General features: G+C 49.5%; 1 protein-coding gene across 2 annotated transcripts; it reads left to right on the top strand.

Moving 5' to 3' along the window:
- Positions 1 to 41,264: 41,264 nt before the first annotated feature.
- Positions 41,265 to 47,354, top strand: LOC123145202 (rop guanine nucleotide exchange factor 14). 2 transcript variants are annotated; one of them, XM_044564561.1, is made up of 9 exons: positions 41,265 to 41,583; positions 41,682 to 41,737; positions 42,872 to 42,987; positions 45,057 to 45,470; positions 45,555 to 45,709; positions 45,795 to 45,869; positions 46,067 to 46,342; positions 46,429 to 46,776; positions 46,869 to 47,354. In XM_044564561.1, the coding sequence occupies exons 3-9, from the start codon at positions 42,912 to 42,914 to the stop codon at positions 47,154 to 47,156; spliced, it is 1,632 nt and encodes a 543-aa protein (XP_044420496.1). In that variant the 5' UTR covers positions 41,265 to 41,583; positions 41,682 to 41,737; positions 42,872 to 42,911; the 3' UTR covers positions 47,157 to 47,354. The 2 variants fall into 2 exon arrangements, with proteins under 2 accessions (XP_044420496.1, XP_044420497.1); XM_044564562.1 differs by lacking the exons at positions 41,265 to 41,583; positions 41,682 to 41,737 and adding exons at positions 42,189 to 42,643; positions 42,676 to 42,769.
- Positions 47,355 to 72,089: the final 24,735 nt, after the last annotated feature.

The raw sequence follows: 72,089 nt of genomic DNA, 5'->3' as shown, positions 1-72,089 counted from the left end.
AAGTGAGTCCAAACGATCCATCTGCATGGAGTTTCTTCATGCATATATACCAATAGACATGGTTTGCATGTCTCAATCTTTTCAAAAACGAGTGAGTCCAAAGATCCATCTACATGGAGCTTCTTCATGCGTTTTATCCCAATATGACTCAAATAGCAGTGCCACAAGTATGTGGTACTATCATTACTTTTGGCATGAACATGTGTATCACTACGATCGAGATTCATTTTAGGTGCAAGTCCATTGAAGATATTATTCAAATAAACAGAGTAACCATTATTCTCCTTAGATGAATAACTGTATTGCGATAAACATAATCCAATCATGCTCAACGCAAACACCAAATCTCGATGGTAGAGGGAGCATGCGATGCTTGATCACATCAACCTTGGAAACACTTCCAACACATATCGTCATCTCACCTTTAGCTAGTCTCCGTTTATTCCGCAGCTTTTATTTCGAGTTACTAACACTTAGCAACCGAACCGGTATCTAATACCCTGGTGCTGCTAGGAGTACTAGTAAAGTACACATTCATATAATGTATATCCAATATACTTCTGTCGACCTTGCCTGCCTTCTCATCTACCAAGTATCTAGGGTAGTTTTGCTTCAGTGACCGTTCCCCTCATTACAGAAGCACTTAGTCTCGGGTTTGGGTTCAACCTTGGGATTCTTCACTAGAGCAGCAAACGACTTGCTGTTTCATGAAGTATCCCTTTTGCCCTTGCCCTTTTTAAACTAGTGGTTTTACTAACCATCAACAATTGATGCTCCTTCTTGATTTCTACTTTCGCGGTGTCAAACATCGCGAATAGCTCAAGGATCATCACAACAATCCCTGATATGTTATAGTTCATCACGAAGCTCTACTAGCTTGGTGGCAGTGACTATGGAGAACCATCACTATCTCATCTGGGAGATTAACTCCCACTCGATTCAAGCGATTGTGGTACTCAGACAATCTGAGCACATGCTCAACGATTGAGTTTTTCTCCCTTAGTTTGCAGGCTTAAGAAACTTGTCAGAGGTCTCATACCTCTTGATGTGGGCACTAGTCTGAAATCCCAATTTCAGTCTTCGGAACATCTCATATGTTCTGCGACGTTTCAAAAACCGTCTTTGGTGCCACAATTCTAAACCGTTAGCATTAATCACTGAACTATCACGTAGTCATCAAAACGTGTATGTCAGATGTTTCGCAACATCTACAGACGACGCTGAGGTTCAGCACACCGAGCGGTGCATTAAGGACATAAGCCTTCCGTGCAGCAATGAGGACAATCCTCAGTTTACGGACCCAGTCCGCATAATTGCTACTACCAACTTTCAACAAAATTTTCTCTAGGAACATATCTTAAACAGTAGAACTAAAGTGCAAGCTATGACATAATTTGCAAAGACCTTTTTGACTATGTTCATGATAATGAAGTTCATCTGATTATGAACTCCCACTCAGATAGACATCCCTCTAGTCATCTAAGTGATACATGATCCGAGTCAAACTAGGCCGTGTCCGATCATCACGTGAGACGGACTAGTCATCATCGGTGAACATCTCCATGTTGATCGTATCTGCTATACGACTCATGTTCGACCTTTCGGTCTCTTGTGTTCCGAGGCCATGTCTGTACATGCTAGGCTCGTCAAGTCAACCTAAGTGTTTTGCATGTGTTCCGAGGCCATGTCTGTACATGCTAGGCTCGTCAACACCTGTTGTATTCGAACGTTAGAATCTATCACACCCGATCATCACGTGGTGCTTCGAAACAACGAACCTTCGCAACGGTGCACAGTTAGGGGGAACACGTCTCTTGAAATTTTAGTGAGGGATCATCTTACTTACTACCGTCGTTCTAAGCAAATAAGATGCATAACATGATAAACATCACATGCAATCAAATAGTGACATGATATGGCCAATATCATTTTGCTCCTTTGATCTCCATCTTCGGGGCACCATGATCATCTTTGTCACCGGCATGACACCATGATCTCCATCATCATGATCTCCATCATTGTGTCTTCCTGAAGTTTTCACGCCAACGATTACTTCTACTTCTATGGCTAACGCGCTTAGCAATAAAGTAAAGTAATTTACACGGCGTTATTCAATGACACGCAGGTCATACAAAAAAATAAAGACAACTCCTATGGCTCCTGCCGGTTGTCATACTCATCGACATGCAAGTCGTGATTCCTATTACAAGAATATGATCAATCTCATACATCACATATATCATTCATCACATCTTCTGGCCATATCACATCACATAGCACATGATGCAAAAACAAGTTAGACGTCCTCTAATTGTTGTTGCAAGTTTTTACGTGGCTTGTATAGGTTTCTAGCAAGAACGTTTCTTACCTACGTAAAACCACAACGTGATATGCCAATTTCTATTTACCCTTCATAAGGACTCTTTTCATCGAATCCGTTCTGACTAAAGTGGGAGAGACAGACACCCGCTAGCCACCTTATGCAACTAGTGCATGTCAGTCGGTGGAACCTGTCTCACGTAAGCGTACGTGTAAGGTCGGTCCGGGCCGCTTCATCCCACAATACCGCCGAAACAAGATAAGACTAGTAGCGGCAAGAAGAATTGGCAACATCGACGCCCACAACTACTTTGTGTTCTACTCGTGCATAGAAACTACGCATAGACCTAGCTCATGATGCCACTGTTGGGTAACGTAGCAATAATTCAAAATTTTCTACGCATCACCAAGATCAATCTATGGAGTCATCTAGCAACGAGAGAGAGGAGTGCATCTACATACCCTTGTAGATCACGAGCGGAAGCGTTCAAGAGAACGGGGTTGATGGAGTCGTACTCGTCGTGATCCAAATCACCGATGATCCTAGCGCCGAACGGACGGCACCTCCGCGTTCAACACACGTACGGAGCAGCGACGTCTCCTCCTTCTTGATCCAGAAAGGGGGGAGGAGAGGTTGATGGAGATCCAGCAGCACGACGGCGTGGTGGTGGAAGTAGCGGGATTCCAACAGGGCTTCGCCAAGCGCTGCGGGAGGAGGGAGGTGTGTCACGGGAGGGAGAGGGAGGTGTCAGGGCTTTTTTTGCTGCTTCCCTCCCTCCCCCCCACTATATATAGGGCCAAGGGAGAGGGGGGGCGCAGCCTTGGCCCTTCCTCCAAGGAAGGGTGCGGCCAGGGAGGAGTCCTTCCTCCCCAAGGCACCTCGGAGGTGCCTTCCCCCTTTAGGACTCTCCGTTTATCTTATCTCTTGGCGCATGGGCCTCTTGGGGCTGGTTCCCTTGGCCCATATAGGCCAAGGCGCACCCCCCCACAGCCCATGTGGCCCCCCCGGGGCTGGTGGACCCCTTGGTGGACCCCCGGACCCCTTTCGGCACTCCCGGTACAATACCGATAAAGTGCGAAACTTTTCCGGCGACCAAAATAAGACTTCCCATATATAAATCTTTACCTCCGGACCATTCCGGAACTCCTCGTGACGTCCGGGATCTCATCCGGGACTCCGAACAACTTTCGGGTTACCGCATACTAATATCTCTACAACCCTAGCGTCACCGAACCTTAAGTGTGTAGACCCTACGGGTTCGGGAGACACGCAGACATGAACGAGACGACTCTCCGGTCAATAACCAACAGCGGGATCTGGATACCCATGTTGGCTCCCACATGCTCCTCGATGATCTCATCGGATGAACCACGATATCGAGGATTCAATCAATCCCGTATACAATTCCCTTTGTCTATCGGTATGTTACTTGCCCGAGATTCGATCGTCGGTATCCCGATACCTTGTTCAATCTCGTTACCGGCAAGTCTCTTTACTCGTTCCGTAACACATCATCCCGTGATCAACTCCTTGGTCACATTGTGCACATTACGATGATGTCCTACCGAGTGGGCCCAGAGATACCTCTCCGTTTACATGGAGTGACAAATCCCAGTCTCGATTCGTGCCAACCCAACAGACACTTTCGGAGATACCTGTAGTGCACCTTTATAGCCACCCAGTTACGTTGTGACGTTTGGTACACCCAAAGCATTCCTACGGTATCCGGGAGTTGCACAATCTCATGGTCTAAGGAAATGATACTTGACATTAGAAAAGCTCTTAGCAAATGAACTACACGATCTTGTGCTAGGCTTAGGATTGGGTCTTGTCCATCACATCATTCTCCTAATGATGTGATCCCGTTATCAACGACATCCAATGTCCATGGTCAGGAAATCGTAACCATCTATTGATCAACGAGCTAGTCTCCTAGAGGCTTACTAGGGACATGGTGTTGTCTATGTATCCACACATGTATCTGAGTTTCCTATCAATACAATTCTAGCATGGATAATAAACGATTATCATGAACAAGGAAATATAATAATAACCTATTTATTATTGCCTCTAGGGCATATTTCCAACAGAAGTACACCCCTGCAGGGTTAACATCATCTATTCGAGTAGCCGTGTCCGCGGTAAAGGACTTCTGGTTTGCCTGTACAGTTCATAGACAAGTGAAAGTGGATACTCTAAAACCCGCAAGATAAGCGTGAGTGTTATGGATGGCGTTCTCGTAGGGAGACGGGAGCGGATCCATAGTGTTGTATTGATATGGTGAATATGTGGACTCGTGTGCGCCACCTCAAAAGAGTTACTTGCAGTCGTAGTACAGGATAGCCACCGAGTCAAAGCTGGCTTGCCGCAGTTAAAATCCACCACCCCTTTGTTGATACTGATGCATATGTAGATAGTTCTGATGTAAGTCTTGCTGGGTACATTTGTACTCACGTTTGCTTATTTTATGTTTTTGCAAAGAGACTTCAGTCTCGCTAGTAGTTCCGCGTGGACTTCGACGTTTAGCTTGTTACCTCAACTACGATCTTGTACCCTTGGGAGGGTCTTGTAGATAGTCAGGCTTCTCAGCCTTCTTCATTTGTAGTTGTCTGTACTCAGACAAGTTAAGCTTCCGCATGTGCTTGTTGCTTGTATGCTCTGCATGTTGGGTCATGAGACCCATGTTTGTAATACTTGGCTCCTCGGAGCCTAATGAATAAATACTCTGAGTCGTAGAGTCTTGTTGTGATGCCATGTTGTATTTGCACATATCGAGCATATTGTGTGTATGATTGAAATGCTTGGTATGTGTGGGATCCGACAATCTAGTTGTTTATCCTTGGTAGCTTCTCTTATGGGGAAATGTAGTCTGGTGCTTCCACTGAGCCTTGGTAGTCCGCTATAGCCCGGTTTACCAGAGTCCTGCTAGCCCAGCACTACTGCTCCGGAACACCTAGACTGGCCGACATGTGATACACTTCGTTCCTGTGTCTGTCCCTTCGGGGAAATGTCACGCGATGACATCCGGAGTCCTGCTAGCCTGCTACAGCCCGGGTTCCCGGAGTCCTGTTAGCCCAGTTACTACAGCCCGGATTCACACGCTGCTGACCGACATGCTCGATGTTGTTTCATGTATGCCTGTCCCCGTAAGTTAGCGCCACTTTGGGTTCACGACTAGTCATGTCGGCCCGGGTTCTCTGTCATATGGATGCTAGCGACACTATCATATACGTGAGCTAAAAGGCGCAAACGGCCCCGGGCCAGGTAAGGCGGCACTCGTGGGAATACCGTGCGTGAGGCCGCAAAGTGATATGAAGTGTTACATGCTAGATCGGTGTGACTTAGAATCAGGGTCCTGACAACAAACAACTCCTTGTCTCTCACAATCAGCCTTATCTCCTCCCCACCACATCTAGAAGGCCATGGAAAAAATCTGGCGCGATGGCCGCTGCCGGCGCCGTCCACCCCCCAATCTTGGTGTTCTGTGCAATGCACGGGCATCTACGCATGGGAAATTATGTCGAACACGACTAGTTGTAAGCAGGATAGGTCTACAGCCATGATGATAGTGACTACAGTCGGTGAGGCTGACTATGGTATGCCGAACACGGCGCCTATACTCAGGTGTCATCTTCGGCGTAGGGTCTTGTCACTTCACTGTCAGGAGCAGCACGTAATAATTTGACCAACGGGTAGTACAGTGCTACTACATTGGTAGTACTACTACTACTAGTACTAGCACCACCGTCTGGATTTAGTAGTACTACCACGTCCATCTAGATTTAGTATTTGACTAGCAATATCTAGTAATGCATGTCACAAAAAATGTACTACTCCCTCTGTAAATAAATACATGGTGTATTGTTTTATTCCTATCGGCGAGGTAACTTGATGACTTTTTGCTACTTAATAGGATTACATGCAATGAACTAACCACTGCATGTGATGTTTGGTAGTCTCAAGTCATTGAAAGCATGCACGGGCACGGAGGGGGACGCAGCTTCATTGACTTACTGCACCTGCCTTTGGGTGTATGACACGTGTGCCCAACGGTTGGCTGGCCAACCTGTCATACAGCCAAAGGCAGGTGCAGTAGAGGGGCGAGGAGTAGATGGCCAACACGCATGTGAATTCAACGCAGTCTGCACTTCTCATATAAAGGCTCCCGCCAGTCCAATCTACGAAATCCTACGCACCTACGCACCCAAGGGCAAGAGTGATCACTCCAATCGCAAGATCAGTTGACTAGAAGCTAGACCCATGGAGGCGATGAGCGCGAGCATCAGCCGGCTGTGCCAGATGGTCCACGACGCCGGCCTGCGCCCTGGCACCGAGGAAAGTCTCCAGGTAGTGCTTGAGGCCGCCAGGGCGAGGGGCCGCTTGGACGACAGCTTCGTCTCCTTGTTCGACGAGGTCCTCGTCGGCTTCCTCGACAAGTTCACCGTCGTCAAGAAGCTCGCGGACGACCTTGACGTACGCCTCCAGCCCACGCGCCCAGGCTCTGCGATGCCTGCCACCCTCAACGGCCTCTATGGTGACAACCTCTTCGATGCACTGGTGGCCCTGCGACTGCCTGCCGTCGCGCCGGAGAATGTCCACCTCGAGGTCGCGCTCACCGCGCAGCGCCTGGCGCAGCAAGACACCATCGACATAATCACCCACGTCTACGCGCAAATCGTCCACAAGGACTACTACATGCAAGAGGAGGACGATAGGACGCTAGCCTTCTTGGACCGCAGGGCAACCTTGGACGGCATTGTTCAGAAGCACGTTGAGCTTGCCACTAATGCCGCTGCTCCTCACACATCGGTTGGTGACCCGGTGCACTAGGGCGTGAGGACGCCGTTGATGGATCCGTATGTATCTTTATCTTTCCGTCAAATCCATGTAGTAGTATATGGTACTACTAGTAATTATCTTACCTTTCGCATCAACTTCATAATTTTCCTACGTACTCCATGCATGAACCGCGCCAGAACCAAACTTCTCATTACTCTAGGGAAAATCGTTATTTCTATCTATCGGTCGCCCCATGGAGCAGAACCAAAATTTACAAGTTACAAGTTCAAAAGGAAAAGCCTGTCGTGTTCGCGTCCCCACACGGTTTGTCCGGCACGCCGCTCAAGGGGGATGCGTGCTATGTTGCATTTTCACTTACAAGTGGGACCGCAGTTGAGCAAACCGACTATCGGCAAACCCCACCCCGCCCACCGCGCGATGGCTGAGAAAACAGGAGGGAGAAGAGATGGCTGTAGCTAGCACGGACTCCAAGAAAATTGGTGTCGGATGGGACTCGTGTGGGTGGCGTGTGCCGTACTTCTAGACATGAATGCTAGTTATGTCCCATGCCACCCCACTATATCGAGGTGCTGGTTACGTAGAACAAATTTCCTAGAGTCCATGCTCAGCCCTCCTCTATCTCTCTTCTCAGCCAGCCAGCAGACGCGCGGAGCCCATCGTCTGTTTGCTCATACGCGGTCCCACATGTCAGTGAAAATGCAAGAGGACCCACTGAACCTGCACATCTTTCACCTCGACGTGCTGGTGATAAAACAAATCCAATAAAGATCTTCGGTGGCCGCTTTTGGAGTTAATCAAGAGTAGTAAGATTCTATTTACAGTTTAACCCAAGATGCACATCACGTGGCTTCACATACCACTCTATTTTCTTGCATGACACGACCTGGATGCTGGATGTCCCACGTGTCGGCAAAAGGAGGAAGAACTCGACCAAATCTTCGGTTGTGCTCTTGGATTAGATTAGTTGTGCTAACTTAAAATTTTATTGTGTAGAATGGATGCATGTTTTGGTATTGGGAAGAAGAGTACAACGATATATTGATAGAGCGCAATTTAGTAGATTTTCTAGCACTTTTAGCTAGCATAGAGGCTAGAGATGAGACTAGTGCACTTGTTGATAGAATAGAGGCTAGACACGTCTACTGCTTTACACTCAAAGAAGAAAGAAGCACGCAAGATCGAGCCTCCGCAGATCAACAATGAATGCATCGAGAAGGCACTAATCCAACTTACAGGAGCAGTTATGGAAGTTGGATATCTTCTAAAATGTATTCTTGTGGTTCTTGTTTTCTTTGGTCTTGCTTTTCTAGTCAAAATTTTGGTGATGTATTTCCATGTACCAAAAAATCAATGATGAAAAAAAGATATGTGTTTGCAAAGAAAAATGTACGTGGCCGGGATGCGGTCGCGCGTTCGGTGCACGACCACCGCATCCGAGAAACGGCCCGGACACGACCCCATTGCCCTACCCAAACGGACAGAATCCGGGCAAAACGGAGGTCCGTTTGGGGTCGCGCGTTGGAGTTGGCCTTACAAGTGGGACCGCAGTTGAGGAAACCGACTATCGGCAAACCCCCACCTCGCCCGCCGCGCGATGGCCGAGTTAGAGAAACGACGAGGTTGAAGAGATTGTTGTAGCACGAACTCCAAGAAATATGGTGTCAGCTGGAATTCATGCTGGTGGCGTGTGCCGTACTCCTGGACGTGAATGCTTGTTCTGGCCCATGCCATCCTACTACTCCTATCGAGGATTCGAGGTGCTGGTTACGTACAGCGAACACATTAACATATGGCCCACCTCACACTATGGCCAAATTTCCTGGAGTCTGTGCTAGGTTAAAAAGTGTTCTTTGTGAGGATGGGTGGCTGGTCTCAAGTTTAAAACTTGTTGTATTACGTACGTAGACGTAGAGATAGTTCAGGATGTGAAGCTAGTACAAATAGTGTACTATTGTTGATTGGCCTCATCCAATAACCTGGTGCAATGCACGTACAATTATGTATTCGAAAAATATTTTTTTGCCTCGTCGCAGCACCCACTCAGAGAAGCGACTCGATAGCCATTCATAAATTTAGTAAGTTTATCACAGGAATATCATTTTATTACATACAACTGGTCATCAACCCACAACGACAACGAGGATACATTATAAATACTAAAGTTTTCATCACACAACAAATAACAAGCAATGAAATGAACTTCAACTCAACCAATCCTCGGCGTTGGAAACGCTTGCTTTGAACCACAAGCGATTCTCTCGGAAGAGCCAGCTACTGTCAATCTCGAGACCAACGCAGGACTAATCATCCAGGCTGAAGCGGCCTACTATATCACGACCAGGGTAGGGAACCACCGCAATGTCCAATGTATAGATACAGTTGCTTCTCATAAATGGTAGTAATGTTGTGTCAACAGCAGTTGGATCGCCTTTCACCATCCTTGGATAGTTTTGTCCAAGGAAGAGCGAGTTTCCTCCAAGACTATCAATACTGTACCAGGGAGAAGGTGTTGGCACTAGCGCACTAGTATCCATCCCGAATACCATGCAATGGGTGTTGGAATAGGTCCGGAGAGTGCGACGATGGGAGACAACACCTGCTCCCTCAGTAGTAACATCAGAAGTGGGCTGTATACAGACAAGAAGGGGTGATCCATCGGAAGTTGCCAGGCGCCACTGAGTATATGGGCCCTCCTTGTCCTCATGCTCGTGATCATCACCATCTTCATCTCCCCCTTGGTTATAAATTTTTTCAAGTATAGGCGGTGGAATGTTCACAGGACCTTGGAAACACAAGAAGAAGGTTAATTAGTAGAGAAGGGAAACTTGCTAACTCGCATGCATGTGGATGAAACAATTATAATTACGGTGGAAGACAAACGTACTGAAACTACGAGGATCCCATGCAAAAGCAGTGCCACGAGTGGTGGCAGCAAACACAATACCCTCATATTCAATTGCATCACAGTACACATCCGTGTATAGAAACTGATTTTTGAGCAATATCCATCCAGTCGAACCACGAAGGACGGCAACAAGCTTGTCGAAGATAGCAACAACTTGATAGTTCTTGTAATTCCAAGAGCGGTTGGGAACTCGAGAAATTGCTATCTTCCGTAGATGACAGTCACCATGATCATATTTGAACGTACGTAGATCATCTGTGTGCTCAACCTCAGGGCACTCGGAGATTTTTGGAAGTGGAATCCGCTGACGAGTGTACACATTCACAAGTTCCCACTCGCAATTGTACCCAATATAAACAACCCAATCTCCATTTGCGCCTGCCCAAGCCTTGCCCTCAAGCGATGGCATCTTAACATCATACGTATCATTATCAAGCGGCATCAACTTGCACAAGGCGAGGCTTCCCTCATCCCCACGCCAGTCAGCAGGGCCACGGCGAAGAAGATAGGGGAGATCAAACCGCTCCTGGACCCTTGGGTTACTTGTAATGATGTTATTAGTTGAGTCGAGAATGTTCTTGAACGAACCTGCCATGCTAGCCGAGGTGATGACGTCGCACCGATCAATGAGTTCCCCCACCACGTCATCTATCAGATCGGGGCAAGAATAATGGGGTCTTTTCTGGCTTGTTCCCTCCATGGAGAAGACGATCGAACAATGGCAGAAGGAATGGTGAAGGCAAATGGAGGAGGGAGGAAGGGCGTGCGACAACAGTTCCAAATCGAGAGGGAAAGGCGAAGAGTCGGTGGACGGTTGCCAGTTTGCCACGGTACACGAAGAGGCGCCCCGGCCTACACGTCCTTTCGGAAATTGTACAAAAGGACTCGCTGTCTTCTCACTGACATGTTTGAACGGGACCACATGTCAACGAAACATGGTGTGTAATTTCTCGTGCAAAATGCGATCTGGCCGTGTTGGCCCGAGGTGCCGCATTAGTTATCAACCTTTATTTTTTGACATACATTCTGAGTGGATAGCTCCTGTGGTCATCACACGTGAGCGGATATATAGGTGGGCTAGGTGGGCAGGTGGCAACAATCTAAGTGCTAAAAGAGTTGATCTCGAAAAAAGAGTTGATCCAATGCTTGGTTTTGTTTGGATTTTCCAACTATGGCCATTGGATAGAGTGAATCAATGTCTTGCGTTCAAAGTTATTCTAATACTATAGAATGGTATAGGAACGTGGAGAGATTTGGTTGATTTTATATCGCTGAATAATATAAAATATTATGAGTGCAGACGCTCCACCCCGAGGTTTGTAGCTCCTTCTCGGTCGTCGGGAATCTATGTTCTTCCACTCTTTCGTTTAAGACATGAGCTTTGTTCATCCTGTTGCCGACACGCGGGACATCTATATGCCTCCATTTTACAAAATCATACTATATGCCTCCATGACACACGGGACATCTAGCATCAAGGTGGCGTGTCATGCAAGAAAATGGAGATATGCAGTGCGTAAATGAGTCGTGCACTTCGATGGCACCTAGTACTACGCAATATTTTTTCTCCTCGATGGCACGTGAATAGTGCACGTACTCAATGACAGAGCACGGGGTGGTAGCCATGGACATGGTCGGCCCTTTTTGAAGAGCGTACTAATAAATAACTTTGATGTGTCCCGTCAACTCACAGAACGACGAGAAGCTTGCTTACTACGCCTTCTCCCTCGCCAACGCGTGCGCGGTGGCTCGTAGCACGAGGAGAAACTTTTTCTTACAAGCGGTGGACGTGCAGCGGTTCATTTGGTGTCAGATTGCTAGAAGTACTACTGTAGTACCGTCATTATTGTTCGACTTCCGAAAGAGGAGAAGAGCCAAGCGCAAGGTCACCTACTAACCTAGTACAGTACTACTATAGCCAAAGCTGGTCCACCTTTTTAGAGCATGGTTAATTAATATAGGCGGCTCTTGCAGCGGCACATCAGAGCAAGTACTCTCTTCGTAGGAACAAAGGAAGTGAAACAAAAGTTGGAGTGGATGCTAGATTGCCAATTAAAACATGATTACATAGGAAAAAATCCTATAGCATTCTATCCTCTGAATCAAACGGCCAATGTAGGAAAATTATGAGGGTAGTCTCTCCAACAGTGTTCCTTGGCTCGCACCTAGCATCACGGTGGTCGAACTTGGAGTCATTCATCTGGTACACGTGGCATCTCAGATCTGGACACAAGGTGACGCGACCTCCCACTTCCTCTGCCATTTGAAGCGGCGCGCTGGTGGAGGGCTAGCATACTCCAATATTAGGTTGGCTCTATGTGATGTGGCAACCTCATATACTAACCGGATGCTGGCTATACTACTACGGTACTCACACTCCAAGAAGTGACTCGAAAACCATTCATAAATTGAGTTTATGACATGCATTTGCAACTGAAATGTACCATTCATTAAATACAACAAGTCATCAACACACAACGACAACGAGGATACATGTTGGATTATAGATTATTTCCAACAAAACATTCTAGCAAATACTAAAGTTTTCATCACACAACAAATAACAAGCAATGAAATGAACTTCAACTCAACCAATCCTCGGCATTGGAAACGCTTGCTTTGAACCATAGGTGCTCTGGGAAGGGACAGCTATTGTCAATATCGAGAGCAACGCATGACTGATCATCCAGGCTGAAGCGGCATATATCAGGACCAGGGTAGGGAACCACCGAAATGTCCGAGGTATAGATACAGTTGCTTCTCATAAATGGTAGTAACGTTGTGTCAACAGCAGCTGGATCGCCTTTCACCATCATTGGATAGTTTGGTCCAAGGAAGAGCGAGTTTGCTCCAAGACTATCAATACTGAACCAGGGAGAAGGTGTTGGCGCTAGCACACCAGTATCCATCCTGAATACCATGCAACGGGTGTTGGAATAGGTCAGGAGAGGGCGACCATGGGAGACAACACCTGCTTCCTCAGTAGTAACAGTCTGAGTGCACTGTATACAGACAAGAAGAGGTGATCCATCGGAATTAGTTGTCAGGCGCCACTGAGTATATAAGTTCTGCTCCTCCTCATGCTCGTGATCATCACCATCGTCATATCCCCCTTGCTTATAAATTTTTTCAAGTATAGGTGGTGGAATGTTCACAGGACCTTGGAAACACAAGAAGAAGGCTAATTAGTAAAGGGAAACTTGCTAACCCGCATGCATGTGGATGAAACAATTATAATTACGGTGGAAGACAAACGTACCGAAACTACGAGGATCCCATGCAAAAACAGTGCCACGAGTGGTGGCAGCAAACACAAGATCCTCGTATTCAATTGCATCACAGTACACATCCGTGTATAGAAACTGATTTTTGAGCAATATCCATCCAGTCGAACCACGAAGGACGGCAACAAGCTTGTCAAAGATAGCAACAACTTGATAGTTCTTGTAATTCCAAGAGCGGTTGGGAACTCGACAAATTGCTATCTTCAGTAGACGACAGTCATCATGATCGTATTTGAACGTACGTAGATCATGTGTGTGCTCAACCTCAGGGCACTCTGAGATTTTTGGAAGTGGAATCCGTTGACGAATGTACACATTCACAAGTTCCCACTCGCAATTGTACCCAATATAAACAACCCAATCTCCATTTGCGCCAGCCCAGGACTTACCCTTAAGCGATGGCATCTTGACATCACACATATCATTATCAAGCGGCATCAACTTGCACAAGGCGAGGCCTCCGTCGTCCGTGCCCATGCGAACAGGCTTATAGCGAAGAAGATAAGGGAGATCAAACCGCTCCTGGACCCTTGGGTTCCGTGTAATGATGTTATTAGTTGAGTCGAGAATGGGCTTGAACGAACCTGCCATGCTAGCCGAGGTAATGACGTCGCACTGGTCAATGAGTTCCCCCACCACGTCATCTTTCAGATCGGGGCAAGAATAACGGGGTCGTTTCTGGCTTGTTCCCTCCATGGAGAAGACGATCAAAAAATGGCAGAAGGAAGGGTGAAGATAAATGGAGGAGGGAGGAAGAGCGTGCGACAGCAGTTCCAAATCGAGAGGGAAAGGCGAAAAGTCGGTGGACGGTTGCCAGTTTGCCACGGTACACGAAGAGGCGCCCCGGCCTACACGTCCTTTCGGAAATTGTACAAAAGGACTCGCCGTCGTCTCACTGACATGTTGGAACGGGACCACATGTCAACGAAACATGGTGTGTAATTTCTCGTGCAAAATGCGATCTGGCCGCGTTGGCCCGAGGTGCCGCATTATTTCTCGACTTTATTTTTTTAATGGCGTGCCGTTCAGTTTTGAAGCACGACTAACTGGTACTGTTTGCAGAGAAAATATAAACTACTCTACCACTACTCCACCTCTAGTACTAGTTGTATAAAAAAGATATATAGGCTGGAGCTTCAGAGCTTTCTTACTAAGGGCTGCCCACTTGCTTCTCACACTATCACCCTCTCTCCAGATCTAAAAAGGACAGATTCTCTCTCCCTCCTCACCGGTGGTCACAGATCCGCCGGGGAAGAAAAGGACGTGCAGCGTTGACGCACTCGTCATCGGCGAGCAAGGTCACGCACTGACGACAAGGCCGTCCTCTTAGACCTAGCGCCCGCGCGGGATGGCCTTCGTCCCAAGGCTCGCTGCCGTAGTGCGTGTGGAGGACGACGACCACGAGCGAAGCCACTTCCCTCCGACCCTCAGGTATGCTACCTCTTTTCGAACCATACCCTTGTTCTATTGCCCCATCTTCCATGTCGCTGCATGTGGATCTTTTTCCACTCCACAATCTTCCCAATTTGCTATCCTCTGCTCTGCTGGTCACGCAGACGAAAACCTTAATTTGCACTATTAAAGGAAACCCTACTTCATGCAGACTAATCCATGTCTGGGTTGAATAAGGAAAGGAAGGGAGACTGTACTGTCCAAGAGAGTGGGCATCGAACCCGCATCTAGGTTGAAAAGGGGAAAATCAGTAGCTAAGGAACGAGTCTCGTGTCTCTTGGTTGAAGAAGGGTAGAAAGGCATGACAACGCAATAGAGAATGACCAGGTCGATCGGTTTATTGTCCTCACATAGGAAAAAGGTGGCTAAACATAACAAAAATGGGACATAATCCACATATGCTGCCTGGATATTTGTTGCTCTGGGCAACCATACCTCCCTCACCACTCTATGCGTCCGTGGAGGTACATCGTACTGGTGCGCCCACTGTCCGAATGGGCCTCCCATGCTCTTAGTGTCACTTTTTTTGCTGTTAGTATAACGCCATCAGTCAAGTCAAGCAATGCTACTGCTAAAGTGATGCCACATATAACTAATGCCACACTCAGTCTAATGCCACCGATAAATTTAAGCAATGCCATTTAATGTCACTGGATTGTTTCAGGGTTAGATGTTGATTGTGGATGTATTAAAGATTTTTCAGCTAAGGCATTCTAATGTTGTTGCACAGCCAGTATACCAACAATGAAACTTGTTACTACCTTCAGATTTTTGCACTGTTAATGCTTATAGATTACATACCTCACTTTCATGAGATAAGTTAATTTTTTGTACAGTGTCACCAAAATGCCAAGACACTGATGTCATTTTATTTTGGTTAAACTGCACAAAAAATTATGAAGACAAGAGGAAAGGTCAAGAGTGGGCACCTCCTCCTCCGGCTGTTCTCTTGATTCGTTCGATCAAGTTTTTATGTTTGATCGTATCAAGATTGGGATAGCAATTTTTAAGGTCCCCCCGAGTTTGAAATGATATTTACCTTGGAGGTACATGGTTTGCAAATTTTTTATACTGTCACTAGTTAATAATGCTAGTTACCTTCAGACTTTTGTATTTGGTTTAATGCTCATGCACAGCTAGAATACCAATGCTGAAACGTGTTACCTTTACATTTTGTATTGTTAATTCTTATAGAAATCTTCCAGTGCCAGAGTTTATTGAAATCTGTTCAGTAAAACCATCGTACTGTACCTTGTAATAAAATAACTACTCTACTGTTGCACTAGCCACTGGATTAGTGTATATTTGTAGTATTCGAAATTTCGAATGGTGTTGCATTAGCGTATGGACATAAATAAAGTGTGGCAAGCTTTCCCAGATATGTGCTCAAGAAAACTACTACCTATTTTTCTAAATACTAGTAGACGTTTGGGTACTTTAAACTGAACCGCGAAAATGTCTTATATTAAGGAACAGAGGGTGTAGAGTTCACTCAAATTATCCCGGTAAAGCTAGTCACACCTTTGTTAAAATTAATGTTCATTATGTTATCGGAGGAGGTCTGTAAGTTTGTCTCTAATGCCTGTCGACTACATACCTGACATCATGATGTAATGTTAAGTCATTTCCTTTTGTACAGTGTCACTGAATTGTCAAGGCGGTGATGGCATTTTATTTTAGTTGAACTGCACAAAATATGCTTAAAAGAAGAGGAAAGGTCAGGAATCAATCATTCTTTCAGAAAGAACTATATATGCCTTTCTGACATCAGCCTCTGTTGCCTTATTTATTCCTTCAAATAGGTGGTTGGAAACAGTCTTGCTACCTTTTCCCATTAAGAAATTGGAATGCTTATATTTGTGAGTCTATGCTTCAACTAGTGCCACTTTTATAGTAATCACACTTTCAATATCTATGCAAACAGGGATGCTCGATTTTAGTGGAACTGCACAAAAAGTCCAACTGGTTCAACATTAGGAGCATGTTTTCTTCCAAACCTTTATATCCAATTGGTGGCACTATGAGCTGTTCATTAAGAAGGTACATGGTTTGCTACTATCTTGCTACTCTTTTTGTACTGTCATTAGATAGTAATACTAGTGGTTTGCATGTGAATTTATTGGCAGGGTGGACCTACATTGGAGGTGCAGGACAGGATTCAATGATTGGATGCTCAATTTCGGTTGTATCGATTTCACCTCTTCCATCACTGCGAACATGGATATCCTTGGTCTGATGAAGAATAGGCGCTATATTTCTGCTCTGAACAAGCAAATCAATTCAGTATGAAATTGTCCAGGGCAAAACATGATTGTATCAAATTGTCCAGTGCAAAACATGACAGATGCTAAGCGGAAGAGACATGTTTAAACCGAAAATACAATGTGGGGTATATGTTTACTAGCTGCTTGATATTTGTGCAGACAGAGATGTCTGCCCGTTGCTATTTGGCAAACACACAAAGTGACCGCAATTTTGGTTGAACTACACAAGAGAATAGTATAGCCACTGCTTGCCATTTGAAAATAGACACAGAAAGATTGGATAGTCACTTCATGGACTGCAGAAAAGTAGTATTGTACTATTTATTGGCCAACACTAGGTGCTTCATTGCTTTGGTATGATTATACAATGGGCATCATTTTGCCTAAGTTAAAGTTTGTATTCCGAAAATAGTCTCGCCGTGTGATCAAGAGAAGACCAAATCATATTGCAGTGGATGTTCCTCCATCATGTGTGGTTCATTCTCATGGTTCCAGCTGTTGGTGAAACCACTTACGTTTGCAAGAGGAATTGTAGACTTCACAAACAAATTTGTCTTTCAGTCTTGTCGGCGTTCTGGGAACGGGGGTCCCCAGACTTGCCTGCCTGCGGCCCACGGCGTGGCTATGCTAGCGGGCCTGTACGGCCCGTCTTCATCAACAAAGCATTCAAGGCCCTCGCAAAGGGGCCAAGCCTCGCGAAGCGGGCGGTGCAAGACCTCCTCAGGAACATCCTCACTAGGCTGCCTCGCGAGGAGCGGAGATATCAAGGCGGAGCAAACCTCACGAGGCTCTCGTGACGTGAGCCATGACGATCGACACCAGGCGGGCGCTAGCGTGTGCAGCGTCCTTGTTTCCTCTTTGGTGCTAAAGGAAGCAAGCGCATGCGCGGAGTACCGAGGCATCGGGCAAAGGTTTCCATATCGGTGCAACAAGACCAAGGCCAGCAGGACGGCAAGACGAAGGTCACCGTAGGGCCCAAGACGGCGTCACCGCCAGAGCCTTTTGCAGGCGAAGACCACTTTTGTTAGGATAGCTTGTACTAGCTGTCCCCTTCCAAATCCGCCCGCCTTTGTTGGCTCCCTTCCCGCTCAATATTGGGGAGAGGACCAGGGCCTATATAAGTAGAGCTAGCCACCACGAAGAGAGGAGGACGGATCGAGTTATCATCCACAAGTCCACAGGGCACAAGAACACCTCAACCTCAGGAGGCTGTTCTTCCCCTTGTACTGTTCTTCATCAGCCCAAGAGGCAATCCACCACCACACACTGGAGTAGAGTATTACACCACAATGGTGGCCTGAACCAGTATAAATCTCGTGTCCATCTGTGTTGCGAGTTCGTCGAGTTCGTCCGCGAGATCTTAGTGAGCTAGGGCGTAGATTGGTAGGAGGGAAAGAACTTCGCGCGCAACCCAGAGTTCGAACCTTAAGGGTTTTGCCGGAACCCCACATCCGACATTTGGCGCGCCAGGTAGGGGTGCGCCGGAGCTTCTTCTCCGCCGATCGACTTGCCGACGCTCCGTGGCCACGATGTTCGGCAACCCAAGGGCTGATTCCGATCGTTGGGCAGCTTGGCCGGCCCGAGCGGTGACACCTGCCCATGAAGACCTCGACCCCGCGCCCCAGGCACCACGAGCGCCGTCCAACGCTGCGGGGCGCGGGCGGCGCGGCCAGGCGTCATCCACCCTCACACCACGGCAAGTACGAGCCGCTGGAAGGGCAGCAAGCCATGCCGCAGCAACAGCGCCGCATTCACGGCGGGAGCAGGCAAACATGCGGGCAGCGCTCACGGTGGCACGAGAGCTGCTGCGGTGCCGGCTGATATAGAGCGGCTGGGATACACTGTTGGAGCGCGTTGCCGAGCTGCTGGATGCGGCGGCATCGGGAGCACCGCCCTTCTGCTATCAGCTTCCTTCTCAAGCCACGCCGGGGTCTCACGGCGGGCCTCGCCGCAACCACGCGCCATTGGGTGCGCCTGGGGGCTTTGTCGACGCCGGCACAGCCGGCGGCGTCGGGGGCTCCACCGCCCCCATGCCGCCCGCGACAAGCATGAGTACAAGCGTCGCCTCTCATGATTCCAGTGGGATGCCGCGCTACCATCCTCAGGACGTCGCACAGGGTCGGGCAACATGGAGTGTGGGGCACTACGGCGAGTTGTTCGGGGTGACAGCCCCGGAAGCCTACGTGCCCCGCATGATGGACCAGGAGTACGCACCGGAGGACGACCCTGGCTCGTTCCTCGGGGAAGATTGGGAAGAAGGGGCGCTGGAAGTTGAAGCCTTCCCAGAACCAACGGAGAACCGCAAGAATCGGGCCGGCACAATGAATACAGGGTACCACTAATTTCTCAGGAGCAGGCTTACGCTAACCATGGGTTGCAAGTGAATCAGGTCACGGCGTCAGTCGGCGACCCCGACGCAGCAGCATCCCTTCCGTCGGGGGATCACGCTGGGGGCCGCAAGGAGGGAGCCAGGAACGAGGCCCCTCCCCACGTCACACGAAGCCAGGCAACGCCCGGAGGTAGGCCCTCTGCCGGGGAGGTGCCGGCGAGCCTTCCCCCAGCAGAGGACCCGTGGTCGCCGGGGGCACCGCTGGCGTCCCCTTTCCCCCTTTGTGTCGTCCAGGTTGCCGGTCGGCTCAAAGGTGGTCGAGGGAGGTGAAAGGCGGGGCCCTCGTCTGGCGATATGAAGCAAGGTCGGTTCCTGTGAAGAAGGCCCAGTGCCTGTGAAGCTCGCCGCCCGTGACACTCTCACGTAATAATGAGTGGGGCTGTACACGCCCCGGAGTCTCAGGGGTGCCGGCCTCAGGCCCTGGGGTTCCCTCCCACGCCTACTGGCAGCACTTAGCTCCGCGCTGGTGAGAAGACTTGAAGACCTGAAGACTAGACTAGGCGTCGGACGCGGCCATTTGCTTTGGATCTTTTCTTCCGTAACCTTGCTTTCTGGATTTGGATTTAAGTTGATGTCAAGCTTTTGTCGATGCGTGCGGGGGGTGCATTTTCTCGTTCAAAGCGATTTCTTGCCGTCTGGTTCTTGCCTTGTTCTCGAGCTCACGCTCGCCGCCTCCCCCTCGCGGGCCCCTCGCGAGCAGGGCTGGGCCCAGCACGCGCGCCGCGCGCGCTGATTGGTGCAGGAACCTCACGAGGCCCTCTCGGGCAGGTCAGCAGACCCTTCAGGAGCCCCGCGGCGACCCTCGACCTCACAATATGATTCAGGGCCTGCCCCAGCTAAGGTAAACCGCAGCGGCAAGACTTGCCATCAGACACATGGCAGGCCAAAACGCACCCTTGATTCAGCGCAGAGAGATAGAAATCATGATTCATTTACATGAGGGGCTCCCCCTCCCAAAATGCTCTCACAGTCTTTAGGGGCCACGCCCAAGTTTTTGCATACAGGGTGAAGCAGTAAAGGGACGAGGAATTAGCCAGATATGTCGCTCGCCGCGTCCTCCATGTCATCTTCGGACGCGCCGCTCGCGTCGCTGACGTCGTCATTGGCGCCGCCGCCACCATCACCAGCGTCGGCATCCCCATCATCGACCACGTCGCCTCCATCGGTGGCGACTACCACCGCGTCGTCCTCTGAAGTGAAGGCTCTGACCAACGCATCCACGTTGTCTTCCACCCACCGCGCCAGGTCACCTCGGACGGCCTGCTATACGGGGGCAATGGCGGCGTCGAAGTCGAAGTCGGGGAAGGTGTTCCTAAGGTGGCTGAAGACACGGGAGAACGCGCGCCCGAGCAGGCCCCGACTTCTCTCCTCCATGAGCCGGTGAGCTTTGTCAGACTGGGCTTCCAGGCGCGTCACCATGTCGGTGAAGAAGGTCAGGTGGCTGGCGTAGTCATTCGAGTGGGGGTGGTGCATTCTCGTCGCATATATGGCCCACGGCGGTATTAGCCCTGTTCCGGAGATCCTGAAGCATGGGGGCATGCTCGCGCTCCAGCTTCCGTCGTTGGAGAACTTCCTCCCTGTTTTGCTGCATGGCGGCCTCGGCGTCATCAATCCGTTTCCGAAGATAAAGCAGCTCGGCGTGGGCGGAGGCCAAGTCCGCCTGCGCCGTAACCAGGGCGGCAGCCGTGGCCTCCCCACGCCTCCCCGCCTCGTCCAACCTGGGCCTGAGGGCAGCGGCCCTGCCCGCATCCTCCGTACCAGCGAGCTTCAACTTCAAGTCATACCTACCCTCCAGGTCTGCGCGAACCTCGGCCACCCAGCGGTCGACTTCCTCCTGGACCCTGGCCTCGCGAGCCCCGACGGCATCTTCCGCCTGAGCAACTTGACGCTCCCTCGTCTCCAGTTGTTCGAGCTCAAGGCTGCGCTCCACGGCTTCCAGAGTCAGCGCTTCCTCACGCCTCCGGACCTCCTCTTCCTCAGCGGGCGTCCCCCTCAGCGACGCAAGGGCGGCTCTGCGCGCATCCACCTGCTGCTCGAGGGACGCACTCCAGGCCTGGAGCTCCCACGCGCGTTTCTCCGCAGCCTTGCCACGACGGTCAGCCTCGCGAGCCTCCTCCAAGGCTCGAGAGCAAGCTTTACGGGAAACCTTGAGGACGCCTCGGCCTTCGCATTGTCAAGATCACGCTGATAGTAGCCAAGGTTGATGGCCACCCTCAGCTTACGCCGTTCCTCCACCAGCCGCAGACCTTCAGCCTCAAGGCGCGAGTCGACGCCCACAAGTTCTTCACCGAGTTGGCTCATCGCGCCCATCGCCTCTTGGAAGAGCTCATGGCGAACGACGCTTCGCCCGCGCTCAGACTCGAAAGCACGGCCCACCTCGTCCTCCACCTTGGGGGCTGCAGGCGGGACATCAAGTGGCGCACCGCCTCTCAACAGGGGGCTGGTGTCGCACCAGGCGCCGGCCCGACCTCGCGAGAAGCTCCAGCCGGATGCGGCCCGCTGCTTGAGGAGGAGCCGAAGGACGAAGTCAACCAGTTGTTGTCCATAACCAGAGGAGGAGATCGGGGAACGCCCGCCAGGCTCCAAGCCAGACCGTGCAGGGATGGCAGCGAAGCCACAGATTCAAGGCTCCATGAAGGCGAGCGCACCCCCTTTGCCGACCCAGTTCTGAGTGCGGCATACAGGCTCGGGGTGCACAAGGCCAGCGGGGGTTCCGAGGAAGGCGAGGATTGCTTCGCGAGGGGCACAATGGCCCTGACAGAAGGGGTCTTGAAGAGCTAGCGTCAGGAAGGGAAGCAGCAATCAAGAATTCACAAGGTGCAGTACTTACTCCTCAATAGCAAAGTACTTTCGCCGCTTCAACGGCCCGAAGATGCTGTTGCCGCTTGGAGATCCTTTCCTCTTGCGGAGCTCCTCGAAGTCCATGCAAAGCCGATCGAAGCGCTGGACGTGACGGCCGGTGCGAGGCGGGGCCGAAGAAGAGCTTGGAGAGACAACTTCAGGGGTGCCTGGCTGCGGGGAACAGTCGGGCGCCGTCTCACTACGGCCTCCCGAGGCTTCGGGGGCTTTGACCTCGGGAACTGCATGCTGCGTCGCCTCAGTGACCGACGCCCCAGGGGAGGGATCGCGAGCTCCCGAGGACGACGCTCCCGGATCTCCGCGCGACATGTGCTCTTCAGCGCTGGGGCCGCCGGCCTCCGTCGGAGCTCGCCCTCCTGCACCCTCACTCGGGGCGAGCTCGGCACCGGTGATGAGGAACGGGACCACGTCGACAGGGTTCTCACGGGGCCCCACCAGGCCGATCGGGCGCAGGCCCCACTCATCAAAGGAGGGCATGCTCGCGACAAACTCATCCTTGTTCTCGCAACGGTACAACAAACAGCTCTTCCTGGGCATGTCGTCCGGCAGAGGGGTACCCATCAGGACCATAAGCACTGTCTCCCGCGTCTTAAGAGGAAGCCCTTCCTCTTTAAACCTCATGTGGTCCTGACTGCTGAGCAAGGCCCACATCGGGCGGGAATGGCGCTGAAGCGGAGCGACTCGGCGCTTGACGAACTCCTTCACCACCATAGGCGCAGTGACACCGCGGTCCTTCAACCTCCTCAGCCTGGCCCAGACGGGAGCGAGGTGGGGGCTCGTGAGCTTCTGATGGCCCCAACTGGAGTTTGGAAGAGCAAGCCCCGCCGGGGCATGGAGCAGAGGGCTGAGCACACCAGCGTCGACAAACACCCATCGAGTCCGGAACTCGCTCGTGGATGGAGGAAGCTCAAAGTCAATCCCTGCGCCCGCCGTCGCGGCCACGGCCTGGAAGCTCACGCACCCCGAGCTCTGAAGAGGGTCAGTCAGATGCAATGAGAAGAAATGTTGGAAGAAGGCCATCGAAGGAGTGATGCCCGTCATGGCTTCGCACAAAAAGGCGAAGACGGCGAGGAGGGTCACAGATTAGGGGTCGAGATGCAGCATGTGGATCTAATAATGCTCAAGCACCGCGTTGAAGAAGGCGGAGAAGGGAGGAATCAGGCCAGCCCAGAGGGCATCTATGAAGATTGGGACCTCAGTGGCGGCCCGGGCCATGCGAGTGCGAGACGCGGACCAAGCCACCGTCTCTCCCCACTCGTTGAAGCTGGAAGCGAGCATTGGACGCACCTTGTCCATGGCTTCGTCGTTGAGCACCCGGGGTCACCCGAGCGCCGGCTCGACGGCCGGAGGCGCGCTCGGCGAAGACAAGGGTTTCTTCCCCTTGTCTGCTTGTTTCGGCGCCATGGCGGTGGAGCTGGCAGGAGGCAGGTCAGATCGGAGAGGAGGAGCAGAGTCTCGAGGAGGCAGAGAGATTGAGGAAGCAAGACACAGGCAACGGAGGAACAACTGTGTAGACTGCGGGGGCCGCATTGCTAGGCGGATTCAAAGGCAGCATGGGAAGTCGAGACGCCCACGTCCAATCAACCGCCACACGTCGACTGAGGCCGCGGGCTTTGGGGGCCCGCGGCGCTCCGTACTTGACCCTTGGCTTCGCCGCGAAGCCAAGCCCGAGCGCACCTTGGGCCCGGGGGCTACTGTCGACGTTCTGGGAACGGGGGTCCCCAGACTTGCCTGCCTGCGGCCCACGGCGTGGCTATGCTAGCGGGCCTGTACGGCCCGTCTTCATCAATAAAGCATTCAAGGCCCTCGCGAAGGGGCCAAGCCTCGTGAGGCGGGCGGTGCAAGACCTCCTCGGGAGCAGCCTCACCAGGCTGCCTCGCGAGGAGCAGAGATATCAAGGCGGAGCAAACCTCACGAGGCTCTCGTGACGTGAGCCATGACGATCGACACCAGGCGGGCGCCAGCGCATGCAGCTTCCTTGTTTCCTCTTTGGTGCTAAGGAAGCAAGCGCAGGCGCGGAGTACCGAGGCATCAGGCAAAGGTTTCCATATCAGTGCAACAAGACCAAGGCCAGCAGGACGGCAAGACGGAGGTCACCGTAGGGCCCAAGATGGCGTCACCGCCAGAACCTTTTGCAGGCGAAGACCACTTTTGTCAGGATAGCTTGTACTAGCTGTCCCCTTTCAAATTCGCCCGCCGTTGTTGGCTCCCTTCCCGCTCAATATTTGGGGAGAGGACCAGGACCTATATAAGTAGAGCTAGCCACCACGAAGAGAGGAGGACGGATCGAGTTCTCATCCACAAGTCCACAGGGCACAAGAACACCACAACCTCAGGAGGTTGTTCTTCCCCTTGTACTGTTCTTCATCAGCCCAAGAGGCAATCCACCACCACACACTGGAGTAGGGTATTACACCACAATGGTGGCCTGAACCAGTATAAATCTCGTGTCCTTCTGTGTTGCGAGTTCGTCGAGTTCGTTCGCGAGATCTTAGTGAGCTAGGGCGTAGATAGGTAGGAGGGAAAGAACTTCGCGCGCACCCCAGAGTTTGAACCTTAAGGGTTTTGCCGGAACCCCACATCCGACAAGTCTGTACTGAATGTTGGCCAAGAGAAGCATCCATGTTAGTAGGAAGAACATATGTTTTCTCTAGATCTTTGCTTTTGGAGCTACATATTTGTATGTGATCTGTGAATCATTGAGATGCATTAACATGTTGATCTTATGTATGGGAATCGTACTAGTTGGTTTTAGTTGTGGCTGATCTAAGGAAGCAGGGTGTCAACTGGGCTGTGCGGGGCACTCTGGCCTGTCTAGACAGCGTTCTCTTTTATGTTTACCACAGACCAGCCGAGTAGTTTTTTTTTCTTTCTGAAAATGGCTAGCCCAGTTTTTTTGTGATTACCAAGTAAGTCGCTTTGTCAGGCCTATTGGGCTACAAATCTTTCAAGACGAGGAGAGCTTCATTCGGCTGGATGAGAAAATGGCCTATGAGTAATGAGAAATGGGCTGTACATTTTTAAAACACATCAAACCGGCAATTACTTTCAAATTTCTTTTTTTCATTTCAAGATTTTAAATTGCATTAATTTTTATGCGTGGACAATTTTTTGGATTTTATATTGATATACATTTATTTTTTAAATCAGTTTGAATGTGACTCGAAATTTCGGGATTAAAAACAGTTCAGACTGCACCGAAATATGCAACATTTCGTATAATTTTTTAACCGTGGCCACAATATGGGCTGTAATGCTAACAAAAAGAATATGGGCTCCAAAAAAACCTTAAGAATTAGCAAATGGACTGTAAATTATTAGAAATAATGGCAGATGAGTTGTATGCTGTTTTTCACAGATTTGAGGCTTTCCTAAAAAAAAGGTCGACGCACAAGCAGTGACTGTTGGATGTCCATCCAACGGCCGTCGTGCTTCTTCAATCTCTGCTCTTCCTGCTCCAGCCGCTCAAACAAGCACTGGCGGGACTACCTGCTCCCTCCTCCCCGCGGCTGGCTGTGCTACCGCGCAGGCCTCACCGCCCCACCGTACTCCCATCGCTGGCCTAGCCATCCCTCTACTCACCCACACCTGTTGTTATTCTCCGGCGACGGCAGACGAACCAGTAAACCCTCATACAGTCGTACTCTCCTCCGCGTGGGAAACAACTACCGAGTCTTCCCTGCCTCCGTGTCGTTCCCTTCCTAGGCCTCCCCGTCGTCCACCGCCCTGGTGCTCTCGGTGCGGCCTGGTCAACGTGGTCAACGACCGACATGCATCTGAAGTGGACTGTACGTGGAGAGGCTGACAGCTGGGTCCACGGCCGCACGCAAGGAAATGCCTCCTTATTACGCGCAAATAATGATTCCTCCACCTGACATCTGGGACCCACCGAAAGGGCCTCCGTATTTCGCGAAAAAATGTTACCGCCGCTGACAGCTCGGACCCACCTGCTATATCTTCGCACGCAAGGAAGTGCGTCCTTATTACGCACAAAAAAATGAATACTCTCCCTGCTAGCTGGGACCCAGTATAGTGGCAGGCTGACTTGTGGGCCTACTAAGTTGACAGGGACGGAGGGCTTTGTCAACTTAGTCAATATGCACGATTTTATCTCCAGTGATCGTACGATGTCCATCCAACGGTCGTAGTGCTTCTTCAACCTCTGGTCTTCTTGCTCCAGCCACCCAAACAAGCGCCGGTCGTGCCTCGTGCTCCTGCCTCCCGTGGCCGGCTGCGATGCGGCGGAGGCCTCACCGCCCCCTACTACTCCCACCGTTGGCCAGGCCATCCCTGTACTCACCCACACCCCCTGTTATTCTGCGGTGACGGCAGCCTCACACCGCAGCGAACCAGTGAACCTTCATACTCCTCTACGCGTGGGCATCCATTGCCGCATCGTCCCCGGCTCCGCGTCATCCCCTTCCTAGGCCTCGCCATCGTCCACCGCCCTGGTGCTCTCGGCGCGGCGTGGTCAACGTGGTCAAGGAACGACTTCCATCGGAAGAGTACTGTACGTGGAGAGGCTGACAGCTGGGGCCACGGCAGCCGCAAGGAAGTGCCTCCTTATTACGCGGAAAATAATTATTCCTCCACCTGACAGCAGGGACCCACCGGACGGACCACCGTATTTGGCGAAAAAAGCGTTTCCCCCCTGACTGCTGGGACCCACCAGACGGGCCACCGTATTTCGTGAAAAAAACGTTCCCCCGCTGTCAGCTCGGACCCACCGGAAGTGTCGCCTTATTATGCACAAAAAAATGAATACTCCCCCTGCTAGTTGGGACTCACCTTGGTGGGTGGCTGACTTGTGGGCCTACTAAGTTGATAGGGAGGAGTGCTTTGTCAACTTAGTCAATATGAACGATTCTAGCTCCAGTGACCGTACGATGTCCATCCAACGGCCGTTGTGCTTCTTCAACCTCTGGTCTTCTTACTCCAGCCGCCCAAACCAGCGCCGGTCGTGCCGCATGCTCCTGCCTCCCGTGGATGGCTGTGCTGCCGCGGAGGCCTCACCACCCCTACTATTCCCATCGCTGGCCAGGCCCTGCGGCGACGGCAGCCTTACACCGCAGCCGAACCAGTGAACCCTCGTACTCCTCTCCGCGCGGGCTTCCACTACCGCGTCCTCCCTGGCTCCGCGTCGTCCCCTTCCTAGGCCTCGCCGTCGTCCACCGCCTTGGTGCTCTTGGCGCGGCCTGGTCAATGTGGTCAACGACCGACTTCCATCGGAAGAGTACTGTATGTGGAGAGGCTGACAGCTGGGTCCACGGCCGCAGCAAGGAAGTGCCTCCTTATTACGCGCAAAATAAATATTCCTCCACCTGACAGCGGGGACCCACTGGACGGGCCACTGTATTTTGCGAAAAAGACGTTTCCCCCTGACTGCTGGGACCCACCAGCTACATCTTCGCACGCAAGGAAGTGCGTCCGGGCAAAAAAATGATTCGCCCCCTGACTGCTGGGACCCACCAGCTACATCTTCGCATGCAACGAAGTGCCTGACAATCGGGACCCACCTGGTCGAAGCGTACGTAGTGTTGTCATTCTGGTCGCGAACGTGTACGTACATACTGGTCGATGTAGAGGCGCGCACGTGTCGTAGTAGAGGCGCGCACGTAGCATGTACACATACGTACAACGGCCAGGGTGCAAGAAAGTAAATACGACCACGTACGTACATACGGGCGGGGTCTCGAACGCCTACTCGCGCGTACGTACGGCCAGGGCTCGTGTACATGGCTGGGTCGGAACGGAGAAACAGCGTCGTCGTCGTGTTCATGGGGAGGCAACGGAATGCGTCGTGTTCATCGGGAGGCAACGGAACGTGTGGGAGCCAACCGGCTTGGACGGAACAGCCGATGGAAACGAGGCCTGGCGTACCGCAGAATGGAGGAAACGGCCTTGTGTTCGACTGACCACGTTCGAAACGGGATCCTGTTCATCGGGAGGGGTCTGGCGTACTGCAAAACGGAGGAAACGGACCTCCTACGATCGAAACAGGGGTCCTGTTGATCGGGAGGGGTCTGGCGTACCGCAAAACGGAGGAAACGAACTTGTGTTGGAGCGCTACGGTCGAAACGGGGGTCCTGTTCATCGGGAGGGGTGTGGCATACCGCAAAACGGGACTCCACGGGATACTGTTCATCTCCACCGTCGACCCCCTCCAGCCTCCACGGGCTATTGTTCATCCACCGTCGACCTCCACCTGCGACTGTTCATCCACGGGCTCCTGTTCATCCACGGGCGCCTGTTCATCCAGCCTCCACCTCGCGCTACTCCACCGGCTACTTTTCAACCAGCCCTCTCCACGGGCTCCTGTTCAACCACCCCTCCACAGGCTACAGTTCATCCAGCCCTCCACCGTCTACTGTTCATCCTGCCCTCCACGGGGTGGTTCTGTTCATCCTGCCCTCCACGGGGTCCTGTTCATCCAGCCCCAACCGGCTCGATCGATCGGGGTCCTGTTCATCCAGAGGCAACACCACGGGGTCCTGTTCATCCACCCCCACCGGGAACTGTTCATCCAAACCCCCCAGCAACGCTCACTGTTCATCCAGAGGCAGCATCGATCGGCTTCAGTTAGCAGCAGTAGCGAAGGAATCGCTCGATCGGGTTCAGTTAACAGCCATCAATCGATCGCTCGGGTTCAGTAACGCGTAGCCTGCAGTGCAATCGCTCGGGTTCAGTTAGAGCCCAACGCCTCGCTCGGGTTCAGTTAGAGCCCAACGCCTCGCACCCACGCGCGTGCATGTATGAGAGAAACGCGCATCGCTCGGCCCCGACCACCCACCGTAACCAGGAACACCCTGATATTTTCCTCGCCCTCGCTTCTACCACGGTTTTTTCTGTCATGGACGGCCCAAAGAATGTCATGCAGCTGCGTCTTCAGCCCGCCCAGGACGAAAAGCCCATTTTCTGTCATAATTTTTTGTCATAGAAGTAGGACCCCACCACATCTATGATGATAACGGGTTTTGTCACAATTATCGTCATAGAAGTGTCATAAGTATGACAAAAAAGATTCTCGTTCGGCCCAAAATGTCACGGATGTGTCTTTTTTTGTAGTGTCACCTAGAGTTGATATTGTAAATTATCTTGTTCCTAGGTGGCATGTTAGCTCTACAAGTTGCAATTTGCCTTTTGTTTGGTGTGTAGATGATGTCGGATATCCTTGCTATCTACCACCGGGATTTATTTCCAAATACTTCTTGTCTTTTGACAATTGATACTCACTTATGTGTGGTAGAAATTATTGATCATCTCCACGTTGGTGTTTGCTTTTATTTGCCTTATCTCTTGCCTAGGATTGTGTCAACTCCCTTTGTCTTCCATACAACTTGTGGATCTTGTTAATTTCTTGATCTTTTCTAGTGTTTTCTAGATATAGTGAAAGTGGTGATCCCACCTTGTGCATTTTGTATTCAAATGCAAATTCTCTATAATGCACTAGTCTTGGGGGAGCTATCCTATTTTCTATAAAACACTCATCTTGCGATCCTTATCAAGTGTGTGTTGGTGGAATGCAACCCATTTCTTTTTGGTACTTGTGCCATCATGAAACTTTGTAGAGCGCTTGGTTTGTTTGGAACCATTCTCTCTTTTGGGAGTTTGACATCTTTCTTTTTGCTTGTATTCTTGGATATCTCATCACTTGATGTATCTTTCAATTGATATCCTCCAAGTGATGATTTATTCATTTGGTATCTTTTCTTCACTTGGTTTTTCTTGTCAGTTGGTATCGGTTCTTGAAAGTATTGAGCATGCATATTAACTTCATGTAGTCTCCTTGGCATGCTTTCCTTCTTTCTTTCTTTGACCCAATATATAGGGGAAACTCCACCAAGTCTCAAATTGGATGAGATGTGCATGAAATTCATTCTCATATATGTATGCACATATTTAAGTGCAGTTTGTCCTATGTATTGTTGGTTCTGTAAATCTTTGGTCCCAATGAGTTTGGGTACCATTTTGTTTGTGTTGTTGTTCTAGGAACAATTGGAGATGTATTGGATGCTCGGCTCACTCACAAGGAAGGTGATGTCACCATGTGCTTATTGGAGTCAAGCTAGGATGATCAATGAACTACTATCTACCTTTAATTGGTATTTACTACATCCTTCCATTGATATCTCGGTAACAAGTATCATCATCTTCTTCATGCACACATTTCTTGCATCAACCTTGTGTAGGTTGTATCATGGCACGTTAGTCATTCTTTCTTGTGATACTTGTTTCCTTTCTCAAGGCATCCCAACAATGATCTCTTGTTGCTAGTTGTGATGTCTTTCATGTTCGTGTGGTCGAAATTCATTTGTATACAATAAGACCATATCTAGCCATGTGCTATGCTTCCAAGCAAATATCTTATTTGTATATTTATGAATTCCTTATGGAAATATTATTCTTTCCTTTTTGTAACTATTTCATGTGTACATCCTTCTTTGTGGATCGATATCATCATGATTTTCATCTACCTAGAATCTTATACACTTGAGAGAAATTACATATCTAGAAGATATCCTTTCTTTCACGTCCACCTTTTCTTTCTTGTATTATTTCTTTGGTGGCCCCGTGAAAGCTTTTGCCTTGAGTACGGATCTTACCTTGTTGCATCTTGATGCACTCTTGTGTGGTGAAGATATTTTGTCTCTTGCTTGTCTTGATGAGGCTTTTGCCATCTCGATTGGTATCCCTCCTCTTGACATAGCTTTCACTTTCTTTCTTCACCATGGGTTGTCACAAGCGTTGGTTATTCTTTTTGCATGTTGAGTGTGCTTGTGAACCCCTTTGCTTGGTGTGTGTGGCAAGGACATGTCATGCACCTTGTATCTCCACTATTCAAGACTATGTTGATGCTTAATGCTCATCCGTACATTAGTCTTCTCAAGTGCATTGCCTTGACCCACAAACATCATTTTGGTTGAGCCCTTTCTTAAGTTGCCTCTTTTACTTGTTGCTCAACCATGTGTTTGTTGCAAGTACTAGGCTTAGTTTACTATATGCTCACTTGCACTTGTTGTAAGTTTCTATTGATTTTGGGGGAGCTATGATCCTATTTTGTGCACTTTGTATCCAAATACAAAAATTCTTGATGTGCACAAATCATGGGGAGCTTCTCTAGTTTCTTTAGAACACTCCTCTGCTCATATCATAATATCTTTATTCATGTCGCACGTAGGTTCATTGGTCTAGTTGGTTCAATTGGTATCTTTTGATAGCTTGCTTCAATTGGTATCTTTTGATTGCTTGATTGCTTGTTTCTCTCTTTGTTATGTCTTTGTGGCATATCATTCTTTTGCAATCTTGGTGCCTCAGTATAGTTGGTCTTCCTCCAAGTATTATCTTTGGATATGTGTATGGCATTCCACTCTCTTGTTGAGAAATACACAACGTTTGGAGGAACACCTTTTATATTGGTCTTCTTAGCTTTTCCCCATTTTGGCAATCGATGCCAATTGGGGAGAAGTTTCAGAGAGTTTTGTGGAGAAGTCTTCAGAGTTTTCTCCTTGCTTTGGTTTTGTTCCTAAGCATTTGCATCTCATACGCATGCATTATTGGTTGTTGCATTGCATGGTGATGCATAATTCCTTATATAAACTCTCTTGAAAGTGATTGTCATCAATTACCAAAATGGGGGAGATTGAAAGAACATGCGGTGCCCCCATGTTTGGTTTTGGTAATTGATGACAATCTCTATGGACTAATGGTTGCCTTGAGTTATATTTGAAGGGTTTGTCCATAGGCTTTTCTTGGAGTCCATTTGTTGGTTTCAAGGAGAGTTTGTGATGACCAAGGTGCTATTAAGGAATTATCCAAAGATTGGTCTTGTGAGTGTTGAGCTTATTGCAAGCATGTCATGAAGAAGTGTGTGTGATCATTCATGTTTACCTTCAAGACATCATCCAAATGAAGAGAGTTGGAAAGATTCAAGGTTGATCAAGACTAAGTCAAAGAGTGAATCAAGTTGATCAACACACAAAGCATAGAAGATGTACTGAGAGGGATCACGTGATCGCATGGTAAGGTAAGCATTGTCCTTTATGCTTTGTGTACTAACCCATGGTCTACGTGAGAGTTCTATGTGGGGTTAGGTATGTTTCCACGGGCCAGCGTCAAGAGGAAGATATTATACATCCCATGGAGGATGACATCAAGTGGTGGTCGTCATCAAGTTTGCGGTGTGCAAGTTCAAGCGGAGCATCACGAAGAGATCAAGTGCTTGAAGCTTGCCGTCCATTGTGGTGATAATGGACTTGTGAAGATGTGCCGAAGAGTGGCTCACCCATAGTGGAGTATGGGGAGCAATCTACTAGTCTTCACCAAGCCAACGCAATCAAGAAAGGTGGTCTAGCTTGAGGGAGTCAAGATCGTCATCATAAAGCTCAAGTGGACTATGTGCAAGGCAAAGGTTTGCCCTTGATAGGTTTTCTATTTTACCGGTCTCATGGTAGTTGTGGGAGACCGGGTTATAGGATCGATTGTCGTTCTATCAAGGGGGGCTCTCGATGAGTAGCTTGATCGTATCGTCCGTAGAGAGCTCAAACCATTGCATCCTTGCATCATCTTTATTGGTTCTTGTTTGGTTTTTCTCCTTGTGAGATTTGGAGCTTCTGGTCATCTTCATGACAAGCTCGAGTTCATCGAAAACGGAGTTAACATGCATATGCTATGATGTTTTCGATGTTGGAGGTTATGCCGGTTCTTCTCGGTTGGAGGTTTCTCTCCTCTATATATTAGGCATACCTCCCCTGCCTCTTCTCATTATAACCTTTTGTTGTTTGGATGCTACTCATTGTCATCTATCCAACAAGCTTGAGTTTGCTCAATTCGGAGTTCATTTGCAGAAGTTGTGGCAGTTTAGGCTTTATTGCATCCTCTGTGTTTCTCTGTTGTGTTATTGAAAGCCTCAAGCGGTAGTACTGCTCTCTTGAGCGGTAGTACCGCTTGTAAGCAGTAGTACTGCGGCCTTGTGCCGCGCATAGTACCGCTGCTTTTGGGGATGCATTTTTCATGTCGGGTTTCGCGATAAGCGGTACTACCTCTCCCCTCGAGCGGTAGTACCTCTTATAAGCGGTACTACCTCTCCCCTCGAGCGGTAGTACCTCTTATAAGCGGTACTACCTCTCTGGCAGATTTTCAGCTCGTGTTTTTCTCTCTCGTTGGGCTGTTTGACTGTGCTAAGCGGTAGTACCGCTCGTGGAGCGGTAGTACCGCTCGTGGAGCGGTAGTACCGCTCGTGTGCGGGCTGAGCACATAACGGTTGGATTCGGGAGGCCCTATAAAAGGGGGTCTTCTTCCCCAATGAACCGTATCCTTTGAGCTCGTGTTCTTCCCCCATTGTTGACCTTCTTCGAGCTTGCTAACTCTCAATCCCTCCATGGATTCTTGCTAGTTTTGGGGGGAAAGAGAGAGGAGATCTAGATCCACATTTCCACCAATCACTTTCTCCTCTATGTGAGGGGAACCCTTTGGATCTAGATCTTGGAGTTCTTTGTGTTCTGTTCTTCGTTCTTCCTCTCATTTTCCTCCCTAGCATTAGTTGCTTTGGTGGGATTTGGGAGAGAAGGACTTGGGCACTCCGTGTGCCCTTGCCATTGCATTTGGTGCATCGGTTTGAGTTCTCCACGGTGGTACGTGGAAGTTACAAGTTGAGAAGCTTATTACTCTTGGGTGCTTGGTACCCTTGAGCTTGTTCCTCTTGGGTGCTTGGGCGCCCTAGATGGTTGGTGGTGTTCGGAGCTCAATCATTGTGGTGTAAAGCTCCGGGCAAGCTTTGGTGTCCCCAATTAGTTTGTGGAGATCGCCCCGAGCAATTTGACGGGTACCGATGACCGCCCCCAAGGGTTGCCAAAGTGTACGGGTTCGGTGACCGCCCGCAAGGGTTGCCATTTGTACGGGTTCGGTGACCACCCTCAAGGGTCCCTTAGTGGAATCACGGCATCTTGCATTGTGCGAGGGCGTGAGGAGATTACGGTGGCCCTAGTGGCTTCTTGGGGAGCATTGTGCCTCCACACCGCTCCAAACAAAGATTAGCATCCGCAAGGGTGTGAACTTCGGGATACATCGTCGTCTCCGCGTGCCTCGGTTATCTCTTACCCGAGCCCTTTACTTATGCACTTTACTTTGTGATAGCCATATTGTTTCTTGTCATATATCTTGCTATCACCTAGTAGTTTATCTTGCTTAGCATAAGTTGTTGGTGCACATAGGTGAGCCTAGTTGTTGTAGGTTTTGTGCGTGACAAATTAACCGCTAGGTTTATTCCGCATTTGTTCAAGCCTAAACCATAATTATTTAAAGCGCCTATTCACCCCCCCCCCTCTAGGCGACATCCTCGATCTGTCACCCGGGCAACGCCATTCGCTCGGGAGGCCACCCCTTTGGTGGACCGGGCGGCCTGGGCATCGCGGGGGAGTGGGGCGGCCGTCAGGTGAATGGCCTCTTCGCTCTGGTTGGAGGATTGGAGCTCGGCTCCCCGGCGCGGGCGAGCTCCATCATGGAGCCGGGTCTGGCCAAGCCCTTGGCCGTGCCGGTCAGCGTGCGCGGGACTAGGAATACTTCGGCGGCTTCCACCGCGGTCGGCTCGGCGGCGTGGGTGGACACCCCTTGCGGCCGCTTTTCGGTCGCGTCCACGACGGTGGGAACAGGGGCGCTGGGGCGAACGTCGGACCATGGGTATGGCTTCGGACGGTGCGAGCCATCCCCTCGGTGCCTCTCGTTCAGTCCAGCGGAGGGCAGTGGGGATGACGGGCCTGGAGACAATCAGACATCGAAGCAAGCCATCTCGTCTGGCTCGAGTGCTAACCTGCCGCCGCTCAAGTTGCCTGTTGCGCGGGAGGCGCAGTCTGGAGAGCAGGGGAGCGCGGTGAGCACGCTGTTTGCTGTCCCCCTGCAATCACACCAGCTCCTCCCACCGTTGTCCTCATCTACGGGAGGCGCGGGGGTGGCTGGCCCCCTGTCGGCGCAGGATACGCTGCTGGCAGGGCTCGGGGCTTCTCCGAGGCCCTCAATCCTGGGGCAATGGCCGGCGGCATCGGCTCTAGTCCGACGCAAGAAGACGCTGCCGCCCGGCTTCACCCCACGCAGGAGTGAATGGCTCTGCAAGATGAATGGAGGGGCTCACCTGGGGCCGGTCGAGAGGGCACCAAATGTCCTGCTTCGTGGCCTCGGAGTGATTAGGGCCGAAGAACGCATGTCCCCGGAAGCCATGGACGCCTATCTGAAGCTCTTTCAAGCGCCATTGGCTTCACACCACATCAAGGCGGTGGCTGCTCTCGTTGATCCGGAAGGCGCTGCCTTCGACGAATCGGCGCACGAGGGTTTTGCGGTCTTCAACTTGCCGGAGAGTGTAGAGCCGTGCGGAGCATAGATCTCCTGTACTCGCTGTGGGTGTGCTGTCTGCGGTTAGTCATGTCATTTAGACTACTTGTGTGGAATGTTAGGGGGCTGAATAACCCGGCCAGGCACAACTCTATCCGTCTATTTATGCAGTCCTGTGATGTGTCTTTGGTTTGCTTCCAAGAATCTAAGCTGAATGTAGTTGATCCTTTGGTGGTTAATCAGACGCTTAGTCCAGATTTTGATGGGTTTGAGGCTTTGCCGGCGAAAGGCACCAGAGGAGGAATTCTGTTAGCCTGGACAGGATCACAAATGTTCAGAAGCTGGAGTTCTCTATTTCGGCTACTGTGACTTCTCTAGCTGATGGCAAAATCTGGCTAGTCACGTCGGTCTACGGCCCGCAAGAGGATGGTGACAAGGTGCGGTTCTTGGAGGAGATTGAGCAGCACGAGGAGCAAGTGCAGCTTCCATGGATTCTCAATGGAGATTTCAACATAGTCACGCGTGAGGATGAGCGCAGTACAGGGAGAGCTAACAGAAGGCTGATGAACAAGTTCAGACACACAATCAACAAGCTGGGTCTGCATGACATGCCCCTGGTGGGTAGGAAGTTCACATGGTGTAATGGGCAGGAAAGGTCCATTTTGGCCAAACTTGACAGAGTTCCGTTTAACAATGAATGGGAAGACCTGTATCCAATCAACGACCTACTGCCCTTGAGTTCAAATGTTTCTGACCATTGTCCAATGCTCCTATCTTGTTCCTCAGACAGACCCAGGGCCTTCAGGTTCAGATTCGAAAACTTTTGGTGCAAGCTACCAGGGTTCCAGGAGGTAGTAAAGGAGGCTTGGGAGGAGGAGGTTTCCAGTGCAAACCCGATGCACGTTCTAAGTACTAAACTCCAACGCACTGCTAAGGCACTTCGGAGGTGGGGACAGAGGAAGCATAGTGCCATGAATTTGCAACTCCAGATAGCTAATGAGATCATTCTCCGTCTGGACACAGCACAAGAGACTAGAGCCCTATCTCCTGAGGAGAGAAAACTCAAGGGTTTTTTGAAAGGCAAATGCCTGGCTCTGGCATCCTTGGAGAGAGTTAGACTAAGACAAAGAGTCAAAATCAAGGACCTGAAGGAAGGAGATGCAAACTCGAAATACTTTCATCTCAAAGCTAACGGGCGCAGAAGGAAGCATCTTATTCCTTGCCTGCAATCTGGGGAGCGCTTGGCTACCTCCATGGAAGAAAAGCTAAACCTGGCTCATGATTTCTTTAAGGAATTGATCGGGGTCCCAACGGCTAGACACAAGGTTATTGACTTGACGAGGGTGGGCCTTGGCAAGATATCGGCGGCCTCTTCTCGGGATCTGGAGGCTCCTTTCTCCAGAGAGGAAATTAAGAAGGTTTTGGATGAAATGCCTTTTAACCGGGCCCCCGGACCCGATGGTTTTTCCGGGCTTTTCTACAAGATTTGTTGGGACATCATCGCGGATGACTTTATGGCAGTTATGGATGCCCTTCATCAGGGACACTTCTACTCCTTCAGTGGGCTAAACACCTCCATTCTCACGTTGTTGCCAAAAAAGGAGGGATCGATGCAGCTAACGGATTTTAGGCCTATCAACCTAATTCATGGAGTGGCCAAGATCTTTTCTAAGGTTTTGGCAAATCGCTTGGCCTTGGTGCTTCCAGATATTGTTTCCAGAGCCCAGAGTGCTTTTGTCACTAGGAGATCCATACATGAGAATTTCAAGTTTGTTCGGAATGCGGCCAGAGCCCTGCATCAGAAGAAACAACCATTTGTGCTTATGAAAATAGATATATCTAAAGCATTTGATTCTTTGTCCTGGGAATTTCTCTTGGAGATCTTGCAGATTAGAGGTTTTGGAAACAAATGGTGCTCCTGGATATGTGGTCTTCTGAACTCAGCCGCCTCTTCGGTTCTCATCAGTGGGGAAACCATCATGTCGTTCGCACTGGGGAAGGGAGTAAGGCAGGGCGACCCTATATCGCCGGCTCTTTTTATCTTGGCCATAGATGCGCTGCAAGCTATGCTTAGTTGGGCTGTGAGTCAAAATCTGCTGGTAAATCTTGGTGTGGATGTAAGAACCCCAAGGGCCTCTATCTTTGCGGATGATGCGATTATTTTTTCCGCTCCAGTTGCATCTGATCTTCAGGTCATTTCTGCAATCCTTGAGCTGTTTGGTGAGGCCTCGGGGCTACGAATCAATTTTGAGAAAAGCTCCGTCACGGGCATCAGGTGTGGGGACGAATAGGCCATGGAGGTTGCGGCTTTTTTCAACTGTCGGCACATTCAGTTCCCCCTAAAGCACTTGGGGCTTCCGCTCTCAATCTTTAAATTGAGGAGGCATGACATTCTGCCTCTGATTGACAAGTACTCCAGCAAGATGAAAGGGTGGAAACCCAAGCTGTTGGCGCTAGCAGGGAGAGTGGCACTGACGAGCTCGGTTCTGTTGGCTCTACCAATGCACTTTCTGTCGGTTATCCCATTACCGGCGTGGGCTCTGAAGATTATCGACAGAAGATGTAGAGCCTTTGTGTGGAAAGGAGAGGAGGAAATCAACGGAGGCCATTGCCTGATGCCCTGGGCCCGGGTTTGCAGACCTAAAGAATGGGGAGGCCTCGGTCTTTTGAATCTGAAAGATTTTGGGATCACGCTTCGGTGTCGATGGCAGTGGCTAAGATGGGATACTGAGAAACGGCCTTGGCAGCTATTTCCTGACCTGCAAGACAAGGAGGCCTCCGCTATCCTTGCGGCTGCAGGTCGAGTGGTTCTGGGGAGAGGCGACACTACCGAGTTCTGGACTGATAACTGGACACCGGAAGGGCGTAGTATTGCCTCATTGGCACCAGCTTTGTTTTCTTTTGTGAAAGATTCCAAGCTGTCAGTCCGGGATGCGCTACACAATCGAAGATGGATAAAAACATCAAAGGTGGCCTGACAGTCCAAGCTTTGATGCAATACTTATGGGTCTGGGACATTGCACAAACTACTGCTCTTGATTCGGAGGCTCAGGATCGACTTGAGTGGAGGAGGACAGAACACCACCAATTCACAGTCAGTAGCGCTTATAGGATGTTTTTCATGGCTGGAATCAGGTTTGCTTGTTACAAACCCTTATGGAAATCCAAAGCCCCCCCCCCCCACGCTGCAAGTTCTTCATGTGGCTAGTCATACAGAAGAAGTGCCTTACGGCAGACAATCTTCAGAAACGAGGCTGGCCTTGCAATCGGGACTGCCCTCTTTGTTTAGCTCAACCGGAGAGCTGCTCACACCTGTTTGTGCATTGTGGATTCACACAGCAGCTCTGGAGCAGTTTCAAACAATGGTCTGGAGTCGTGTTCCCCATCCCGGACAGCAGTTTCGATAGCACTGAGGACCGGTGGCTGGCGGCAAGGAAGGCAATCCCAAAGCAAGCGCGCCGGAACTTTGACACAATCGCCATTCTTATTCATTGGAGAATCTAGAAGGAGAGGAATGCAAGAATTTTTCAACACACAGCTTGTAATATTGATAGGGTATTAGACCTAATCAAGGAGGATATTGGAGTGTGGAGATCCGCCGGATGTGTGGCTGATTTAGTTAGCTAGCCAGCTCGCTTTCCTGCGCTTGTATTCTCTGATCACCTGCCGGCAGGCCCAGACCTCCTGGACTGTTCGCGGTGTTGTACTGCTCTTCTTCTTCTTCTAATAAAGATCGGCCACTGGCCCTTCGACACTCCCGATCGGTTGCTATATGCTTGACCTTCATGATGCAACCTACGGCGTAGTACGTGCGTGAGGGTCAGCGTCTGCCCGTGCCAGAAAAGGAGAAGCAAAAACCTTCGGGACGCCCGACCCGAGGCCTACCCGCACCATGCACCCAAAGATCGGAGGTGATGCGCGTGTGATGTGTGCGCTGACGCGTCGCTCTCCATTCTACTGGACAGCAGCAGCTTGGACCGCACAGGGGCTCGAGCGTGCGTGCTGCAACTGCATGCACGGCCTACTACAGTACACTCATGCAGCGTTGCTTGCCTTGCCCTCTCGTCTAAGGCACTTGGCACGTGACCGATCGACCGTGCGTCGATCGATGATAGTGAGCATTGCGCGCTAGCTGGTCATCGTCAGTCACTTGTTATCGCTGGTGTCCTCCCCCTCGTTCGGTGGCCCGGATATGTGAAGTGAACATACTTGAAGAATCACTAATACACTATGGTATGCGTGCAACGGGAAACGGGGCCGCATTTGAGCCGTGCGTCCGCTTGTGCACGATCACGATCACTCATGCGCCCTGTCCTGTCCTCTCCTGTATGGTGTGCTGGCCTTTTGGTTGATTTGAAGAGTACGTTTTGGACGGGATTCAGATGCATGATGCTCGGGTTGACATTCTACTCCTGCAAGCAATCTACAACCTTTTTACAGACAATGATTTTTGAGACATGTGATTGTTGTTGGAAAGAAACAAGTAGCGACTGATTGCCTATCATTTCGGTTCACCCGGACGTGGTGGGGATCCCAGTCTCTCGAGCGAGTTTGACAACCGAGGCCGGTGCACATATTACAGCAACTCTCGAGCGAGTTTTGATGGATGAACCGCACACACGCGACACGCCACATGCTTTCTACCCATCCATGGTCGATGCCGGCGGGAGGGAGGATTTCACGTGCGCACGCTCAGACGACCTTTCCAACGACTCACCAGTAGCACTAGCACACTACGTGTACAATACGGACGGCATACTACTGTGCGTGTGTTCGTGTCCGTAACCCTGGGCCCGAGAAGCAACATGCGCCCGTTGTCGCCTCGCGCGCCTGGGAAAGAAAACCGACCGAAAGAGTGCGACTATGCGATGCGAGTGGGCTGGGGACCGAAAACTTTGCACGCATTCTTGCCTGCTCCGTCCGCCGAAGGAATGCTTTGTCCCTAGCCCCCTTCCATTCTTCCGGGCTCACGTTCATCAATGACCTTTGGTTTCATTTCAGCACGTACGTACGTCCAGGACCCGGTAGACCTATCGAGCCAGCCAGGATGCCAAGTAGTACGTGCGGGAACGTGTATAGTGGCATGGCTGGCCAGTGGCCACACGTGACACAAGAGAACAAGGCGGTACGCGTAGGAACGTCAAACGTATCCATCAGGCCTCGGATACCCCTGGTCTACAGAGTATGGTCACGGATCTCCACCGTCCATCCGGCATCCGACGGCTCTGACCGAGCGCCTGCGCGTCGCGTCGTAAAAGTAAAGTTGACCGGGAAATGTGAAAGTGTAGAAGCGTGCCTGGCCTGAAGTGATCGGTCGGTCGGTCAGGGGGAGGGGAGGAAGAAAAGGGCAAGCGATTCCGCGAGTAAATGAAGGCCGAGACAGGTGACAAATGAGGTGTCAGGGATAGGGCAGGGAGGAGAAGTGAAGGGAGGAAGCAAACGATTCCGCCCGCTGCCGTTGCAACCAAGAAAAATGTTTTTTTTCCTTCGTGGTTACCAGAAAGAAAGAAACAAAGCCTTTTTTTTGTTTCAGGATCTCAACTTCTGGAGCCCGTGGTGGAGTGAGCTGCCGGCCGCGAGAGGTTAACGAGCGAGCGAAGCAGACGAGCAGGATGAGTTGCTGATTAGTAGCGCGGGTGGCTCCGTTGGTTGGAGGTACGGAGCAAATCCCAGGGGGAGGCCGCTGATGGTGCGGTTGCGGGGGTAGTAGGAGTAGTATATTTGATCCGGCACCTGCACGCTCACATGCTTGGCTTCCTGGTTTCGCTCCGCTTTCTGTTCTTTCTCCCTTCCTGCCGCATTTATTATCTATCGCAACATATAGTCAGACAGAGCAGAGTACCACCACTACCACTACCACTACCAGCAGCCCCCCTTCAGGCCTTCACACAGGGACACACACGCTTCCTCCTCCCCTTCTTCGCCGCCCTGCCTCCTCCGTCTCTTCACGCTCGAGGCCTGGCCCCTGCCTCCCTCCATTCGGACCATTGGTAAGCTCATGCCTAGTCAGGCAGCTAGTATTTCCATCTGTTCATGGTTTCCTTCTTGATTGAGGTTCTCTCATCACCTCTTGTTTCCTTGGCCGCAGATCCATGCCGGAGCGCTCCGGCCGCTGACACCTTGCCTCGGAACGACGCCGCAAAGGTACCACCACTCCCCTCGCCTCTACATTTCGCAAGAACCTCGCCCACCAGAAATGCCGGCGCGATTCGAGCTGGAACCCTCCCCGTATTTCCCCCTCGAACCGGCCCCTTTAGCCCCATTCCTGCTCGTTCCATCCCCATCGCGAGGAAAACCGCCATGAAAAAGGCTGTCGCAGGGCAGTAGTGAGGCGAGCCGCCTTTCCACAGACCCATCTCAACTTCTTGCGAGAGGCCGTCGTCAGGTCGTCATCGCCCCGCTGCGGCACCAACGCCAACGCCGGGGAGGAGGAAAAGCGCGAGCCAACAAACCTCGGGGCCTTTTCAGTTTTCACCTCATCTCTTTTCACCTCGCCCCCACATCTTTTTCCTCAGGTCATCGCTTTCCGCCTCACAGTCGTCGTCCCGCACTAAAAGCTAGCATAGCATAGCGAAGCTCACAACAGAAAGCCTACTGCCCATGTCCTCGTGAACCCTCTTTCTTTCCCCAGTCCTTCCCACCCACCGGCCCAGTTCAAAATTCAAAGTTCCAACGCCAACGCCTCCGCACCGCCTGCACGGCCGCCAGTGCCTCGACCGGCGAGCGCCCCTCCCCCTGACGCGTCACCACCAGCCAGCCGTAGCACCGCCCTCCGTTTCCGTTGCGCCCATAAATCCCCGTCCGGACAGCAAAGACACACAACGGATTTTTATCATCAGTCGACGCCTCCGATTATTATTAGTAGTAACTAGTAAATGCGCAATATCGCGCCGTCAATGCATCCCTTAGCCGAATATCCTCGCTAGATTTGCTCCTCCATTAGCAATTCTTTATTTTTCGCTTTTGCCTTTGCGCTGCTGATGCGTCAATCATTCGGTAGCATCTGAAAAGGCGCGATTGTTCGTTCGTTCGTGGCCGTGGGTGAGGGAGGTGGCGCGTCGCGGTAAACAAATTAAAGGGAGGGGGGCGAGGGGATTAAAATCTGCGGCCGTGCGGACGGGAGCCCGTCTCCTTCTCTTGCCGTTCGCCGGTCGCCTCGCCTCCAATCGCCGCCGCGTACGGCTCCCCGCGTTTATTGCGGCAGCGCATTTACTAGTAGTTTTGAGATTGGTTTTCGTCCTGACTCTTCTGCCCGTTGTGATGTCTCCGGGGTTTCAGGTTCGGTGCCCACTGATTGTGCTTGCCGGGGAGGAGGAAGATGAGGATGAAGACGCTGGCCTGCTGCCGGCGGCGGCCGCAGGACTTCAGCGTCGACATGGACCAAGAGCCGGAAAGTAAGACAGACCCCTATCCCCTCCCCCCTCCTTCCTTCCTTCCTGCTAGTGACATTTTTGGTCTTGATTTTTGATCTGTTCATGTGGTGTTCATCAGGGCAGTTTGTGTTCGTATCTTCGTTGCCATTTTTATCCTCAAGCGCACGAGTTGGTAGTGGTACTAGCTGTTAGCTGTTGGATGCCCGTGTGTACAAACCCCGGGCGTCCTGCCGTGCTGCATCAGGAGGTCCCAAATCTGGCCTGAAATTAGGGGCTTTTTATTTGCAACCCTTTCACCTGCTCTCCAAATCAAAGCCGCCGGGCCTGGTAGAGATGATTAGCATAACTCCGGGTGGTACTGTCATTCGGAACCGAGAAGTCACGGCCTGCGCCAGCCCACTGTTGATCGCGTACCCCGGCGCGCGGGCTTCCTCAGAGGCTGGCGATGCTGCCACACTCTGCTGTGCGACGTGGGAGTAAATGGGGATCACCGGCCACGAAAGAGAGGAGCTAGTACGCAGTTAGTACAGTACTAGTTTATGATCTCCTTGTCTGATCGATAGGATCCGGGCATTCACGTCCCGTTCAATTCAACTTCCCCTGGCAACACAGCACTGGCACTCCGATTACAGTATGGTTGCCATTAATCGCCGACTTTTGCCTCTGGCTACCCATCAACGGCTTACTTCGAACCCGTGAAGATTTAGATTTCTTTTCTCCGGCTACTTTTTGGTCCCTTTCTGGTGCCATCCGTTTCGCTTCCATTTGTATATTTCTGTAGCTACCCGTAGAGTTGTTTATACAGTAGAGGGGAGTGGAGTGGAGCGGGGTGTGGGCCCCGGCCGCTCCAAGTGCGGCGTCTCTGTGCCCCCATTGACTTTGGGGGCAAAAGAGCTAACGTGGTGGCACGCTGCTGCTTTTGAGACGCAGGGCAGGTAGAGGAGAACAGGGCCTACGACTTGGCTGGTACTGGTACCACTATGCGTAACGGCAGGATGACTTGTCTACGAACATGTGGGGCGAGCATATGCCTGCAGAGTGTGTGTGCACCTCGTGAGAATCTTTCTACCACGGTTTGCGCGGCGTAGGTCACTGGATGGAGTGTCGGTAATAGTTTCTGTATACAAATGCGGGCTACAAACAATGAGTTTTTGCATGATGTTCTTGCTGTATTTTGTTTGATCTTTGAATAAGGACGTTGCTACTTTCTCAGGATTTATATTGTAAATTTGTAACTTCTGTAGACGATGGCCGTTTTTTGGGGTGTGGAGATTTGTTTGCTTGTTTAGCATTGAGTGGAGCGTTTTTTTAATGCCGTTTCTGTGATGATACTATAGCTTTTTTTATCAAAGTGATGATACTATAGCTAATAGGTAGTTTAGATTAAGCTAAGTCTGGGTCACAACTATGTAGTCTATACCGTTGTAGAGAGATGCACACGATTCTTCTGCAGATGCACTTTCAAAGTTCTCCCTGAGATGGATTGTTATAATCTCAGCAGAAAAGCATGTGGGATGGATAGCCTATTTATAACACCATTCTAAGTTTGTCCAAGAATGGTCAACACCTGACTGTAGAATGCGTAGTTGGCTTTACTGCTGTACTCATTCCTTGGTTAACCAGGGGTTCTCTTTAAACCACCTGGAACATCGACAGCTAACTTGCGTTATCGTTCTAATAAAGCGCTCGTATGCACTTTTATAAGCTTAGTGAACGAAAGAGTCCCAGACGCTGCAATGCCTACTTTAATTATCGTTCCTCCTATCTAATCAACGATGGACTTGTACATTGTACAATTCATAGTTGCTCCAGTGTTTGTTCTTGGTTAACTGGGGCTCCTCCTTAAACCATGATGAGCTGCAAATCTTGCTTAAATTATTGCTAATAAGGCGCATATATGCGCATGCATAAGTTCAGTGACCCAAAAGATCCAATAGCAGTTGTATATCCTATTGTAATCTGTTCTTTGCAATATCCTAAGCTAAGGCACTATTGTGCCGTGGCATCTGACCAAGCATTTTCAGTGCGTATGTTTCCGTAATATATTTTTTCAGTTGTGCATATAAATTGAAAAATATCCACTGATGCAGAGGTGACGACATACAATGGCCTCGAGAGCTGCATTTTCAACAGTTCCTCATATGATGAGGATAGTGGCGTTAGTGCAACAACAGGGGCGGATGGCTGTGTCACCGCTGATTCCCTTGAAGATGAAGCTTCAAGTTGCTCCTCCAGCAAAGATGTTGATGGCTCTTCCTTCTCTTCCCAATGCCTTCCACTGAGCAAGCAGGAGGAGCATTCACTTTATGAGTTCGATACACTCGATGCTATTCATCTACTCCCTCTCAAAGGGAAGAATCCAATCACATATACGTTGAGTGCTGCTGATATTGAGATCATGAAGGAGAAGTTTGCAAAGCTACTGCTTGGTGATGACGTTTCTGGAGGTGCCAGAGGAGTTTGTGCTGCTCTGGCCTTGTCCAATGGCATAACCAATCTCTCAGGTATACTTGACCCTTAGAAGCTGCCCAATTTGGTATTCCTTTTCATACCATCATTATCACTAAAATGAGCGTTTGCCATGACAGCCACTATTTTTGGAGAGCTGTGGAAGTTGGAACCATTGTGTGAGGAAAAGAAGATCAGGTGGAGGAAGGAAATGGACTGGTTGCTTTCTCCTACGACCTACATGGTCGAGCTGGTACCTACAAAGCAAAATGGAGCAGATGGGTGCATGTTTGAGGTAATGAGCCACTGAATTAACCATCTCTATTTGCATGAAGTTTATCTGAGATGTAAGAACTCTTTTATTTGGTTGCTTCATGCAGATTATGACCCCAAAGGCCCGTTCAGATGTTCATGTGAACCTTCCTGCTCTACAGAAGCTTGATTCCATGCTAATTGTATGTTGCCACTGTGTTTTCATATCTCTTAAAATTATCTTTGATGGAGAGCACTATATGGATATGCAGATCTAACACAGCTTTCATCTCTATTAAAAAAACATCGACCTATCCATAACAAATATTGTATATTCTGCAAATTATGTGTGTTTGTGACAGTTTGGATTTACCAATGGCATATGCAACCAAATATGTAGGAAGTTCTGGACTCGATGGTGGACACAGAGTATTGGTACGTGGAGAGTGGTAGCCGATCAGGTGGCCGGGGCAAAAATAATGGTGAAAGACAGACCAAAAAGTGGTGGCTTCCATCCCCTTGTGTCCCTGAACAAGGTCTATCTCAGTTCCAGAGGAAAAGGATTGTGTTTCAGGCAAAACTTGTTCATCAAATCCTCAAAGCTGCCAAGTCTATCAACGAACAAGTCCTGCTTCAGATCCCTATTCCCATGGCTGTTATGGACGCCCTTCCAAAGGCAAGTATACAAATTATATTTACTCGCATTTTACTTCCATTTTTTACCGAGTTGTGATCGTAATGAATACTTGATTGGACTTGCAGTCTGGTAGATCTAGCTTGGGTGAAGACCTGTACCATGCCATAACCACGGACTATATTCCCATCGAAGAAATCTTTGTTTCTCTGAGTCTAAAAACCGAGCATAGCGTGCTCGAGACCATGAACCGGTTAGAGGGTGCACTGTTTGCATGGAACCAAAGGATCTCAGAGGAGAGAAGCAGGAGGTCCCCTGCACGGCATTCGTGGAAGTTCATGAAGGACAGTTCGTCGGAGCTGGAGAAGATGTCGGCGTGCATCAAAAGGGTCGAGACCCTCATCCAGCTTCTGAAGTCCAGGTTCCCCAACCTGCCTCCAACGTTCATCGACGTCGTGAAGGTCCAGTATAACGAGGTAACAATAAGTTTGTCATGACACAACATGCCGGTGGGTGAAAGGGATGCTTGCTTGTGCGTTTCTCTGAAAAAACTCCTTGGATGGTGCAGGATGTGGGGCACGCCATTGTGGAGGCCTACTCGAGGGTTCTTGTAGGGGTGGCGTTCAGCATCCTGTCCCGGGTGGCGGAGATCATGCTGGAGGACGACCTGGTGAAGAAGCCCAACACGCCCATGGCCACCCTCAAGTTCGACCTCTCCTCCGACGTGTACCTGGCGGGCATCACCGAGACGCCGCCGGGCCACATCCGGCGGTCCCTCATGGACCAGATCAGCATGGTCGACGGCCGCTTCGATGCCGTCGTCAAGAAGAGAGGGGCCAAGCAGCTCATGTGGTGATGTGAATGGACGAGGTGGTGTTGTACAGGGTGATGGCTGCGTGCCGGCTGCGTACACAAGTTGCATCTACCTTACTACTAATGGTGCATTTGTAATCTGTAACAGCAGCATTGGCCGAGTCTTGCTGAATGCTGAATGCTGATGGCAACCCAGATGCTGCTGCTTCTGCAACGGGGCGAAACCTGGTGGTCTTGATTAGGTTCGTGTGCTTGGTTGTGGACTTGTAGTAGTACCTGACGATGCCTGCCTCTGTGATGATGATGGGTGGGCGTAGGTCGTCAGCTCGTGTGCGTGCGTGTGTGCAAGATCGGTCTTGCTTGACGGGTTCACGACGACGGACGCGTCTCCGGTCGTGGGACTAGACGTGTGGGTGTGGCCGGTGTCCGGGCGGAATGGAACGTGTCAAATCTGAAGCCAGGCTTGGAGTTGGAGTTGTTTCCCGACAGACTGATCCTATCGCCGCGCCGTGATCTGAAGCTTCAAGCGAGAGATTTGCCGTGCCGTGGCGACCGCGTAATTCTCTGAGCACGTGGTTAATCGAAGCTGCCCGTATATTTGACTGAAGAGTGGTGTGAGCGTGTGATGGGAGAACGCGATTATTCCACGACGAAACGCTCTTTTGGGCGCACCACCAGCTGCCCGTGACAAAGCTGACTGGCTAACTGATGACTCGCTGAGAGCCTCCACGTGCCGTGAAGTGGGGGCGCTGCCGCAGTGGTGGAACCTCGGTCCACCTGCTGTGACAGATGCCCGAGACGTGGGGGACCCGAGCCCATGACGGCTGCGCGCGCACTAGTCCGTCGGCTCCAGAATTATGATCGAAAGTAGCGTGACATGCAGATAAGCAGATTTCGTCCGGCAGCATGTGCCTGTGACTACGCGGTTGGCTAATGATCCCTTAATCATGATTGGCTTCTGTACTCGCTGCTTGTTTTACGAGGTTGTCTATATATCACATTCAGCTGACCCCCTGATTCTTTACTGTCAGTAATTCAGATACCGGTAGTTTGGTTGAAAAGGTTCACAGACCGGTTGGCCCTGCCGCAACCTTCTCCTCTCCTCCTATAGTTAAGAGCATTCCCAGCCGTTGGCCTGCCCCCCAGGCGGCGATTTTACGCGCACCCGGGGACGAGCCGGCGCTAAAATCAGCGCGGGGGCGAGCGGGTTCCCAGCCGCTCGCCCCAGGATCGCCCCAGACGTTTTTTTATTTTTAAAAATATGAATTCGGCAAAGTTCGGCTAAAATTCGGCAAACTTGACATTCATATTAAACATGTTCGGCGTTTTACATAAATTATTAAAAAAGGCATCTACGGGGCGAAGAAGTCGATCAGCGAGGCGAAGTCGCCGACGTCACCGCCGTCCTCGTCGTCGTCGTCGGCCTTCTCCTTCTTGACGGCGCAGCCGCCCCTACTAGACCCCTGCCCGGCGTCTCCATGGCGGACCGGCGGTGGCGGCGCGTCGTCGTCGTCGTCGCTGTCGTCGAGGACGACGATGCCCCCTCGTCCCGGCCAGGACGACGAGCCTTGAACCGCGCTAAGGCGGCGCACTGGCACTCCCTCTCCGTCTGCAGCCAGTCGTCGTGCGACCATTTGAGGGCCGCTGCATCGTCGAGCACCTCCTCCTTGACGGCGGGGAGCCCCGGCTCCGGCTTGACGGCGGCGAGCCCCGACTCCGTCTTCGGCTTGACTAAACGCGGAGGAGCCGAGGAGGAGGCACGCCGGCCGCCCTCGTTGATGACGATGCCGGTGCTGCGGGTGCGTCGGCCGAGTGGCGTCTCCGCGACGGGCTCTGCCTTGACGCCGAGGAGCGCCGGCGAGCCGGAAGAGTGAGAGGAGGAGCGGGAGGAGGAGGAAGAGTGGGAGGAGGAGGAGCCACCCAACCTCCTTGGCACCCACGGCCCGGCGCTCCGGCGAGGGGCCGGCACGGCTGCCGCGGCGGGTACGCCAGCGGCGGGTTGTTGCCGCCCTCGAGGTGCGCTATCACCTCGTGCAGGGTTCGGCCGGGGACGCCCCACCAGACGCGGCGGCCATCGCTGTTCTTCACGCCGCCGACCACCGGCGCCCCATTTGGGGACGCCAACCACTGCGCCTGCCGCCGCTGGAAGTAGTCAGCCCACGCGGCGTTGTTGTCGGCGGCGTACTGGGGTAGGGCGCGCTGCTCCTCCGACAAGGACGACCGCACGCGGTTGACCTCGGCGGCGAAGAAGCCAGGGCGCGCGTCGACGTCCGGCAGGGGGGATGGGGACGCCGCCGTTGCTGAGCTTCCACCCCGTCGGCCCGGCGGGCATGTCCGGCGGCGCCGGGATGTTCGCCTCGAAGAGCGTCCACGATTCGCACTCCTCGAGAGAACGGCGGCCGAAGCCGTTGGCCGCCGCGGCGTCGCCGGGGAAGCGTTCAACCATGGAGAGAAGAGCGGAAGGGGACGGAAGGGGAGAGCGGCAGTGCTCGGCGACGGAAGGGAGGAAGGGACGGTGGCTGGTTTGGGCTCGGCGGACTGGGGCGGTTGTGGCCAGTGGCGAGGGAAGCCTCTGGTTTTATAGCCTCAGACGCCGTGTGAACGCGTGGCGGAAGGGGAGGCGTCACCGCGCCAGCCAGCCCGTGACGCGCCGCCCGTGAGGAATCAATGGCAAGGCTGACCGGGCAGCCTTGCCATTGATTCCCCGCGAGAAACCGAGGCGTTCTGGGGAAGACGAGGCGCGTGTCGCTGACTCGGCGGGCCCGCCGCGCTTTCGCGCCAAAACCCCTCGCCCCGGCGCCCCCGAGCGCCCCCCAGCGCGCCGGGTTCGGCTTGGGGCCACCGGCGCCGATTTCGGCCCAAGCCGGCGAAAAAGGGTTCCTGGTGGCGCGACTGGGCCAATTTTTCGGCGCCGGCGCGGCAAAAACGCCTGGGGAGGGCCTGTTGAGGCCGCGGCTGGAGATGCTCTAAGCATAGGGTCCGACTATATCACATCTGGGCACCGTTGCCCTTTCCGTGGACGGGTCCTTCCTGGACTCCGATGGGCCAGCTGCTGCTGGCATGATACTCCGAGATGACACAGGCAAAATCCTGTTTTCGCGTATCATTATATCTTTCATTGCAATGATCCAGCGGAGGCGGAGACCCATGCCCTCATGCAAGGTATGGCTTTGCTATACAACATACATCACTCCTGGTGGTCATCCAGTCGGATTCCTGTGAAGCACTTTCAACCTTGTCTAACAATGGCCTTATTAAGTCGGCTTACGGTCATTCAGTTCTTGAGATCAAAGAGTTAATGAGTAGTAGGGAGTTTTTACCTCAGAAAATTCGCCATAGTCAGAATAGTGTTGCAGATCGGTTGGCCAGTTATAGTTGCTCCAAGAGAACTATAGTTGTGTGGTTACACTTGGTTCCACCTTGTATCGATGATTTGTGGCCACTTGATTGTAACACTATAAACATGCAATAAAAACTCCCTTTACCCCATAAAAAAAGACTATATCACATCTAAATGTGAGATGATATCTCACATCTAAGTTGTGACGTCAAATCGTTTTCTTATTTGCTTTTTTTTCGCGTCATTTTTTTTTTCATTTGGGCCGGCTGACTGGAGCGACAAAAAAATCAAGTGACAAAGTGCACTTCAATAGGAATCAAACTCAGGACAACATACTGGTCACTCGAGGCTCCTACCACTCCAATAGATAGCTACTATTGATTTCTACAAAGAGGGGAGTATATAAGAACATAGTAAACCACCGAGATTAGAAGACAATCTTGCAATTTTTGAAACCTTTTTTTTTCAAATTGTGAATAATTTGAAATGCCGACTATTTTTGAAGAAACACAAACAATTTAAAATTTCCAAACAGTCTTTTTCAAATGTGAATATACTTTGTAGTTCCAAACATTTTTTGACAAATAAGAACAAAATTTGGTATTCCGATCAATTTCTTCATGAACAAAATTTTAAAAGCGTGAACAATTTATGAAAACCCCGAAACAGTTTTTAAAGTGTGGACACTTTTGACAATTCCAATCATTTTTTGAAAAATACAAATACATTGAGTTTATTTTTATTTTAATCATAATTTTTCAATTAAAAAAATCTTTTTGCACCATTTAAAAAGTGTTGACATTTGAAAAATGTTCATGAATTTCAAAATAATGTTTGTGTTGTTTAAAAAATTATTATACAATGAAAAAGGTTTCATAAGATTCAAAGAAATGTTTGTGACAATTTTTTAAAGAAACTTCATGCATTTAAAAAACCACAACATTTTCTAGAAGTTCGTGAAGGATTGTTCTTGTTTTTGGTCGGAAAGAATGTTGGACATGCAATTACCCCCCACAACGCCAATTCCGCAACCCAACCCAACCACACTTAGTTGCAGTAGCATTGAAGGCGTGCAATGTAGTCGGGGGACAACACTAGTGGTTGCGAATTGAGGGTGGGATGAAACAAACTATGGGCCCAGTTGCGAGTCAAAGGTGGACTTACAACTTGGATAAAAACGATGCACCTGCCTATTTATGAGTCGAGAGGGCGGTTGCAACTGGGAGAACTACGAGCTGAGTTGCACATTAATTATGTCTAAAAATTTACCATTGGTGGGAGTTTCTGGATAGTGCACATTCCATCCTTCATCCCCATGTTCCTCTAGCTCATTTTCCAAGCATTCTTCTTCTTGTGGCTCAATGATATCTTTGCTTTCCTACATAAGGTTATGTTCCTGCGAAATAATGACTTGGGAGGTTGCGGTCGGTCGCATGTCATAGTCCACGAATAAAGGATTTCCATGAAAATCACAATCTATACAAGAATCATGGACATCCTTGATGACTCACAAGTATAGGGGATCAATCGTTGTCCTTTCGATAAGTAAGGATGTCGAACCCAACGAGGAGCGGAAGGAAATGACAAGCGATTTTCAGCAAGGTATTTTCTACAGGCACTGGAATTATCGATAACAGATAGTTTGATAGCAAGGCAATTTCTAACGAGCAAATAATAGTAATGGACAGGCCGGAAGGGTCTCTTATGATAAGCAAAGCGTTCTCGAAGACACACGGAAATTTCATCTAGTCACTTTCATCATGTTTGTTTGATTCGCGTTCGTTATTTTGATAATTTGATATGTGGGTCGGTGCTTGGGTATTGTTCTTACTTGAACAAGCCTCCCATGTATGATTACCCCCTCTCACAAGCATCCACAACTATGAAAGAAGAATTAAGATAAATCTGACCATAGCATGAAACATATGGATCCAAATCAGCCCCTTATGGAATAGCATATAAACAAGGGTTTAAGCTTCTGTCACTCTAGCAACCCATCATCTAATAACTACTCCACAATGCTTTCTCTTAGGCCCAAAGATGGTGAAGTGTCATGTAGTCGACGTTCACATAACACCACTAAGGGAAACAACAACATACATATCATCAAAATACCGAACGAATACCAAATTCACATGATTACTTATGACAAGACTTCTCCCATGTCCTAAAGAGCAAACGTAACTGTTGGGGATATAACTACTGGTGTAACCCGCCCAGGAGGGGCCGGGTTACGCTATAGCAATTCATTATATGAAGCCCAATATCAAGCTTGAAGATGGCGGTTCAATAAAGGGCCTAAAGCCCGTAGGCGACTTAAGGCCCGTAGTGATAAACCACCGTAATGGCGTGACTTGTGTTGTAAGGCAAGATTAACTAGTTACCGAGCCGGATACTGTTTATAAGCCGGCCGGGACTCTGTAGGCCGTGGGGCATCATCCCGTGTATATAAGGGGATGACCCGCCGGCGGCTTAAGGGAGATAACATCAAATCGGTAGCCAGGCATAGCGGATTCGCTCCCTGGTCATCAAAACCCTAGTAATTCCACCTCAACTGGAGTAGGCTTTTACCTTCACCGTAAGGGGCCGAACCAGTATAACCCTCGTGTCCTTTGTCCCGCTTTAACCCCTTTAAGCTTCCTAGTTGCGATGGCTCCACGACTAAGTCCTTTCACAAGGGCATCTGCCGTGACTATTCCACGACAGTTGGCGCCCACCGTGGGGCCAGCACACGGTGGATTTGAGTTCTTGAAGGGCAGCTTCGAAGGGCTCAAGGGATACGCTGTGGGCTGGATGACCAAGAGTCGTCGCGGCAAGCTCTACATCAACGACGCAGGCTGGGGCCCCGACGCCGGCTCAATCGAGTACGGGTACGGGTCCCCTTCGGCGGAATCCACGTTTTCATTGGCAAGATTGGCGAGCTGGGCCCTGAGCCGGACATCTGCACCGACCTCATCGAGACGGCTCAGCGTGCGAGACCCGCCCGAACCCTGCCCGCCTTGAAGCGTGCTTTCGTGGGATGCATCCACGGAGGACTCTCTGAAGGATCTAGATCTAGCGATGAGACGGACTCGTTGTATCGACTTCGAGACGGCAGGCTCGAGGGTTGTTCCGATGGCGACAGTATTCCGGACCCTTTTGAGCCGCCAAGCCGGGTTGGAATCTTCATGGCCGGCACGCAACCTGTTCAAAACTCCGCCGCTGGGGCAGGAGGCCCTGTGCACTCGCCGGCTCAGGTGCTGATGGATCTCACGGATAAGATGACTGCCCTGCTAACCGCCACGGTCGTCCCAGCGGATCAAGCTCAACATGAAGCGGAGGTGGCACAGTTAAAGCTGGATATAGCACGAGCCAAGGAAGATCTGGCAGCGGAAGGAATCCGGATGGCTGCAGAACGGGCGGCTCTGGACGCCCAAACTCAACTGATTCAGGCGCAGTCTTTCCGGTTCACGATGGATCAGAACGCATCCAATGAGGTCATGAGAAGGAGGCATCAGAAGGCTCAATCTCGGCTCCCTCCGGTTTATGATCCTCGAAACCTCTTCAACACGCCCGGTGCAGGGCCCAGTAACCCGCCAGAAATCACGGCACCCGGGGCTGGAACGCCGGTTCAGCCGCAAGTGATGGGGCCTCCCCGTGTGAATACTGCCCCACCTCAATACGTGCCAATACCACCGGGTCATTATTCCAATCCGTTGGAAAACATGATCACTGCAGCGGCGCGACTGGCGGCTCTCCCAGTCGAGGGTGACTCTCCAATGGCGGTCGAAACCCGCAGGGTCAGAGAACTTCTTCAGACGGCTTTGGCACAACAGGAGGCATATTCATATAGCCGGGACAGGATTCATTCAACCCCTCATCCAAGTTGGAGCCCAAGTTATAGCAGACACGTGGTTTCAGCGACCGGCTCAAGCAACGTCCGGTGCCGTGACTTACCAGCTAGCCATGGCCCGACGCATAATGGAGCCTTTAACGCGGTAGACCAAGACAGAGCACGTCAAGAGGCGGAGCAGGCGGCTCAGCTGACAGCTTAATAACCCTTCCCGGTTTATCCGACGGCTTCTATCGAGGCAGGCATAGCTACGAGGACCGGAGGTGTCCCTTGTCTGGTGCCGGCTCTCCATAACGAACGTCTGCCCAAGGATTTCAAAGGACCTAGGAAGGTACCTAATTACACGGCTGATTTACAGCCCGGAGCATGGATTGAAAGCTACGAGATGGCTATGGAGTTGCTGGAGGTCAGCGAAGCGGCAATGGCCAAATACTTCACCATGATGTTGGATGGGACTGCCCGCACTTGGTTGAAGGGACTGCCACCTAATTCCATTGGGTCATGGGAAGAGCTGAAAGCCCGATTCATCCAAAACTTCAAAGATACATGTAGGCAATCTATGTCAATTGTGGATTTGACTAACTGCAAGCAGCAAGAAGGCGAGTCTACAACCCATTGGGTACGCCGGGTCAAGGAAATAATACATTCGTCTGATAAGATGGATGCCGGCTCTGCGGTCTTAATGTTGGAGCAAAATTGTCATTTTGCGCCCCTGAAGATGAAGCTTGGGCGGCTCAAGCGCGATTGCAACGATATGGGTACGCTGATGGCGGCTCTGGTCAAGTACGCCGACTCTGATAGTACCAAGGATCCCGCGTCTGATGAGGAAAAGACAGGGAAGGGAAAGAAGAATGGCAACGGCAAGGGCCCTCAGCATAACCCGGCGAGTCAGGGAGGTAATAAGCGTAAGGCTGATGATGGTATGGAGTTTGTGGCCAACACCAACACGCAGGGTAACAATCACCGACGTAAGGGAAGACAGCCTCCCCGGTCTGGCGGGTCAGGCCCGACGCTTGAGCGGTTGTTAAATGAGCCCTGCCCAAGGCATGGCTCTAGGGAGAAGCCGACCACTCATCTATGGAAAGACTGCGCGATCATGAAAGCTTTCAAGAATTCCAACATGTTCAACGGTAACAATGGGCAGGGCGGCGGCTCAGGTGGCGGCGGCTTTCATGGCCCGGGCGGCGGTTCAAATTCCAATTTTCAGAATCCTCAAGGTAATCAAGGTGGTTTTAACCAGCAATCTGGCCAGGGTAGTCAGCAGCAGCAGGGGGGGATACCAGACCCATCCAAAGCAGCTCAACAGTGGACAGTATCATGTGTTTACTACCAGTTTGTGCAAGCGAGACCAGAAGCTTCATAAGAGGGCTGTGAACGCTATTGAGCCGGCAGTTCCACGTTACTTGCGATGGTCTGAGCAGCCGATTGTATGGAGTAGGGAAGATCACCCTCCCCGGGTTGATAATCCAGGTCACCTGGCCTTGGTGGTGGCTCCTCAAGTTGGTGGGTATAAATTCACTAAGGTACTCATGGACGGAGGTAGTAGCATCAACATCCTCTATTATGAGACCTTCCGTCGTATGGGATTAACTGATAAAAACCTCAACCAGTCCAATACTGTTTTCCATGGTGTGGTGCCCGGTAAGTCGGCGTATCCAGTTGGTAAGATCGAGCTGGAAGTAGCCTTTGGAGATGAGTACAACTACAGGGCAGAAAAACTGACTTTTGAGGTGGTCAAAATAAGAAGCCCGTACCATGCTTTATTTGGGCGGCCGGCTTACGCCAAGTTCATGGCACGGCCGTGTTACGTATATTTGCAGCTCAAGATGCCGGGTCACAATGGGACCATTATGGTTCATGGCAGCCGAAAGATAGCCTTGGAGTGCGAGGAAGGTGACGCTGCTTACGCCGAATCTGTTTGTGCGACAGAGGAATTAAAGTTTTACAAGGATAATGTTGACTCGGCAGATATGGCGTCTTTGAAAAAGCCGACCACGGAGCATGAGCCGGTAATGAAATTTAAGTCGGCCGATGAGACTAAGCTTATTGACTTTGTGCCAGGCGACTCATCTAAGCAGTTCAGCATCAGTGCCAATCTGGATCCTAAATAGGAAAGCGCGCTTATCGAGTTCATCCGTGAGAACCGGGACATCTTTGCATGGAAACCTTCTGACATACCGGGTGTACCGAGAGAACTCGCTGAGCACACTCTTAATATTGATCCAAAATTTAAGCCAATCAAGCAATTTCTCTGGCGGTTTAATGAGGAGAGGCGGAAAGCCATTGGTGAGGAAGTAGCCCGGCTCTTGGCGGCCGGGTTCATCGTTGAAGTCTTTCATCCAGAATGGCTAGCTAACCCGGTGCTCGTGCTCAAGAAGAACGGCACCTGGCGTATGTGTGTGGATTATACGGATTTAAGCAAGGCTTGTCCGGCTGATCCTTTTGCTCTCCCCCGTATTGATCAAATTATTGATGCTACGGCGGGTTGTGAGCGTTTAAGTTTTTTGGATGCTTACTCTGGATACCATCAGATCAAAATGGCAGTTAAGGACCAAGAGAAGACGGCGTTCATTACCCCTTTTGGAGCCTTCTGTTATGTGTCTATGCCGTTTGGGCTCAAGAGCGCCCAGGCGACTTACCAGCGGTGCGTACAGAATTGTCTTCATAATCAGATTGGGTGCAACGTTCATGCCTATGTGGATGATATTGTGGTAAAATCCAGAGAGAAGGAGACCTTGATAGACGATCTGAGGGAGACCTTTGGTAATCTCCGGGTCTACAAGATGATGCTTAACCCGGCCAAGTGTGTCTTTGGTGTTCCTGCAGGCAAGCTCTTGGGTTTTCTGGTTTCTCATAGAGGCATTGAAGCTAACCCGGAGAAGATCAAGGCAATCACCTCTCTGGCTAAGCCGACGTGTATAAATGACGTCCAGCGTCTGGCGGGTCGGATCGCTGCTTGAAGTCGATTTATAAGCCGGTTGGGTGAAAAGGCCATACCGCTGTATCAGATGATGAAGAAAACAGATGATTTTGTCTGGAGTGATGCTGCCAACACCGCCTTTGAGGATTTGAAAAGACAGTTAGCTGAACCGCCAGTTCTTGCTGCTCCTGTTGATAAGGAGCCCTTATTATTGTATGTAGTCGCTAACACACGAGCCATCAGTGTGGCCATCGTGGTGGAGCGCAAGGAGGCGGGTAAGGAACATCCGGTTCAGCGGCCGGTTTACTACGTCAGCGAAGTACTTATTGAGTCCAAGCAATGGTATCCACATTGGCAGAAGCTTGTTTATGGGGTATTCATGGCAAGCCGGAAGCTTAAGCAATATTTCCAGGGCCACCCTATCACTGTGGTTAGTTCTGCTCCTTTAGGAGATATCATCCAAAACAGAGAAGCCACAGGAAGAGTCGCTAAGTGGGCCATTGAACTTGGGCCTCATGGTCTAAAGTATGTGCCACGCACGGCTATCAAATCACAAGCATTGGTAGATTTCATCAACGATTGGACAGAGCTGCAGATGCCTGAAGAGAAACCGGATAACACATACTGGACTATTCACTTCGACGGGTCCAGGCAATTGGAGGGCTCGAGGGCTGGAGTCGTGTTAGCTTCCCCTCGAGGTGACAAATTTTGTTATGTATTACGGTTGATGTTTCCCTGTACTAACAATGCAGCTGAGTACGTGGCCTTGCTCCATGGTCTTCGGATGGCTAAGGAGATGAGCTTAAGCCGGGTAAGGTGCTTTGGCGACTCAGATTTGGTGGCCCAACAAGTATCAGGCAAGTGGGATTCCAAGGACCCCCTCATGGTGGCTTATCGCCGTGAAGTTGATGCCATTGCCGAACATTTTTAGGGTTACCAAGTAGAGCACATTGACCGCAGAAAGAACGAGGCGGCTGATGCCTTAAGACGGCTGGGCTCTCAGCGAAAGCCGGTGCCGCCTAATACTTTCTTGGATATTCTGCATAACCCTTGTGTCAAGTTACCTACAGAGGAAGACTTGGTTGTTCCAGACCCTGAAGCACAGTTGGTGGTGGCTCTTCATGTTATCCCAGATTGGACAGTGCCATACTTGGCTTACATGACCCGGGGAGAATTGCCTGAGGATGAAATTTTGGCCAGACAAATAACCCGGCGGTCTAAGTCAATGATAATTGCCAATGGCGAGTTGCATCATCGCAGTGTCACTGGGGCTTTTCAGCGTTGTGTTTCCCCTGAGGAAGGGCAAGAAATTTTACGGGAGATTCACGAGGGGGATTGTGGCCATCATGCCGGCTCAAAATCCCTTGTGGCCAAAGCTTTTCGTCACGGTTTTTATTGGCTGACGGCTCATGCTGATGCAGAGGACTTAGTCAGTAAATGTGACGGTTGTCAGAAGTTCTCAAGACGTGCTCACGTGCCGGCTCAAGAGTTGAGGATGATTCCAATCACTTGGCCGTTTGCAGTCTGGGGGCTTGATATGGTTGGACCTTTCAAAAGGTCCAAGGATAAGAAGACCCACCTCTTGGTGGCGGTTGACAAGTTCACAAAGTGGGTTGAGGTAGAGCCAGTTAGTAAGTGTGATGCAGCCACGGCGGTTCAGTTCATGAAAAAGGTGATATTTCGCTTTGGTTTTCCACACAGCATTATAACTAACAATGGTACCAATCTGTCTAAAGGCGCCATGGAAGAATTTTGTCAACGAGAGCATATTCGACTTGATGTTTCATCAGTGGCTCACCCCCAATCCAATGGTCAAGCTGAGAGAGCCAATCAGGAAATCTTGAAAGGCATCAAGCCCCGGCTTTTGGTCCCTTTGCAGCGGACGCCGGGTTGTTGGGTGGAGGAGTTACCCTCTGTGATATGGAGCATCAATACTACTCCTAATAGGTCTACGGGTTATACGCCTTTCTTCATGGTTTACGGAGCCGAGGCGGTTCTCCCTAGCGACATCCGTCATGACTCGCCTCGTGTGGCGGCTTATGTTGAGACGGACAATGAACAAGCGCGTCAGGATGCTCTTGACTTGTTGGATGAACAGCGTGATATAGCAGCAGCTCGCTCGGCGATTTACCAACAAGACCTGCGCCGCTATTACAGCCGCCGGGTTAAGTCCAGAACCTTTCAGGAAGGTGACTTGGTGCTCCGGCTCATCCAGGATCAAACAGATGCACACAAGTTATCCCCACCTTGGGAAGGGCCCTTTGTGGTCAGCAAGAACTTGCACAACGGGTCATACTACCTCATCGATGTTCGAGAGCACCAAGATTCACGTAAGTCGGAGGAGGAGACCCGCCGGCCGTGGAATATAGCTCAGCTTCGGCCTTATTACACTTGAGCCACCGCTCTCATAATGTACATACTTCCGTGACAATGTACATATTATGATAAATAATAAAGCAGGACCTCTGTCCTTTTCCCCTCAAAGGTAAATGTGTCATTTTTATTTCCATTATGATCTCACATGGTCACTCGGGGGCTGATCCGGCTTACGATCGTATTCGAATCTAGCCGCTAAAAATTATGATCACTAGGGGGCTTCCTGTTCAAACATAGGTCGTATTCGAACCAAAGAGAACATAGCTGTCGATACCCTTTTGATCGGCACACCGCCGAGCTCATTGGGGAGTTTCTTGGTCATATTTGAACCATAGCTCAACCCCCTTTGAGAATCGACGTGGATCATATTCGAATCAGCGTCGATAAACAACTCTCGAGGTCATTTGGGGGCTTCCTGTTCAAACATAGGTCGTATTCGAACCAAAGAGAACATAGCTGTCGGTACCCTCTTGATCGGCAACGCCAAAGCCATTGGGGGCTATATGATCGTATTCGAATCTTAGCTTAACCCCTTTGGGATGGTTTTCTGGCCGTATTCGAATCAGAAGCCTCTAAGTTTTTTTGAAGTTTTTTCTTGTAAACAATGTTTGGATTCCATTTGAAGTTCTTCTGATCATGTCTAAAGTGTTCAAGGGTGGTTCCTATTTCACCGGCTTAACCTTGATCAATAAAGATGATCGCATATAATAGACATCGTATTACAGAGTTGGGTTCTCACCCTCATTGTTCGGGTCACATAAACCGGAAGTATAATCGAAGGGTCACAGGTATGTTGTTGTGGTTGTTTCGAAGATATAATTGAGAACCGGCTTTTTATGATTTTGACTCCGGGTTATATGTAAAATACATGACCCTCTATGCGGTAAGCCTCCAAGGGACTTGTAATTTGTTCTCTATGCAGGACAGTTAAAGGGAGCCCTTTAAACATAAGGAAGAAGAGGATCAGCATAAAATAGGGGAATATAAGATGGCGGCTTAAACAGTGTTGAGCGCCACACAGGTGCGCGATGGCATGACAAAAATAAGTGTTTTCCTACTCTATTACATGACTCCCCGAGTCCAAATAGTGAAGCATTGTTTTTTATCAAGACATAAATATGAGCCGCCTGAGGAGTCAAAGGTGTTGTTGGGCTGACGCTTCCGGTTCATCCCTTTCCACTCCTCCGGCTGTTTCCCTGTCCTGGAAAGTTGATGATTTCCAGTCAATGCCACTCAAGGCTTCAAATTCAGCTTCATCATCAATTAACCCGGCCGGATCAACTTCAGGGGCGAAAGAATGCTTACGAGGGGGAGGGATCCGACTGATTGCCTCATAGTGTGGTGTTGGAATTCTCTGATTACCGGCTTCATAACCCGGTTGATATTTGCTAAGATCCGTATCATTACCGATCAGAGTGTCCACAGGACGTACGTCCTTCACGCAAGCGGCGAAATCCTTCTGGTCAAATGGGGTGCCGTCCTCCTTTAAACTGGGATACCCAAGGGCGATGTCGGCCGGGTCTAGCTCCGGTAGCCACGCCTTGGCCCGGCTTAAAACAGCTATGGCTCCAGCTCTCGCAGAAGCTCGTCTCAATTCCTGGAAACGTTGAGGTAGCACGGCAAGCCGCCTTAGCACATCCGCCAGATGAGTGGGAACTTCATTTGACAGAGCCACGACGGCTAAGGCGCGTTGTGACCTGGTGTAGAGTTGTTCCACCAGGGTATAAACGGCCTTCAGTTTTGTCAGGATGTTCTGGTTGAGATTGGCACTCCTGGAGCCTGCATTACAAGGTCAGGTGAGCTAAGGACAATTGAGATGTTGTTGAAAAAGATTCAAGCTAGCTAACACTTGCAGAATAACTTACCAAAGATTGCTGAGACCATCTGAGATATATGGCGTTTTAAGCCGGATAGCTCGGCGGTTGTTTCTGCAAGAGTGGCCTCCGCTTGTTCAGCCCGGTTGAGTAAAGCGGTCTTTTCATCCGCCCAGGCCTTTCTTTCTGCCTCAAACTTCTTTTTCAATTTCTCTTGTGCGGATATACTGACTTCAAACTTGGAATTCGCCTTTTGGGTTTCAATTTCTTGAGTTTTCAGGCGATTCTTCAAGTCGGAGATCTCCGATTCAAATTGCTTAATGGCGGCCTGTATAAATTTCGGGTTATAGTTAGGATTATCATAATGCAACATTAAGTCCCAAGCACTTTGCAAGCAAAGATACTTGGCACTTGGGGGCTAATGTATGCTAAAGCGCTCTAATTACAGTGGCGGTTCATGGAAATAAAGTCCCAAGCACTTTGCAAGCAAAGATACTTGGCACTTGGGGGCTAATGCATATTGCTGTTCAAGTACTTGGTTAAAATACGGTGAAGACCGGTTCAACCATGCTGTCTAAGCCGGCCCTTGGGTGCTACCGGATAAGCCGGTTTTCTTACAGTGATTATTAAGCTGATGACAAGTCTATAACATATTTCATCATAAGTAATAGACTTGGGGGCTGGCCTAGTAAGGATAACTAAGGAACAAGCAACAAGAGTTATACCTCAGACTTTTGGTGTATTTGTTTTACCATATCAACTTCCAGATCCCGGCTGTTGTGCACTTGGTTTACATAACGAGAGACGATTTCTCCAATACTCAGATGAGCATAACCAGTGACATCCAGCCGCGTTTTGCGACGTTCCAGAAGTTCTTCTTTGGCGGAGCACTTGGCCAGCGCAGTGGGGCTTCCCGGTTCAACGAAGTCAGTCCGGGTGATTTCGACGTCCGGGTCATCCGCCTTGGCCGGGCTAGGGTTCTCCGGATCTTCAGAACCTTCCATGGCTTGTTCGACGAGCGGATCAGTGGTGAGAGTTGGAGTGTCATGGGCTGGTTCAGGCGATGGCTCATGAGCGGAAGTATCAGGAGCAACTGCTCTGAGCTCCGGTTCAGCAAAGACTGGTTCTTCGGACGGCTTACTTTTCTTCGTCCTCTTGCTGGGCTTTACTTGTACACTGAAAATTAAAGGGTTAGTACAAAAAGCATGAGTAAGATAAGCACAAGATAAACAGATTATCATTACCCTGGAGCAGTTTTGAAAGCCGGCATGCTAGACTGCATTGATTCATCGAAGGAAGGTGAAGTTCCCTGATAGTTTGAGTCAGAAGAATTGAGTGGTTGACGAGTAAAACCCGCCAAAGGATACAAAGAATATAAATCAGAGATAACCTCAGCCCGGTGTTTTCTTGTTGCATCGGGTAAGCCGGAGGAGAGGTCCGCATCTTTACTGGTCCGGGTCTGCCTCCGACTCTCGTGAATCTGTTGCTTCAAAAGAAATTGAGGATCTTGATAAGCTAAAGATGTGAAAATCTTACTTTCTGGGTTACCCTTCGGATTTTCTGTCTTGGCAAAGGCTCGGAGTCGGAGGAAATTATAGTTACCTCTTCAGTTACTGCATGACTTGCTCCTGTATCCTCCTGCTGATAATCAGTGTCAATAAGATGGTTAAAGAAGGAGTCTAAAGAGTCAAGAGTTACCTCTGACTCGGAGGTATCATCCAGATGAAACATGTCCGAGGCGCTAGGTTTGTTCCCCTTCTTACGGGCAGTGGCTTTTCTGGCGGCTTTCTTGGCCTTTCTGGCCTTCTTTGCAGCCTCATGGTCATACTTGACCTTCCAGAATTTATCACCAGCCTGTAAAATATAGCAAGAGTTTTTGAGTAAAGATGAAATTGTCAAAATGGAAAGTAAGATGCTCAACTTAATGGTTTACCACTGGAGCCGGGTTAGCCTTGCAGAAAGGACTTAAGCCCGCATTCCCGCAATCTGCCAGGCTCTCGTTCAGAAGAGACTTGGTCATGTCATCAACGACATCCTCAGGTAAGTCGTTAGGACTGTGCCGTAGAGGATCATTTTTCTGGCCTGTGTAATCGCACATCAAGCCGGGGCGGTGGCTCAAGGGAATCACCCGCCAGGCAATCCAAACCCAGACCAAGTCAATGTCGTTTAGGCCGTTCCCCAGAAGAGCTTTGATCTTGTTGATAGTGGGGGCAAGTGTTTGACGTTCAGCCGGAGATAATTTATCTGGTAAAGGGTGAGTTGACTCCAGGTGCAGGGCGCGAAAGCCGGGCAAGGGGTTCTCATCAGCCGGAGAAGTGTCTTGACAGTAGAACCAAGTCTGGTTCCAATCTTTAGGGTGACTCGGCGGCTCAGCATAAGGGAAGAGGCAGTCTCTACGTCGTTGGATTGAGATCCCACCAAGTTCCAAACTGGGCCCGTGGGCACATTCGTTTTGACGGTTCAGATAAAATAACTCTCTAAAGAGTAGTATGCTGGGTTCTTCTCCAAGGTACACCTCACAGAATACTTGGAAATTGCAGATGTTTGACACGGAATTGGGTCCGATGTCTTGAGGCCGCAGGTCAAAAAAGTGTAAGACGTCTCTGAAATTTTTTGAGCCGGGTGGAGCAAAGCCCCGGCTCATGTGATCAGTAAAAATGACAACTTCCCCATCCTTGGGTTGAGGTTTTTCTTCTGACGGGTCAGGAGCGCGATAAGACAAGATCTCTTTCTTCGGCAGATGACCACTCTTCACAAAATAGTCTAAGATGCTATCAGTGACGGTGGATTTAACCCAGTTGCATGTGATGGGTGCTTTGGGAGCCTTGGGCGGCATTATGAAGGATGGAAGCCTATGACAAAATAAAAATTTCTGGTTCAAATTTAAGCCGGAGAAAATACTTCAATTCATATTCAAGATGGCGGCTTACGAAGGGGCCTAATGATATATGGCTAATTGTGTCAGATTGTTTAAGCCGCCATGGGAAACAGTAGCAATTAAATTATTTAAATCCACTATGAGTGATCAGGATCATTCATTGAGCATTGCCTCGTTAAGCCGGCGGTAAGAGCCGTCATGGATAATGGATACAGTTTTTTGCCTAAGTATCGCACAAACAGGTTTCACAGGTTGTAGTTGCTATTTTGGATCAAACGGTGGTTCAGAAAAGAAAATATTCTAGACCTAAAAACTAGTACAGATGAGTTCGTGAGCTCTAATGAGGTCTTTTTACAAGCAAAAGGGATCTGCTAGTATTGAAAATGGATGCGAAGCAACTACCGCATGAGTTCCATACTACTTTTGGATCAAATAAAGCCGCGGTGGAGGAATTACAAAGAAACTGTGTTGAACCATGAAGAACACGGAAGAACTTGAAAACCCTAAATGCAGATCTAAAGTGCGGGAAGGTGAAGACTTACCGCTGTAGATCTACTGCGGAGGATCGCCGCCGTTCTCTGGTCGATTCAGGTTGATGCAGCGGCCAAGATCGACGAAGATGAGGTGCTCTGCTGCGGCGGCGGCGGCGGAGCTCGAGCAGCAGCGGAGTCACGAGAGGAAGAAGATGACAGAAAGGGGGAGAATGAAGAAAGACCTAAAGGTCGTGCTTATTTATAAGGAAGGACTGACAGAGAGGGCGCGAGAAACGAGGAGGCCATACATGGATATCCAACTACTCCGACGCCTCGATTTTCGGGATGGTCATTAAGATAAAGATCCGTTGAGATATGACAGAATAAAATGAATTTAATGGAAGATGACGTCATGACGGGTTATAACTTTGCACAGACAGAAGCCAGAAAGTGTTTCTTAAGTATTGAAGATTGACATGAACCGGTTCAAATCAATCTGGGGCGTAATGTTGGGGATATAACTGTTGGAAATATGCCCTAGAGGCAATAATAAATTGGTTATTATTATATTTTCCTTGTTCATGATAATCGTTTATTATCCATGCTAGAATTGTATTGATAGGAAACTCAGATACATGTGTGGATACATAGACAACACCATGTCCCTAGCAGGCCTCTAGTTGACTAGCTCGTTGATCAATAGATGGTTACGGTTTCCTGACCATGGACATTGGATGTCGTTGATAACGGGATCACATCATTAGGAGAATGATGTGATGGACAAGACCCAATCCTAAGCCTAGCACAAGATCGTGTAGTTCGTTTGCTAAGAGCTTTTCTAATGTCAAGTATCATTTCCTTAGACCATGAGATTGTGCAACTCCCGGATACCGTAGGAATGCTTTGGGTGCACCAAACGTCACAACGTAACTGGGTGGCTATAAAGGTGCACTACAGGTATCTCCGAAAGTGTCTGTTGGGTTGGCACGAATCGAGACTGGGATTTGTCACTCCGTGTAAACGGAGAGGTATCTCTGGGCCCACTCGGTAGGACATCATCATAATGTGCACAATATGACCAAGGAGTTGATCACGGGATGATGTGTTATAGAACGAGTAAAGAGACTTGCCAGTAACGAGATTGAACAAGGTATCGGGATACCGACGATCGAATCTCGGGCAACTAACATACCGATTGACAAAGGGAATTGTATACGGGATTGATTGAATCCCCGACATCGTGGTTCATCCGATGAGATCATCATGGAACATGTGGGAGCCAACATGGGTATCCAGATCCCGCTGTTGGTTATTGGCCGGAGAACGTCTCGGTCATGTCTGCATGGTTCCCGAACCCGTAGGGTCTACACACTTAAGGTTCGATGACGCTAGGGTTATAGGGAATAGATATACGTGGTTACCAAATGTTGTTCGGAGTCCCGGATGAGATCTCGGACGCCACGAGGAGTTCCGGAATGGTCCGGAGGTAAAGATTTATATATGGGAAGTCCTGTTTTGGTCACCGGAAAAGTTTCGGGTGCTATCGGTAACGTACCGGGACCACCGGGAGGGTCCCGGGGGTCCACCAGGTGGGGCCACCGGCCCCAGAGGGCTGCGTGGGCCAAGTGTGGGAAGGGACCAGCCCCTAGGTGGGCTGGTGCGCCTCCCACAAGGGGCCCAGGGCGCAGGAAGGGGGGGAAGGGGGAAACCCTAGGCTCAGATGGGCCTAAGGCCCACCTAGTGGTGCGCCCCCCCTCTCTCCCCCTTGGCCGCCCCCCTAGATGGATCTAGGGCTGGCGGCACCCCTTGGGGGGGAAACCCTAGATGGGGGCGCAGCCCCTCCCCCTTTCCTATACATAGTGGGGGTTTTGGGGCTGCCAAAGACACGAGACTTCCTCCCTCTTGGCGCAGCCCTACCCCTCTCCCTCCTCCTCTCCCGCGGTGCTTGGCGAAGCCCTGCAGGATTGCCACGCTCCTCCATCACCACCACGCCATCGTGCTGCTACTGGACGGAGTCTTCCCCAACCTCTCCCTCTCTCCTTGCTGGATCAAGGCGTGGGAGACGTCACCGGGCTGCACGTGTGTTGAACGCGGAGGCACCGTGGTTCGGCGCTTAGATCGGAATCAACCGTGATCTGAATCGCTACGAGTACGACTCCTTCATCCACGTTCTTGCAACGCTTCCGCATCGCGATCTACAATGGTATGTAGATGCACTCCCCTTCCCCTCGTTGCTAGATTACTCCATAGATCGATCTTCGTGATGTGTAGAAAATTTTGAATTTCCGCCACGTTCCCCAACAGTGGTAATTCCACCTCAACTGGAGTAAGCGAAAGCCGAGATCGATAATCATGTCCACATGCTTAGAGATAGAGGTGTCGATAAAATAAAATACGGACATGAGGGCATCATGATTATCTTTAGAACAACAATATATTGTCATATAACTTCTTATCCTAAAGTGACAATTCATTCACAAGGTGAAGTATGGATCAAGAACCTTATTGAAAACCAACAAACTATCATCTCGGTCATTGAAGCAATTGCAATTTATCATAACATCAGAAAGAGTCAATAGAAGAGCTTGTCTAGCAAATCCACATACTCAATCATCTTTTAACCTTTCATAACTGCTAACACTCACGCGATACTTATGGATTCAAAGCTTCAATCAGACACATAGAAAGATAGGGGCTTATAGTTTCTCCTCCCAACGATTTACCTCAAGGGTAATGTCAACAATAATAATTCATGATCACCTACATCCGAGTGGATATATTTATCTAGATCTTTCCCCAACTTATGACGCTTGCCAAAAGAAAAAGGCGAAATATAGGAAGTGGTGAAGATCACCATGACTCTTGCATAAACTAAAAAGTAAAAGATAGGCCCTTCGCAGAGGAAATCAGAGGTTGTCATGCGCTTTTTGGTTGGATGCACGAACTCTTAATGCAAAAGAAGGTCACTTTATCTTGCCGCTTGTGATAAAGAACTTTATTACACAGTCCATCGCTTTTATTTCTTCCCCATCACAAGTTCGTATAAAGCTTATTTTCCTCGCACTAATAGATCATACATATTTAAAGAGCAATTTTTATTGCTTGCACCGATGACAACTTACTTGAAGGATCTTACTCAATCCATAGGTAGGTATAGTGGTCTCTCACGGCAAAACTGGGTTAATGGTGTTTGGATGCACAAGTAGTATCTCTACTTGGTGCGGAAGTTTTGGCTAGTATGAGGTGGAAGCAAGCGTGACATGTTAGAGGATCCATGACAATATAACTTCTATTCAAAAATAAGTAAACATAACTCATTATGTTGTCTTCCTTGTCCAACATCAACTTCTTAGCATACAATATTTTAATGAGTGTTCACAATCATGAAAGATGTCCAAGATAATATATTTATATTTGAACCTCTCTTTCTTTATTACTTCCTTTTAATTGCAACAATGACCAACACTATGTTTGTCAACCCACAACAAGTTTCAATCCTCATACTTCTTATATGTGAAGTCATCAGTCTCCATAAGATTATTATATACTCTTTTATTCTTTATTTTCTTTTTCCTCTTTCCAAAGATCAAAGCAATAAAGAAAAGCCCTTATTCAAAACTAGTCTTTATTATATAACGCTCACACTCGATTACATAGAGGGAACTCAAGGCAAAACTCAAAGACTGGATCATACTAAAAACTTTATTCTACTAAGCCAAGATATAACCAAAAGGATCGAACTAAGGAAAACGAAAAAGGTAAAGATATGATGGTGATACGATACTGAGGCACCTCCCCCAAGCTTGGAACAAGCCAAGGGGAGTGCCCGTACCCATGTACTCAAGTCTCCTTTGGAGGTGGTGGTGATGAGGTTGATGATGTGGGAAGTTTGTCCTCCGTCTTCTGAGGCATAGGTTCACCATTGTAAAAAGATGAATGAGTCTCCGGGATCCTCATATCTGCAGCCAAAATCATCCTCTTAAATCTGTATTCATACTCACAATTTTGGTTTTGCAGGTCATAGATCTGGGCTTGGAGATGCTCGATTTTCACATGAAGCTTGAAGATGGCCTCCCCAATGTTCTTGGCGTTCAACTTGTGATCACGGGTAAATTCCGTGATCATGGAGTGATTGGCGTCAAGTCCGCGTTCCACCATCCCTTGGCACTTGAACACTTGCTGCTCCATCGCTTCGAGCCTGGTGTCCACGCTTCCGGTCTTCTTTGGCCCCTGAACATCCCGGATGTGCAGCACCTCCTCATGCATCTCAATGGTCTAAGGGTGTTGCAGGACCTCCGCAAGGTAGGGGTTGATGCCCTTCTCAAAGAACTTGTCCTTCGGAGCGCTTGGGGACGTGGCGATCTAGATCTGTTAGAAAAACAGCTCAAAACAAGAACAGAGGATATTGTCGTGGTACGGTTGTCAAAACCTTCAGGAGATTATATAATTAATTTTTACTGACCAAAAGAAGTATTCTGCAAGAAAACAGAGTCCGGAGGGAACACGAGGTGGCCACAAGCCTGGGAGGCGCGCCACTAGGGCTTGTCGCCTCCTCGTGCACTTTTCGGACTACTTTTTATTGTCCTAATTTTTTAAATGTTCCAAAACGGAGTAAAATTGCCTTTGGAAAAGTTTTCGAGTCGGTTTACTTACCGTATCACATACCTATTCCTTTTCGGAGGTGTGGGACATTTTGGAAAGTTTCTCTTATGTACTCCTCCGGTGTTATGGTATTAATAATATTGGTTTCAACATTTATGGGAGTACCTAAGATATAATGTTTAATTCTCTGCCCGTTTACCACCTTCGGGTTAGTGCCTTCGGCATTTTTGATCTTGATGGCACCAAAATGATAAACCTCCTCAATAATGTAAGGCCCTTCCCATTTAGAGAGAATTTTTCCTGCAAAAAATCTTAAACGAGAATTGTATAGCAAGACATGGTCACCTACATTGAATTCACGCTGTTGTGTCCTTTTATCATGCCAACTTTTAACTTTCTCTTTAAATAACTTGGCATTTTCATAGGCTTGGGTCCTCCATTCATTAAGTGAGCTAATATCAAATAACCTCTTCTCACCGGCAAGTTTGAAATCATAGTTGAGTTCTGTAATTGCCCAATAAGCTTTATGTTCTAGTTTGAGAGGTAAGTGGCAAGCCTTTCCATAGACCATTTATACGGATACATGCCCATAGGGTTTTTATAACCAGTTCTATAAGCCCATAATGCATCATCAAGTTTCTTAGACCAATTCTTCCTAGATCTATTAACAGTCTTTCGCAATATCAATTTTATTTCTCTATTACTTAATTCTACTTGACCACTAGTCTGAGGGTGATAAGGAGATGCAATTCTTTGGTTAACATCATACTTAGCAAGCAATTTACGGAAAGCACCATGAATAAAGTGTGAACCACCATTAGTCATAAATATCTAGGGACTCCAAACCTCAGGAAAATAACTTCTTTAAGCATTTTAATGGATGTGTTATGATCAACACTACTAGTTGGAATAGCTTCTACCCACTTAGTACCGTAATCAACAACAACTAAAATATGGGTACACCATTAGAGGAAGGAAAGGGTCCCATATAATCAAATCCGCAAACATCAAATGGTTCAATAACAAGTGAATAATTCATAGGCATTTCCTGACGTCTACTAATATTACCAATTCTTCGACATTCATCACAAGACAAGAAAAACTTACGAGCATCCTTAAAAAGAGTAGGCCAATAAAAACCAAATTGTAGTACCTTGTGTCTAGTTCTATCACCAGCATGGTGCCCTCCATAGGCTTCGGAGTGACACTTGCGTAGGATCAGGTACACAATGTCTAATAACACCATCTACTCCTTCTTTATAAAGGTGTGGGTCATCCCATAAGTAATGTCTTAAATCATAGAAAAAACTTTTTCTTTTGTTGGTATGTGAAACTAGGTGGTATGAATTTCGCAACAATATAGTTAGCATAATCGGCATACCAAGGGGTTCTATGAGAAGCATTTATGACCACTAGTTGTTCATCGGGAAATCTATCATCAATAGGTAGTGGGTCATCAAGAATGTTCTCTAACCTAGACAAGTTCCCCGCAAAAAAAAAACCTAGACAAGTTGTCTACTACGGGGTTCTCAGGTCCCTTTCTATCAATAATATGTAAATAAAATTCTTGTAGCAAGAGAACCCACCTAATGAGTCTAGGTTTAGCATCTTTATTTTCCATAAGGTATTTAATAGCAGCATGATCAATGTGAACAATAAATTTGGAATCAACAATATAAGATCTGAACTTATCACAAGCAAACACAACTGCTAAAAATTCTTTTTCAGTAGTAGCATCATTCCTTTGAGCACTGTCTAGAGTTTTACTAGCATAATGGATAACATTTAATTTTTTATCAACTCTTTTTCCTAGAACAACACCAACAACATAATCACTAGTATCACACATAATTTCAAAGGGTAGGTTCCAATCAGGCGGTTGAACAATAGGTGCAGAGATTAAGGATTTCAAATGTTTCTACACAATCATCATAAAAAACAAATGGAACATCTTTTTGCAAAAGATTAGTGGGAGGCCTGGTAATTTTAGAGGAAGTCTTTAATAAATCTCCTATAGAAACCAACATGACCAAGGAAACTTCTTATACCTTTGATATCTGTAGGACACAACATTTTTTCAATTGCATCAACTTTAGCTTTATCAACTTCAATACCTCTTTTGGAGATTTTATGCCCCAAGACAATACCTTTGTTAACCATAAAGTGGCACTTCTCCAAACTCAAGACAAGATTAGTTTCTTCACATCTCTGTAAAACTTGATCAAGGTTGCTTAAGCAATCATCAAAAGAAGTCCTGTATACTGAGAAATCATCCATGAAAACCTCAAAAATCTTTTCACAAAAGTCAGAGAATATAGCAGTCATACATCTTTGAAAGCTAGTAGCAGGTGCATTTCATAAACCAAAAGGCATACGTGTATAAGCAAAGGTACCAAAAGGGCAAGTAAAAGTAGTTTTCTCTTGATCCTCTTGCGACACAGGTATTTGGGAAAAACCAGAGTAACCATGTAGAAAGCAAAAGTGTGTATGTTTTGATAGTCTTTCTAGCATTTGATCAATAAAAGGTAGAGGATATGGTCTTTCCTAGTATCTTTATTTAATTTTCCAAAATCAATTACCATTCTATAACCTGTAAAAATTCCTTGAGGGGTCAATTCATTTTTATCATTAGTCACAACGGTAATACCTCCCTTCTTAGGGACACAGTGAGCAGGACTTACCCATCTACTATCAGCAATAGGATAGATTATACCTGCTTCCAGAAGCTTTAATATTTCATT

The sequence above is a fragment of the Triticum aestivum genome, chromosome 6D, assembly GCF_018294505.1.
Source record: "Triticum aestivum cultivar Chinese Spring chromosome 6D, IWGSC CS RefSeq v2.1, whole genome shotgun sequence".
Taxonomy (NCBI): Eukaryota; Viridiplantae; Streptophyta; class Magnoliopsida; order Poales; family Poaceae; genus Triticum; species Triticum aestivum.
Note: the sequence above shows the minus strand (reverse complement) of the source record. Positions and strands in the feature narration are given on the sequence as shown.

Coding starts and splice junctions, on each gene's coding strand:
- LOC123145202 (XM_044564561.1), top strand. CDS start 42,912: ATGAGGATGAAGACGCTGGCCTGCTGCCGGCGGCGGCCGCAGGACTTC. Junction 45,710..45,794: donor CAGATGGGTGCATGTTTGAG/GTAATGAGCCAC, acceptor TGCTTCATGCAG/ATTATGACCCCAAAGGCCCG. Junction 45,870..46,066: donor AGCTTGATTCCATGCTAATT/GTATGTTGCCAC, acceptor CCAAATATGTAG/GAAGTTCTGGACTCGATGGT.